General features: G+C 42.4%; 3 protein-coding genes across 5 annotated transcripts; 1 reads left to right on the top strand and 2 right to left on the bottom strand.

The window, feature by feature from the left end:
- Positions 1-5811: 5811 nt before the first annotated feature.
- On the bottom strand, positions 5812-13187 carry LOC102237749 (fibroblast growth factor 8). Of its 2 annotated transcripts, none has more exons than XM_023327014.1 (5): positions 13012-13187; positions 11401-11437; positions 10277-10457; positions 8657-8763; positions 5812-6941 (listed from the first exon to the last, which is right to left on the bottom strand). In XM_023327014.1, the coding sequence occupies exons 1-5, from the start codon at positions 13122-13124 to the stop codon at positions 6657-6659; spliced, it is 723 nt and encodes a 240-aa protein (XP_023182782.1). In that variant the 5' UTR covers positions 13125-13187; the 3' UTR covers positions 5812-6656. The 2 variants fall into 2 exon arrangements, with proteins under 2 accessions (XP_023182782.1, XP_023182783.1); XM_023327015.1 differs by lacking the exon at positions 13012-13187 and adding an exon at positions 11525-11807.
- Positions 13188-28791: 15604 nt separating this feature from the next.
- LOC102229463 (solute carrier family 2, facilitated glucose transporter member 9-like) lies at positions 28792-52932 on the bottom strand. Of its 2 annotated transcripts, XM_023327039.1 has the most exons (13): positions 52874-52932; positions 52217-52277; positions 49156-49254; positions 48362-48522; positions 41490-41614; positions 40408-40553; positions 39653-39785; positions 38558-38745; positions 36086-36196; positions 35860-35961; positions 34789-34864; positions 30828-30955; positions 28792-29905 (listed from the first exon to the last, which is right to left on the bottom strand). In XM_023327039.1, exons 2-13 carry the CDS (start codon positions 52259-52261, stop codon positions 29651-29653), a joined length of 1569 nt encoding a protein of 522 aa, XP_023182807.1. In that variant the 5' UTR covers positions 52262-52277; positions 52874-52932; the 3' UTR covers positions 28792-29650. The 2 variants fall into 2 exon arrangements, with proteins under 2 accessions (XP_023182807.1, XP_023182806.1); XM_023327038.1 differs by lacking the exon at positions 52874-52932 and having other exon boundaries at positions 52217-52426.
- A 7865-nt stretch (positions 52933-60797) lies between these two features.
- LOC102237544 (transcription factor LBX1-like) lies at positions 60798-63647 on the top strand. The gene is made up of 2 exons (XM_005806588.2): positions 60798-61092; positions 62754-63647. Exons 1-2 carry the CDS (start codon positions 60798-60800, stop codon positions 63293-63295), a joined length of 837 nt encoding a protein of 278 aa, XP_005806645.1. The 3' UTR covers positions 63296-63647.
- Positions 63648-65138: the final 1491 nt, after the last annotated feature.

The raw sequence follows: 65138 nt of genomic DNA, 5'->3' as shown, positions 1-65138 counted from the left end.
AGAACTCATTTAATTTCTTTCAAGATAAATAATAATGTCCATCCATCCATCCATCTATTTTCTAAAACCCTTGTCCCTAGTGGGGTCGGGAGGTGGTGCTGGTGCCGATCTCCAGCGAACGTTGCAGGCGAAAAAATAATAGTATCAACAATAAATTATATTTATAATTCCCCTTTATGTCGCAAATTGAAATCACAAAGGGCAAATAACTGATGGCCTCTGAGTTGATGTGGTTTTCTGTCGTCATATTTGCCACAAAAATTGGAGCTGAGCAGTGTTTGTATTTCTTGCTCCTCTTTGGTGCTGAAAACCAATAAAAACACGTTGAACAGACAACAGCGAAGAATAAATGACCAGAAATATCACAATCAGAGAATCCCAAGTCTTTAAGGACCAAACAATGGTTCCCCGCTGACACCCTCATGTTTCTGAGTGTTTCACAGTGAACCACGGGTTGCTGAAAGCTGGAAGAAGTGCTTATTTGATGAGGGCGGCTTCTGTGTCAATGTGAGGCATTCAGGGCCGGTTTAGGGAGCCAGGGTCGCGTTCTCTGGTCACCGCTGCTATTCTGCGGCCTCCACAGGGGAGGTCGAAGGTGGGGGTTAAATTGCTCCGTACGCAAATGAAGAAGGTAGCTCTGTTTGTTTATTTGGGGTTAAGTACGACGGTTGGGGATCAATAAAATGGATGAAAGCTAGTTTACACCCAGTTTTCAGCACCAGAATTGCTCCACATTTGCATGGCAGCATTGGCGACACAGAAGGTGTGATTTTTCCCACAACTCCGTTCTTCTCTGAGGCTGACTTTACTTACACTTACTGACACTGTGGGGGCCGTTATGGCTACAATGACCCTATTGAGGGCCACCTGATTCTACCCTCAAGCTGTCTGCAAGCCTGGTTTCCGAACACACACACACCTTTAAACGTGCGCTTCATCCAAAACTCTGCCTTTCATTTCAGACTCTATCAAACTGGTTATTGTTTCTGTATTTGCCCTTACTTGTCGGCAGTCGTTAAATTCCTAGAGCACTGACATGGATCTGGTCTCAGTGGAAAATCCCCTGGTTAATCCAATGTGGAAGGACTTAAGTGGATTAATGTCAAGTGTTGTCAAGACTGTTTGATTTAGAGCTTTTAGCTTGGAAGGCCTGTGATAGTTGACAGGTTTACTTCACTCTTCCCTGGAAAGTAAAGTTGTATTATTATAAATATACTTCAAAACAAAACAACAACAACAACAACAAAAAACTCCCAGCAAAATTGTAAGATTAAATGAGCAGTTACCGTTTCGAAAAAGTTCAACTCAAATCAACTTTTTTCACCTGTAAAAAAAATTTTTTTTTAAATGATCAAACACAGAAGCTCCTTGACTTTAATTTGCCTTTCAAAGGGATAGGCAATGCAACTTCAGCATTCATGTGTTGCACTGCAGATTTCAGATTATATGTTATATCTGAAATTTGTCGTGTTGTGAGGGTGAGATGGATCCACGCAGACAAAACATCGCCAGGTGGATCCTTGTCAAAAGCTTTAATAATGAATGAAAAGACATGTAACTAAGACAAGGGAAACAGAACAATCCAGCAATAATAATAATACTTTTTTTTTTTTTAAAAAAGAAACAAAACAGTGAGCATAAATACTTTGGACCCTTATCCCGTTTTCTTAAAGTTTCAGAAAGCGGGATAAGTGAAAATGTTTCAGATCTGGGGTAAATATGAGCATTTCCTCCACCTGTCAGGTGAGACACTGGGGTTCAATCTCCAGCAAGAGCTCTTGATCAAAGATATTTACACGCAGCAATGCTTGAATATCAATGTTTACATTAAATACCTCCTTAAGACTATTGAGCAGGGGTGAATCCAGGAGATTTTAAAAGACGGCTAAGAGGGGCCCAGTGATGACCTTGGGGTGTTACCCCAAAATAATATTTTAAGTGTAAAATATGCAAGCGGTAGAGGTCGCCACATACAGATACAAATCTGAGCCATCCGAGTAAACTGTTTCAAAAATGTCCTGCAGGAGACACTTTTCACGGAGCTCAAAAGTTTTCTGTATGTCTCTGAATGACTTTTTACTACATTTAAACAAGTCTTATCATTGTCTTGTATTTACTGTAAAAGAGTTGCTTCGAGTAGCTATAACAGAGTACACACCAAATCTAAAGACACTTGTAAAAAAAAAAAAAAAAAAAGGTCAGGTGTCCCACTAAAGCCTTAGGGACTAAGAAATAAAGAAAACGGTTTCAGTAAGCAATGTGATACAAAGCTAATGTTTGAAATTGCTGTGTGGTTCTTTATGGTGACGATGAGCTTAATTTGGCTCTCAATGCTGAACTGGTTCGCCACATCTGCTCTGCGGCGTCTGCGCAGATGTGGCCTTGAAATCTGAAGGCCGCATGTTTGATTCCAGCTTCCTCACATAAAGTCACACAAAGCTGCTGTACGTAACTTTTACAAAAGCATGCTTTTTACATGTTTGCTCAAACTGATAGTACGGTGTGAGACAGATAATCCATAAAGAAAATTTTTTTAAAAATCCAGCTCCTCCACCTCCTCCCAGTGCTACTATTGCTGTCTGAAGAAATGCACCGCTCCTGGTCAAAAACAACCAATCATAAACCAGGAGGAACGTCTTGGACATTGTCAGTCTCGCTCATGTGAAAGTGGCGAAGAATCATCGTACCATTCCAGGAAAACGTTAACTTGCCTGAGCGTTCGTGGCAGGCCATGTCGTGGTGAATCAGCACAGCAGACAGAAAGGTTGGAGGATGTGAGCAGTGTGTACACCAGGGTGATTGATGTGCCGTAAGACCCTCCTGCTGGCTCTGATTGCTTGTTTCTGATGGAGCATTGCATTTGTGCTAATAACAGCAGGACCATAGGGGGGAAGGCAGAGGAGCTCAATTTTTTTCACAGATTATCTATATTACACTGCCACAATATAGTGATGATTTCAATACATAAAAAACATTTTTATAAAAACTATATACTGCGGCTTTAACCCCAAGTTGCCCACTAATCTGCGTAATGGTGTGTGCGCGTGTGTTCATGAGCCTGAATGGGTGAATGTGGCTCTGCTGTGAAGCGCTGTGAGTGGTCACTACAGGCACCACATACATTCAGTCCATTTATGGCGGCAAGTGCACATTCAGCATGCAGGAAGAATGCGTTAACTTAGAATCAGGGCCTTGCTTTTATTATTCCAGTACATTGTGATGTAAAACTTGGTCCACTTTGGATGGAGACAATGGTTTTCCAGCAGTTTTTATGTCACAACAAGCTTAAATAGTCATGGGTTGTTCCATCACGTCAAGTTGAAAGCCATTCTAAAAGTTTTGGTAAAGATATGTATGTATTTCAACCTAAATATATATTTATAACTCACTGTGTATTCAAGAAAATGCAAAATAAATTCATCTGCACCCAGTTTTCTATTTCTAAAGTAACAGATGCAGATGATGGAAACGACAAAAATGCATGAAAGTGACGCATGTCGAAAACAGTTTTTGAGATTTGTTTTTTTACAATCTTATTAAAATTAGAAAACCAAGAAATCACATTTGCTTAGGTCACAGGTGTCAAACTCCAGTCCCCGAGGGCCGCTGTCCTGCAGTTTTTAGATGTGCCACAGGTACAAAACACTGGAATGAAAAGGCTTAATGACCTCCTCCTTGTGTAGATCAGTTCTCCAGAGCCTTAATGACCTAATTATTTTATTCAGGTGGTGCAGCAGAGGCACAACTAAAAGTTGCAGGACAGCGGCCCTGGAGGACTGGAGATTGACACCCTTGGCTTAGGTATTCACAGCCTTTGTGTAATAATCTGTTCCTCCACCTTTGGCAGAAATTAAAACCTCCAATCTTTTTGGACATGATGTCACAAGCTCAGCTCACCTATCTTTAGATAGTTTCACCCATTCTCTTTTGCAGTTCTCCTCAAGCTCAGTCAGGTTGGATGGGAGACGTCCATGCCCAGCCATGTTCAGATCTCTCCAGAGGTGTTGAATCGCATTCGAGTCTGAACTTCAGCTAGGCCACTACAGGACATTCACAGCACGGTTCTAAAGTCACTCCTTTTAGAGTCAGGCTATGTGCTTTGGATTGTAGTCCTGCTGAAAAACGATCTATCGCCCAAGTCTGAAGCCAAGCGCATTAATCGAGGACGTCTCTGCACACTGTTGCATTCATTTTTTTCACTATTTTGACTAGCCTCCCAGTTCTTGCTGCTGCAAAACACCTGGATAGCATGATGCTGCCACCACCAAGCTTCACTGTAGGGACTGGTGTTGGCCTGGTAATGAGCCATGCCTGGTTTATTCCAAACCATAACCCCTGGTATTCACACTAAAGACATTGATCTTTGTCTCCTCATGCTGGATCTCTGACAGCATGAGGAAAGATCGCTGGGTTTTCCCGACGCCCTGACTAAGGGTGCTTCTGCCCTGATCTCTGCCTTGATCGTTTAGTTTAGACAGCTGGCTATAGCTCTAGGAAGAGTCCTGCTGGTTCCAAACGTCTTCCAATAATGAATGATAGAGGCCACTGAACGCCTAAGGACCAAACTGAGGAAACCCGGCGGATTGCAAGGAGCCATTGACTTGCATCGTTTGCTCCTCCTGCACAAGCGTGCAGCAACAGTGGACAGTCACCTGCAGTGTGTCAGTGACTTCGGAGCAATCCTCCACACTGAGCATGCAATGCAGCGAGAGCGGAAAGGAAAACTCCCCTTTGCATTAAGAAACTCACAGTGGCGAACGGCTCAGTGTGAGTGTCTGTTCGCCACTGGCCATGACTGACTGTGGGTGTGAGAAGACAAAGCATGCACACAGTCGATCTGGATAAGGCAATGTAGTTTTTTTTTTTGTTGTTTTTTTTACACAATCAAAAGAAAAATGCCCAAAAAGAAATAAAATACAAACAAGCAAAAACATTATAGGGCAGCGGTTGAAAGACAGACTACAGCTGATGATGTTCCAGTTGTCACTGATCAAACACACCTCTAAAAAAAAATTTGCTTTATAGATTTAAAGGAAGTGTTTCAACATTTTTGTAGTTTACTGGAAGTCAGTTTCAGATCAGTCTAGTTTTAGTTGGGACAGCGTGTAATATGCATTAACCTGGAAAGGGAGAGATGATACCAGGTTATAGCTTTAGTGCTAATTTACACCAGTAGACTAGTCCATGTGTGAGATAGGGGTCAGGGAATCGTAGAACACATACTCTGCATCTTCTTATTTGGTTCAGATTCTGGGGATGCAGAGTTTACTTGAACCATTAGACCCGAGTTAAGGATCTGTTGTGATTGTACTAACATACAATAATAGCAGACCTTTAATGTATTTGGTGCTACCTCTGTGGTGAGGACTGGGAGACATCGAAGCAGTTGGTCCATCAGGAAGCGATTTGTCGAGCAACAAAAAACGACATCAACGTTTACCTTAGGTAATTATTAATATTCATAAGAATTGTACTATTAATAAAATTAGCAATAAACTGTCGATGGAGTAACAAAAAAAAACAACAACTTTCTTCTTATTATTGCCTTCCTTTTACAGCCATGATGTTCACTAACATGACATGTTCGTGTTCAGACAACCTTTCAACCACGTGAAGAGGACGAAGACAATCTCGTGTTGACGTCTTGTAACATTTCATCGTTGCGGCACACTGTTTAGGCTGAAGGTACAGTTGATTTAAAAGATATATATATATTTTCATTGAGGTTGTGCTCGAAGGACAGAAAGGTGGGCTAGCCGCGGCTCGTTGTTGTGTACTGATTTGTGAAGATTTTCCACATACGAGTCCCAAGCAAGCACGTATCAAACAGGAGTTTAATGTCAGTGTCCTAATGTACATTTGTTACACCTCTTAAATAAATATTCCATCTTTAAAATTATTATGCACATCCTCAAATAAAAAATATATTCATATATGTATAAAAACAGACATTAAGAGTGAAACAAGAACCCATAAGGTGAGGGGGCAGGAAAGGGGGTAAACACATTTTGTACATGAGTCACTACAGTCAGATCAGGAAACCTGTTAATATAAATTATAGCTGCCACATCGTCCCATAATATGCTATGAGCGCTCAGTTTGCTTAAATGAATTCAGTAAAGACGAAACGTCTGGCACACAGCCTGAACACCAAAGTGTCCCCCCCCTCCTTCCTGTGCTGTTGCTTCCTGCGCTCTGCAGTGTCGTGTCTCACAGTGTGTCCGTAAACTCAGCGTTTCCTGGCAGTGCGGCCGCTCAGGGTCCTTCAAGTCTCCTTGAGCAGCAGGCGAAAGTCCAAAAAAGAATTTAAAAAAAGTCTCCTCTAGTTAAAATGATATGCAACAAATCAAAACGACACACACTACAAAGATGCTGAAAACGAGACAAATGACGGGGCCGTGAAAGAAATTCTCAGCACTAAAAAAAAAGTCTGGAGTACAAAAATAGATTTTAATATGTATGTTTTCTTATTCTTTTATGTCCATGAACTTCCTTTGTTCACTTGAGAACATTTGAAAATAGGCTACGAGTTAAGATACAGTACAAAAAAAATATCTAAAGGTTCGTTTTCGAGAGGGACACGTAATGTTTCGGTACTTCAGTCAATATTTAAGTTCTTTTGTCCTTTTTTTGTTTTCGGGTCTTTCAATTCCACCTCAGTGCCGTGAAGAGTACCGTGTGCGTTTAGTCCTTTGACTGAAAGGGTAGTGGATGAAGTCAAAAGGCCGATGTTGACCTGGATGGGTGGGCTGCTGCCCCTTCGGCAACCTCTTCATGAAATGCACCTCACGCTGATGCTGGCGTGTCCTAGAGCCCCGGCGTGGCCGTCCGCGGCGAGTGAAGGCCATGTACCAGCCGTCGTACCGGGCGTTCCTCAGGGCTGTGTAGTTGTTTTCCAAGACAATCTCGGTGAAGATGCAGTCGCGGCCCTGTCCGTTTTCCTGCAGGGAAGTCATTTACAAAAAGTCCTTGACTAAGATTCGCAGATGGAAACAACAGATATATAAAGGCTACACCTGGACATGCTAACTCGCGTGCACATGGAAACACACACAGGGAGCAGATGCTACAGTCATTACAGATCAGAGAGTGATGGGGTCTGTCAGCAAGCAGCGACTCTTCACCCGCCTTCATTGTACCTCTACGAAGCTTTTAGGGTAGATGCAGGTTGTCCTGCTAAAAGGCCGTTATTAACATGAAGTGTTAGGTTTACTCCCAGTTTTATCTACGGTGTGTTTGTGGGTAAATCTAGCCACCACTGATAAAATCCAACATATCTTAGCCATGCTCTGATGCTGATTTTGAATGCACTCCAGACCAACAGAACAGTTCAGAGACGGTTAACGGCAGGTTTTCCGCCAGAAATCTTGCTAACCCCGGTGGCTGGGTGCTAGGGCAGTCATTCATCCAGTGGCCTGTTGTCTTTTTGAGTTAAAAAAAAACATTTAAAATTGACAGGAAATTTGAAAATATCACTTGATAATTATGTCTTATTCAAAGATTGGAGGATTAACACCTGAACACCAACTACAAAAACTTTAAAAAATGCAAGCATGTATAAAAATACAAATAAAAAGTAAATAAAAAAGCAATGTTTAGCCTGGTGGGGGCATGAGTAAAGCCTGGTGGCCCGCCAGGCTTATAATACACTGAGGGAAACTCTGGTTAAAGTTTGAATGTTGTGTCATCTTCAGTAACTGACATGAGCCGTCATGTACAACTAAAACATACAGTAAGGTGATGTAAAGTTGCTCCGCTCTGGTCCACTGTAACAACCACCCACCTTTTTGGGCAAAGGGTGCTTTAAAAATAGCCAAGATGAACCCACAAACATACATCCGTCCCAAACCGCATGCTCATTCTCTGTGTCTCTTGCTCATGCGTGCATGCACACACACGCACGCACCCCCGCAAACGCACACACACCAAGCCCGGAGTCTATTTTGACTGGGATGGAAGCTTGGGGCAGATGGTGTTTGAGGCAGGGTGCTGGGTGGGTGGAGGGTGAGTGGGAAAAGGTGGGGGAATCTGTTTATTAGCCCGTCGCAGTGAGAGTAGGGCGCTGGCATAAATCTCAGCTTCTGACACACACCAACAGAGCATCGTGTGCCGATCCCAAACTAAACTCCAATATGGACACTTTGAATGCTTGAACTGCAGCCTGAGTCTGTTCCACATTTGCCTCTCGGTGCTTTCATTAGGGATCCGCCGGGTGAACGCATTGACATAAAAGTATAGTGTGTTCATTGTTTCTGCTTTTGGACTAAAACTTATTAGAATTATAAAAATAATACATTTTATTTATAATACCCCTCAAAGGCCTGTCATGTTTCTTCTAATTGAAAGAAACCTCTTAAGGACAGGGGGGTAGTTGACACAAATAAAAAAAGGAGTGACCCCTATTACAACAAGACCAAAGGAGGGGGTAAATTAAAATAAAACACACTGCCTTCTGCAGGCCATCGTCTAACAGTATACCTGTTACTTGTTTCTTGGATCTTCAGCAGTTCACCATAGTGACACGTTAACCCTGTTCACTCAGGTTATCCTGCCCAAGGCAACCCTAACCGTTGTCATTTCTCTAGTCCAAACAGTTCAACATGGACTCTCACCTAAACATTCAGGGGTCTGCCGGGTGGCCGGCCTTTGTCCTCACCTTGCCAATGAGCTTCCCCTTCCTGTTCATGCAGATGTAGAGGCCCGTCTCAGCTCCCTTGATGCGAACTCGACTTCCAAACGTGTCGGTCTCTACGATGAGCTTCGCTGAGGGAGACGAGAAAGATGAGTTTGTTCAGAAAGCAAAGCATCGGAGGTTTCAGCAAGCCCACTTTGAATTTCCTCCGAAAAATTCAACATATTACAAATCAGTGAGTCCTATGCTGTAAGAAAGAAAAACGTGCATGAACGACAACGACCGCTTGAGAGGATTTCAAGATCTACACAAACATACCCAAACACACGCACGCGCACACACACACACACACACGCACACACACACACACACACACACACACGCATACATTGGGTAAAACCTATGGGAGCATTCCTGGAGATTTATGCAAGCTGAAATTCCCACAGAATGATAAAACCATGTGCCTGTTGATTCTTTGAAAGCTGAAGAGACAATTCTAGGAGTCGCTCAGAATCCCCGCAATCGCCTCCCTCACTCATAAACCTTCGCATTTATCTCCATAGCATGACAGGATTCTAACAGGCACGGAGTCAAGACTTTTTGGAACGAAAAGCAACTTCTTGTATTCTGTCTCGGTTCCACGTTACTCCGTATATATCTACAGCTTGCTTTTCCAGATGTTTCACAGATCACACCTACTCCGAGACTTTAGATGAAACCGTTAGCTAGAGACCAAAGTGAGGACTGTCATGGCCGACCCACTTAAATACGAGTTCCAGCTGAGGTCAGAAGCAGCAGTTAGAGCAGAGCACAGTATTGACCAACAAAACCAAAATGTTGGAGATAACGTCTCCATCACACTTCCTGCTGCTTAACACATCCGGCAAGCAGATAGGTCTGTACAGAGACCTCTGAATTAAAAGCAACACCAAGCACGCTGCTAACCTCTGCATTTCTTTAGCCACGCGGATTTCAGCGTGCAACGACACTGCCCGGCCTGCTTCAAGAAGTGAGTGTGAAAGGTGGGGGTGGAGAGGGAAGATAAGCTATGCAGGAAATGTTCAGGAGGCAGAACATCTAATGGCTCTTCCAGACATATAGAATCTCTGCAGACAACCTTCTAGCACCAAAGATAACCTGCGGGGCATACGTCAGAACGTCTCCCTCCACTTGGGTCGCTAATGGCTTTTGTACCTTTAGGTTATTGAATGATGAACCCAAAATAAACTTTGATTCAAAAAGCTATCAGAAGGCTTCTCAGTTCTTTCATGCACACGTTACTGGCTGAAAGTACACAAATCCATATACAGCTCTGGGAGAAAAAAAAAAAGTAATAAGAAACCACTGCACTGGACCCCACTGGAAAATCTCATGGTTATTTCACCAAATATTGATTTCTGAACTCTTCCTGAGTTAAAACATTAGTATTGTTGTTTCAAATCTAAAATTTCTTTGCATTATTTGAGGTCTGAAAGTACAGCATCTTTTCTTGCTATTTTGACAATTTTACATTTTCTGCAAATGAATACAATATATATATATATATATATATATATATATATATATATATATATATATATATATATATATATATATATATATATATATATATATATATAATGTGACAAAAACCAATAGTCATACCGTGCGCATCTCCATCTTCGGCCATGGCATTGATCTTCTTGTTGGGCAGGACCTGCACATGCTTGCCGCTGGTCCGGCTGTACAGCTGGTAGATCCGGATCAGCCTGCGGCTCACCCGGTCCGTCACCTTGCTCTGCTCGCTTACATGCTGCGTGAAATTAGGCGGGGACTGATTGGTTACCTGTCAGAAATTAAGACGGCATCACAATTATCAGTGCTTGCTTTTTTTTTTTTATGCAATTGCTTCCTAGGCCATTTTAGTATTTGATTTATGAAAACAAAACAAAACATTAAAAAACCACACACACGCACAAAACAGAAAAATTGTTGAAAAACATTCTAGGAATTTTAACAGATCCAATTATGTACGATTAGAATCAGGACTTTCAGCATTTTTCAACGAAATGTTATATGTAATGAGAAAAAAAAACTTGTTTTCTTTGTCTTTCTTTCTTTTTTTCTTTTTTTTTTTTTTTGCTTTTGACAAGCTGCTATGACAACTTAGAGAAGAGAGTCCGCCAGATGACGGTGACCGCGTCCAAAGGGACGGACTTTGTGATTACAGGTTGTGCGTAAGGAGAATGTCCGCCTCGGTGTACACACACACACACACGCAGACACACACACACACACACACACACACACACACACACACACACACACACACACACACACACACACACACACACACACACACACACAGAGTAAGAGAGAGAAAAACATTTTGTTGAATCAATGTTGGATTATTCGCGTGAAAACGCACTGAATCGGCTTACTAGGCCTATAAGTATGAATTTATCATCCAAATTCAGGATAAAGCCGCAAACTACCTGATGCCATTTTTTTTTTTTTTTTTTTTTTTTTGTTTTTTTTTTCTTTTCTCACTAAATCATTTCCTCCTGCCCGACGGGCCGCCGAGCGTCTGCCAGGGCCGGAGTGAGCCCCGCTGTCCGCCGTGGGAGCCATCAGATAGTGTTTCATCACATAATGTTACGGTGCACCAATGCTGCATTATATTTGAATGGCTCTTGCAATAAATAAATACATAAATAAACAAATAAATAAATAAATAAATAAATAAAATTTTAAAAAATCTAAATTTTTTTTTTTTTAAAGATACATACCTGGGCATAGAAGCAGAACACAAACAGGTGCAGAAATCTACAAAGAAGAAAGCGGAGAGTTGGTTATTTCACTCAGGCATGCGACGTTTCAGCGGAGACAGGAGAGACGGAGGGAAGCTCTCACAGATAGCCGAGTCTGGATGGCACGGCCCCCATGATGGATAGATGGATGGATGGATAGATGGAATGATGAAGTTGGACAAACCCTCCGGGGTTTTTTTTTTTTTTTTTTTTTTACTGGCAGGTGTCCGTTTTGGGCTCGCAGAAGTCAAAGCTCATCCAAAGCTTCCAGTCGAGTCGACAAGTCCAACAGATTACAGAGAAATCCTCCAAAGGTCAGCGGTACTGACGGCGCGGCTCACGCTCGCCCATTGCATTTTTTTTCTCCCCCCAGCAAATTAAGAGAGAAAATTATAACGATTAAAAAAAAAAAAAAAAAAAATCACCGATGAGAGTAAAACCGATGACTTGAGTCACGGCTGAAGAAAGTCTAAGTGCACTTGCAGAAGAAAAAAGAAGAAGAAGTTTTGGATGAAGCGCCGCGGAGCTCCTCCAGGACCGCGTCCTCATCTGCGGCCTTCAGGTGAGTGTGAGGCGACCGAGCTCCGTCTCATCAGTGTTGCCGCTGTGATTGGATGCTTCCCCTGCTGCTGCTGCTGCTGCTGCTGCTGCTGCTGCTGCTGCTGCTGCTGCTGCTGCTGCTGCTGCTGCTGCTGCTGCTGCTGCTGCTGCTGCTGCGCTCTGTGGCAGGACTGAAGGCTGGAAGCTCCGCGTTTCCTGTCTCTGCTCCCATCCCACACCGCGCTCACACACCCAGGAGGCTCCGCTAAGAACAAGCCCCCTTTTTTTTTTTTTTCTTTCCTGCAAAACAAAAGCGGATACCCTGATCTACCCCCGTCCTCTCTCTTCAATCCCCTCCTCTCTCTCCCCTCCACCACCCTTTGTCATCTCCCCCTTTACCTGGGGAGCTGTCCGGAGCAGAAAGAAGCGAGGAGGAACCCGGCCTGCTCCGGTCCAACACGACCCAGGGTCTGGTCTTAATGAGGGTGTGCCCGGTTCTGGAAGCATCAATTGACATTAAGAGGCAAAGGTGGTTTTCATGACCCCGCAAACTGTCGACCACCCCCCCCCCCACCACCACCACCACCACCTGTCTCCCGCACCCCCACACTTCTCTTCTTCTTCTTCTTCTTCTTCTTCTTCCTCCAGGGTTGCGCGGTCCTGAATATGGTCAGCTTGTGTATTGGCACCTCAAAGCGAGAGACCTTGAAAGGATTACAGGCGATTAGCGTTATTGACCCCACCCCTCACCGCCATGCAATAAATAAATTAATGAATGAATGAATGAATGAATGAATGGCTCGCTCGCACTTCAAAGTCTGCAGAAATCACTTGGAAGCCCCGAATGATTACAAATTAGTTCTGCTCTAACCCAGAAGAATCGCACACATTCATTATCGTTAATTAATCCTTAATTACCCAAAGGTAACGGATCATTGTGGTTTTTAGGACTGATTGATTTCGACCCAGCCCGGCTTCAGCAGACAGAGAAACTCTCGCCCAATAAACAATACCTCGTCCAGAGTGACGAATGGGGATAACAGGACGAACCTTTTCCATCCTGGCATAATTACGTCACACTGCACGTTCAGGCAGGAGAGGAGTGACGGCTGATCTGAAGGCTCACCAGAACACCCAGGTCGGCTAAACAAGCACAGTGACATTTGTTATCGGCTGTAATCGCCCCGGCTGTGGCTCTAGTTTCCAACAAGTCAAAAAAGGCGGAGGAAATCTAACGCGCTGACCGCGCAGAGTCGTCCTTCCCCTGTCAAACACCAGTGGGCGCTCTGGTGACAGCGATCAGGCCTTTGGCAGAATCACCAGAGCAGTGTGTGTGGCACTCACACTCCACTGTGTTCAGGATCAGACCAGTGGCAGGTCTCCCAGAGTAGAGTTCATTGATCTCAATATCCCCATGGCAACCTTCTCATCTGGTCTGTTTAATAAGTGCAGTCTCAGATCAACATCAGCAGCGGAAACTAGTCAACGGCAACTTTATTCCTGTTAGGGGAAACATTACAGTTGCTTTGCATCGTCTCCACATGATGACGGTGATACAGTGTGATCTGATTGAAGGTTAGATTCTCGATCAATATGGGTCGTTGCTGTGTTGTTGTACGTTGCTTTGAGATCTGGTTCTGGTTCTCTCAGTGACCCTAAAACCAATGGTAGCATCCTATAAAGATTACCTGAGTCAATTTACAAAGCTATTTACAAATGATGATTTTTAAAAAAAAATGTTTTTGCCTTTTTGTACAATTATATTCCTAAGTTTATGGATCAATCGACTTGTGTTCTTGGATTGTATTCTTGTCAGGTCCACCTCCACCTCGACTGCAGTCCACCTCGGTTCAAGGTCACCCACCGTCAGCTCCAGGCGCCTCTGCTTCATCGCTCACCTCTTCCTCACAGCTCCTCCGGTGGGCTGGCCGGACGCCTCCACAGGTGCTCTGGTGGGTCAGAGTACCCGGGTCTTCTCGTTTCAGCCGTCGTCCTCATTACCCGCAGCTCACTTCAGCTCTCTCTGAGGACGAACTTCCACCACTCACCTCGGCTTGCTGTAAGCAAACAGAGCTCAGACTTAAAGGTTAAACTCACAGCATCTGATTGTAGCTGCGGTAACTAAACTAACTTTGGAGATTGTTCTTTGACCTTTTACAGGGTGAACTTGTCAGCGCCTTAAGATTTTCCATTTAGATATTAAACAATTTTAAATCTTTTCATTTATCTATGCTGAAACCATTAAATCAGATTTTTTTTTATCAGCATTTATATCCTCAAACAAATGTTCAATTTCTATGTGGGTGATCTGTATTAAAATGTTAGCATTGCTAGGCAGCTGTTTAATTCATTTATCCTACGGGCCGGTTGTAAATGTGATAGGCATTGCATTGTGTTTTTAGATCCTGTAACTGATGACTTAATTTGGACTTAAAAGAAGTGCAAATAATTTATATTTAAATTTGTTTAATCCTTTTATTTGTGTGTATAGTTGTGGGTCTAGGTACTGTCGGCAATGCTTTCCAGTAACATAATTACCCAGTAAAACTGTTACATTTCCTGACAGATTAACATCTTTTAATACAAAAACCCAGTGGACTGCCTCGGCGCCCCACCACCAAGTTTCCTGGGGGGGGGGGAACTCTGCTTCCAGTTGGCAGGAAACCAGTCATGGCTCATCACTAGACCAATACTATCCCTACAGTGAAGCACGGTGGAGGCAGTGTCATGTTAGGGGGATGTTTTGCAACAGAAGAGGATGGCAGACTAGTCAAAATAGAGGGAAAAATGAATACAACAGCGTACAGAGACATCCTGGACTAAAACCTGCTCCTCTTGACTTTCCGCTGGTTCATTTCTCAGCAGGAACAGGATCAGCTGAAAGCACATAGCCTCGATTTAAAGGGAGAATTTAGAACTGCTCTGTGAACGTCCTGCAGTGGCACCAGCTGAAGTTCAGAATGATTCTGATTGAACATCTTTGAAGAGGAGGAGGCCTGAAAATGGCTGATCTACCATGGAACCCCATGGAGCTTTAGAAGCAAATGTAAATGTCATTTCTTGGTTAAAAATTTTTTTACAAAATACTCAAACACGGTTGTTGACACTCTCATGATGGCACATGTGTTTGTTCCAATTTTGAGAAAAGATGCTGATTTAATTAATTTAAATGTGCCTCTAATCATTATTTTAATCATTTATAAATCGTATTAATTCTGTTTTCCAGCAGTTCTATTTGTTTTCTGTTTTTCTTTTAAATATATTATTTCCTAGAACACAAGTGTGACCAGGGTTACGATGAGCATCTAACCAGTCTTCCCATCTTTCCCCACAGCCTATTGGGGATTTATAGGTGATGTGGTCCTAAAGTTTAACACACAATATTTTGTTGCAGCCACACTGTGTAAAAAAGTATGAACAATCAATTGTTGTGTTTTTGGCCACAACTGCCGTTGTCCCACTGGGCTTTAAGCACCAATGCTGACCATTTCCTATAAACAGATTAGAATTAAATCCTTGTCAAAAACCAAATACTTGGAATAGATTTTTCAAAATGTCAAAAATCTTACTCAACTAAATAACACACATCCTTTCTGTGCAGTCTGTGAAGATTAGCCACTAGTGGTAAATATAATGAGAGTTGAGTGAGTGAGGGTGAAGTCCAACAGATAGGTTAGGTCCAGTTTTCTCAGTATTTTCAATCATGACGAGTGATACTGACACCAAAAATCAGCCTGACCTCAGTCAGCATTCCTGAGAGGATGACCACCAAATGGGACTGATCCTGAGTGAAGCAGCGTGTGTGAGAACTCTGACTGCTGATTCGCATGTACACACACACACACACACACACACACACACACACACACACACACCAGCACGCATACTCACACCCCGCACACAAACAAAGCTTGTCTAGATACCAACTTCAAACCTAAGTATGCAGCAAACGGTCTGACAAAATACTTAGAGGAAGGATATGCATGCATGTGAGAGGGAAATAGGCCAATATTTCAATTGCTACATCAGCGTTTATAGAGCTGGACATCACAGATGTGTTCTAATATTGTCCAGCAAAACACCTCAAACAAAAAAAAGTCATCGACTTGTGGGGCAAAGTGCTTTTAATTTGCCAATATATTGCCGATGAAGGAATTATTTAAATGAGCAGTACAGTGAAGTGTGACAAATGTTGCATACGCAATGAAAAACAAAAAAAACCCCACTCTGGTTAATTATATTATTCTGAGCAGGGTGACGGTCCAAACCTCACTGCATTTGGAGAAGAAAAAAAATCACATTGATGTTTAATTATTAAATTGATCAATTACAAAATACAAGTGAGACATAAAACCTCTTTTATTAGCAACAACTGGAAAGAGACACGGCGATCAGATACAGTACAGACCTCCAGTTTCCTACAGTTGGCCGGGTCATCGAAGCTCTCATGGTCAGCATGAACAGAATCTTTACTGTCAGAGATTACACTGTCCTCCTCAGAGGCTAACCAGGTAACCACGACAACAGAAGCTGTAATTGTTTTTACCAATATAATTTCTATCTATCATGCTTAAAAGTAGAGTGTAAAATAGGCAAATGGTAACAGTTGCTGCTATTAAATATATGCAATTCTACACAAATATGAGTACGCTGTCCTTCATGTTTAGATAATAATAATAATGACAGTAAGCTGTAACACCTGTTAACTTTATGGCAAGCTAAAAATAACACTTAAGTTATTTGACACCAAGTCTACTCCTGGCCTTATTTGAACAGAAAGGCTATAAAGGCTATTTTCTGTCTGTGCGCAAAGCTCTAGTTTAGTGTACAAATCACATAGAACTCTATAGGCCACCACCAAGACTTTATCACTCAGGCCCAGTAACAGGACTTGCCTGAACACCGGTGTCACTGTGTACAAGTCTAATTTCTTTCATCACCAAGGACTGAGAAGATGGTGACCAAGAAAGAAGTGCCTGATTTGAAATCAACACCATCCAAGAAAACTAAAGGTGCACTGATTGCAGTTCTTTGGCCGATCCCTGATTAGCAATCCTTACAAAGCCTGAACTGCTGATGCCAATTTTGGCCAATACCAATTTTTTTTCCTGTCTGAAATGTTGCTAAATATAGCAAGAAAGCCACTGAGTTGTCGCTCAGTCAAACCTCTTTCACAGGAGAGCAGAAGAGGACATTGGTTGATTTTTAGACCTTTGCTGAGGTAGTTGAGGTTGGAGGAAAAGATCGGCTTCACATGTAAGAATCAACAGATCACCAATCTCTCAAAATTTAGGCAATCGCCTTCGATAAATTGGGTGGCCAATGAATTGGTAAGAAAACATTTTGTAATTTCAACTTCAAACATCCAGCAAGTAGCCATATCTGCTTAATTATTCGGGGTTGCCATGCAGCTGGTGGTTATCCAGCAAGTTTACACCCTGGACAAGTCACCTGTCCATCCCAGAGCCATGCAAAACAACTATTCATTTTAAAAAAGCCAATCTACCTAATGTGGGAGACAGCTAGCCCTAACCCTAACCCTAACCCTAACCCTAACCCTAACCCTATCTCTCGCACCTCTATTCAGTCCACACATGTTTTCAAACAAAGGCTTGAAAACATCCAATTATTTTGGAATTATTGTACATAATTAAGATTTTTATGTTGAGAACAATGTAAACCTGAACTTGGATGAGGAGAACAAGACGCGACACAGGCCGAACAATGAAATCCAAAGAGCTATAAACTGAGGGAAGTGTGGAGAGTGGCACTGGGTCCAGGTGAGCCTAATTAAGGAACGGTGGAACAACTGTCAGACGACGGTTCTGAGCGGGGGAACTCAGGAAGGGAGACTAATTAACTCACAAAACGCAAAGGAGAACCAGACTAAAACTAGAGAATTAAACTAAAATGCACAATTTGAACTCGAGAAGAAGTTTCCAAGAGTTGCGGCCTGAAGGTCGTTGGTGCCTGTCACTGTGGCAATCAGAGAAAACATTGATGGTAAAACAATGGCTTTACTTTACCTTACATGTGTCAACATTCTTGTGAGTGTAAAAGGTGGGTTCTTGTCATTGTGTAAAAAAAAAAAGTAGAAAGAAATTGTTACATTCGTGTCATTTTTGAAACACTCAAGACATACAGTATGTCTTATTGATACTAATACTAAAAGCTTTTTTATTATCGCAACAAACCGGCACTGACACACACACAGCTCTGCAGAGGTTACAGTAACAAAATTAAAAGTCACATTAATCTGACAAAGCATAAATTCGTAACTGCGGCTATCTCAGGTTTTAAGTTTCTGCACTCGGAAATAAAAACCAAGTTAAACGAATGAATGAGCTAATTGTTTTGGCTCCTCTCACGGTGAGTGTGCGTGTTTTAGTGCTGCCATGTGTGGGCGCGTGGGCGTGTGTGTGTGTGTGTGTGTGTGTATTGGGGGGTGGGGAAGCATGATGTACCTCTTAATACATCTGATGTGAAACAAGCTGGCTTTCTGACAGGAGCTGTCGGTGGGATAGCAGGAGGCGTCCTTATCAATCAACCCGACCCCCAAGCGCCAATCAAATGTCCTGAATCGCAGCACACAAGACTCTGTTATCTACACAGCCGTCGCTTCTCTCTCACTCCGAAATGGAGAGAGATACGCATGATAGAGAGAATGGACAGGACCTTAGCAAATGGCTCCTGAATGAAGGGCTCTGTTCTGCTGTAGGGGTCCGTTCATCTCTGTGTTGGATGGCTCCTACAGCCTTTTGGTACAATTGGGCAAGATCTTTTTCCGTCTATCTGAGATTGAAGAGTTAGCGTTCTGAATCCTGCTTGTTGTGTGTACAAAGGTTGGTTTCACATCTTTCATAGTGCTTGGTGGATGTGTCAGATGTTAACAGAGTGAGACTAAAATGGGAGTGTGTTGCAATTTATTTTTAACTTAATTTTCGTTATTTAATGATTTTCAGTTGTGTTCACAGCTAAGAGAAGGGTCTGTGATAACAGGCTGGTTTAAGCATCGGCACCACTGCAGTAGATTTATGCACAAACGCGCTCGGTAGAGACTCTGCTCTGAAGGGCCCTGGTGAAACAGGGGTCTTTGACTTTTTTTAAAAGAAATGTACGAATGCTGCATATGGAAGAGCAGCGTTCTGCTCCTATACAAATCTGGAACGAATTTCCAGAAAACTGCAAAACAGCCGAAACTCCGAGTTCCTTTCAATCCAGACTAAAAACCCAGCTGTTTAGAGTTGCATTTGAAACATAATCATGAAACATTAATCAACAATCTGATGTGTAACGACGGCAAGACGTAATATTGTTGACTGTGTGTTCTGTGACTTTGTATTTCTGTGTTTTTACACAACTCTGACAATATACCCGCCCCCCCCCCCAACAGGCTCACTGTGATATGACATGCAGGTAGAGGTACAGCAAAGGGAAGTGTCAGTGATAACAGGCTCACAGAACAAAAATCGGAGCCACTGAAACCCTTCGTAGGATGCAGTGTGTATTCTAAAATACCTCCTGATCCGAATCATGCACACTACATCGAATGCATCATGGCGAGAGGACGATCAATAATGCTTTATTATTTTCTGCTATTATGCAAATTGTGATGCTCACATTAATGCATAGACACACACACGCCCACACACACACACCGCTGTGCACCGTCACAAGGAGAGTATGGCAGCCTGTGGTTTTCTAACAGTGGTAAAAATGAATATGTAAAGAACAGCATTAAATAGAGAGCTGAAAGATATCCAGCTGAGGGCGCTGAGGGTTGGCCTCCAGTCACACAGCTCACGGGCACACGCACACACCCCCACACACACACACGCACACCCACACACCGGTCCCTTTAAGCAAAGACAACTAACACTTAATCAAAGGTTTGTAAGGGAAATCGCTGCTAACAGATCAATCACCTGGAGGATGGGACCAGCAGAGAGGCAATCCATCTCTAGCTAAGGCCTTATGCTAATGGGAAGTGACACTGCATTACTGCTGAGAGAGAAACACTCAGAGTGGCTAAGATGTTTCATCAATAAATACATTAAGAGCAGGGGCAGAGTGTGAGGTAGAGTCGTCAGAGGATGTGATGAGGAATCAGCGTCAGCCATCTGTTTGATGTTGTTGAAGTGAATTATATTCTTTGACATTTTTGTTTTCTGGCATCAATCTGTAGCCAAAATCTTCCTGGTTTTTAATGTAGAATCGGCAGCATCTCTGCACTGCGTTAGATTGTACCGTTAGAAAACAGGTCAAACCAAACACTAAATCTAAACAAGCAAACAGAAATGAGATTATTAATCAAACTGATTTGCAGATAAATGATCTACATAAGTAAATCTGCGTAATGACTTACATAAAACATCGAACGCGAGGCAGCTCAGAAAGTAACTTAAAAAAATAACAACAATACAATGCAAACAAGCCGTCCGTTTACTTGTACCTGGTGATGCAAATTTAAATAGGAAATTGTGGGCCGGCTCCTCTCACACAACAAAATGTTGTTCTGGCAACAGCATCTAAAGGGGACGAACAACGGTGAGCAATGAAAGAAACCGACAAATAATTTACCAGAAATTTACCTCATAAAAAAATGAAGCATTCATATTTATTTAATTGTTTAGTAGTGTTAGACTTAAAAAGCATATACTGCAACATAATGAAACCACAAACAAACCTGGGATATTGAGTGAGTGAATCAATCAATCAATCAATTAATCAATCAATCAAATTTTATTTGTATAGCATATTTCAGCAGCAAGGCATTTCAAAGTGCTTTACATCATATCAAACACAGAAACACAATGCAACATAGAATCAATAATCAAAACACGACATTAAGTCAAGTTCCATCAATAAATTTGTAATTGATTACGTTTCAAATACAACGTTTTTAGTCTAGATTTAAAAGAAGTCAGTGTTTCAGCTGTTTTACAGTTTTCTGGAAGTTTGTTCCAAATTTGTGGTGCATAGATGCTGAAAGCTGCTTCTCCTTGTTTGGTTCTGGTTCTGGGGATGCAGAGCAGAACCAGAACCGGAAGACCTGAGAGGTCTGGAAGGTTGATACAACAACAGCAGATCTTTAATGTATTATGGTGCGAAGCCATTCAGTGATTTATAAACCAACAACAGTATTTTAAAGTCTATTCTTTGAGCTACAGGGAGCCAGTGGAGGACTTTAAAACTGGTGTTATGTGCTCTATCTTCCTGGTTTAATGAGAACCCGAGCAGCAGCATCTGGATCAGCTGCAGCTGTTTGATTGATTTGTTGGACAGACCTGTGAAGACGCTGTTGCAATAATCAATACGACTGAAGATGAACGCATGGATGAGTTTCTCTAGATCTGGCTGAGACTTTAGTCCTTTAATCCTGGAAATGTTCTTCAGGTGATAGAAGGCCGACTTTGTGACTGTCTTTATGTGGCTCTGGAGGTTCAGGTCAGAGTCCATCACTACTCCCAGGTTTCGGGCCTAATCGCTGGTTTTAGTTGTAATAACTGAAGCTGTGCGTTGACACTAGATCTATAATTCTAGATCGTTCCTCTTTAGGTCCAAAAATAATAACTTCAGTTTTGTTTCTGTTCAGCTGGAGAAAGTTTTGGCACATCCACACATTTATCTGTTCTAAGCATCTGTTCAGTGATTGGATGGGGTCAAAGGTCACCTGGTGACATCGTAATGTAGAGCTGTGTGTCATCTGCATAGTTATGGTAGCTAATATTATTTCCTGCTATAACCTGAGCTAGTGGGAGCATATAAATATTGAATAAAAGGGGCCCTAGGATTGAACCTTGGGGTTCCCCACAAGTGACCTTTGACCTCTTTGATGAAAAGTTTTCAGTTGAAACAAAGAAATCCCTGTTCTTTATCTAAGATTCAAACCAGTTAAGCACTGGACCAGAGAGTCTGACCCAACTCTCCAGTCGACTCAGTAATATGTCATGGTCAACAGTGTCAAAAGCTGCACTGAGATCCAACAGAACCAGCACTGTGGTTCTGCCACAGTCCGTATTTATATGGATGTCATTGAACACTGTTACGAGGGCGGTCTCTGTGCTGTGGTGAGCACGAAAACCAGACTGGAAAGAGTCAAAGCGGTTGGTTATAGTTAATTGTTTACACACAGCTTTTTCAATAACTTTGCTGATGAATGGGAGGTTGGAGACCGGCTTGTAATTCTGCAGTAGTGATTTGTCCAGATTGTTCTTTTTTCTAAGTGGTTTGATTACTGCTGTTTTCAAAGCCTGGGGGGAAACGCCTGATGAGTTTACTATTCGGATCAGATCATTAATAATAACAGGCAGGACTTTCTTAAAGAAATGTGTGGATAAAACATCCAGACAGCAGGAACTGGAGCTTAGTTGACTTATAATTTCCTGTAGGGTTTTATAATTAAGTAGTTGAAATTGGGTCATTTTTCCTGTATTTGTTTTATTTGGGCACAATAAATAAAACAAATACATTATACAAATACATATATTTTTAATGCCATCAAAATACAAGAATTTCACTCAGGAGGCAATTTTGGGTAAAGTTTGATGAGTTTTTGTATATGTTTAGGCCTCCTCAATAGTGCTTCATTCGTGTCAAAAACTAGAATAAACATTGGAATTGCAACAGGCTTCACTGCACTTTCATGGATAAATAGCGGAGGTACGGTGGCAAATAAGATCCACTCAATAATTTGCTTTCCTACTGTTCCTACTGTTTCCTGTTGGGAAACATTTCTGCAACATATTTTTCCTCTACTTACTCTGTCTTACTGTCTTCCTACCCACTGTCCCAGCTTCCAGCAGTTATTTTTGTGGTCGACGAGTCTCTCCTGATGCTGTAATCAGCATAACTGTGGTGGCCTGCTCATTACGCTGGGCTTGCGCTGTGATTTAGACAAATTGTTATGAGATGTCAGAGCTTCTCTAAGAGGAAAACACTAGTTGAGACACATTGAGCTGGAATAGGAAAAAAGAACGTGGTCTAGAGCCAGAGGGTGAGGACGCTGTTGGTCAGTCACCGATGGGGCTCATGATGTCTCTTTAAACGTATTATGGTTGTCTTTGAGAGGATGTTAACCAGCAACAAGAGAATTCTAGCACTACCATTCAATGTGCTTCGTAAAGTACAAACGAAAAGAATGACACGACCAGGTGATTTCTTGCAGGTTATCCATCCATTAATCCATGTATGTTATTATTGTGACAGAAAAACAAAACCCCAATATTTTCTGAGACTGACTTTAGTGTTCAAGGTGTAAAGAAAACCTGCTACAGAGGGAATGTCTGCATCCCTGCTAACCATCTACAGAGTGTATTGCAGACAAGAAATTCCAGCATTTTAAAGTAGACCAGGTGACACTGTGAATACACAGCCTCTCTGCAGGTGCGTACTGACTCAGTCAGTCTCGTCAACGCGTCCTTCTGAGGGGTGCATGGTTCTGAAACTTGTCGATCCTAAATAAGAGTAAAAAAAAAAAAAAGTGCAAGCATAAAATCTAAGCTTGTAAAATGTAAACTTGAATTAAAAATGTTCAGAGATGTTTATGCAGGGGTGTCAAACTCCAGTCCTCCAGGGCCGCTGTCCTGCAACTTTTAGATGTGCCTCTGCTGCACCACCTGAATGGAATAATTAGGTCATTAAGGCTCTGGAGAACTGATCTACACAAGGAGGAGGTCATTAAGTCATTTCATTCCAGCGTTTTGTACATGAGGCACATCTAAAAACTGCAGGACAGCGACCCTCGAGGACTGGAGTTTGACACCTGTGTGTTTATGTTTTAAAGGTAAGCCAGCCTTACGGTGAGCTCTGAAGGCTCGGCCAGGTGTAGTCTCGTGTGTCTCACATTTTCACATAGTTCAACTGGACCTCTTAAATCAACACAGCAGTTTCTGACAGGCTGTTGGATTCGAGTTTGTCCTTGGTCAACCTCATAATCTTACAGCTGTATCTTCCGGGCCAGATCCAGAATGCGGCCGCCACTGAAATCACAGGTTGCAGATGGTCACTGTGCATTGACCTCTACGTGGACCAGGCTGCACCACGCTAGCTAAACACACCTCCGTCCCCACAGATTCGAGCTGTTTGTTTGTCACAGCTATGTTGCAGAATTAATTAGTGAAATGTTAAATTGCAATCCAAGTATACAGCTTTATTGGATCTTTTGGTTCCAGACCTTATGGGACGTATTCTGAGTTGAAGTGCTACTATTTCAGCTACAGACACAACTACATCTGCTGCACTTAGTGGTTTCAGTTTCCCAGTCGGCTCAAAACACAACACACCTTTGAGGTCGCCGATTCCTCCAGCTTACAAAGTGAGTCGTCAGTGGAGAAAATTTACACCTCTTTTTTTTTCTGGAAATCCCAGTATCATTGTAGTGTAATGTATTTCCTGACATTGTTTTTTTCTGTCCCACGGCTCTTTGCTGTTGCCTAATTTTTCTCAACACATTAGCTACACCTGCTGCTGTAAGAAAGAGAAATAAGAGTAAGACTCCCTATCCAGACAAATGAAGCTTGGAGTTGGAAAGATTATATTTCTGTTCATTGCGGTTATAAAAGATGTGACTGCGGTGATTTCAAGAGAGAAACAGTCTTGGATTTAGCGGTGGGCGCCGTACAGTGCATTTCTTGTGACTGCTGGCTAACGGTGAAAACTGAAAGCAGAGCACAGTGTTCTTGCTGAGGAAGAGTGGCTCCTTCAGCGTTTGCAGCAAGACGCTGCAAATCTTCTACAAATCTGTAGAGAGCGCCGTTTCTTTTGCCATCATCTATTGGGGTAGCAGGACTTAAATAAAAAAAAACCTCAAGAAGCTGATAACAAAAGCTGGTTTTGTTTTGGGGCAGTGGTTCCCAAAGTGTGGGGCGCGCCCCCTGCGGGGGCGAAGTGCCATTGCAGGGGGGCTCGGGAAGCTGTATGGATGAATGAAAAACAAAAAAAACAGTTACACAAAAGTGTTTCACTGTAAATATGGTTTATAGTTTGTTTTGTTGCAACCTGAAGTGTGAAATAAACTTCAGTGGTGTTTGAAAGCAAAATATGTGTATAGGTTTATGTCTGGCTGAACGATGTGTGTGGTCAGTTGATTTTTTTGGGGGGGGGGGATTTTATTGTAAAGGGTAGAGGGGCCCAGAAAATCTTTGAGAACCACTGTTTTGGGGACTGCTCTGAAACATCCGGTGGCCATTGTGCACAATGTATCATAAAATGAAGAACCTTATGAACAACCATCAACGTCCTCTAAGAAAATTGATCCTCAAAAAAAACGTGTTCTGAATATCTCTGCCACTCGACAGTCTGTCATACCTTGCACAGATGGAACAGCTGCCCCTTGAAGTTGTGCAGCATTTCTTTCCACATACATAAACACACCCAAGAAATTCAGACCAATCACACGACGGGTTTGCATACAGAGAGGTTGTGACAAGAAAGGGCGGACGACTTGAGGCCGAGAACTAAAGGACGCAGGTTTCGTCACGCAACTGCGACAGTGTTAACCGATTCTGGCAGTTCGGCTCAACCACACACAGCCCATAACACAACATCTGGGGGTTTCCACTCACAGCCTTCTTCAGGATCGTTGTAATACTGACGTCTACAAGAGAGCCCAGAACCATCAGCATCTATAGCAACTTTCTGAAGAAACTTTAACAATGACAGTGACTGGAGCATCTGCTTTATGACGACTTTCCATAAAAGTCTTATTGAAAACTGAACATGTTTGTAATTCTTCTAACTAAAAAAGAGCAGGTTGCTGTTTTAAACATTTACCTCCCAGTAAGATTACCTCTAGTTAAGACTATGAAGAGTAAAAAAAATAATTAACAATCATTCTGTTATTCTCCTCAGTGCATTAACACCTTGACTTATGTTGTAGCTCTGCCAACCATTATTAGAATCTGGAGAAACTACAAATGTTTGTGTGTGTATTTGAACTGTAAAGAGCCTACCAAAGGTCAATAGACTATGTCCCCCAGGGACCAAACATAGGGGTCGCAACTGGGAAACTGCTGCATTGTTATGCATTGGGGCAAACTCTTGACTCTCCCTTTTGAGTCTTGATAGGATGGCCACCATTACAGGTAGTTGCGAACTGTTGCTGCTTGTTGAGATGAGGGTCTAGTATACAATGAGCTGCTGAAGGGCACAATGACTTCAAATAGGTTTCATGGTAAACTCCCTCTGCACTAAAGAAAGGCACAGACACTTGAAGGACATCTTGTGTATTGAGCTGCGTATTGGTCTTTTTTTTGTTTTGTTTTGTTTTCTGGTTTTTGAAAACTGTACAAAAATCTAACAACACATCAGTGCTTTGTTTTCTATTGAAAAGAGTAAACAGAAGATGTCACTGCTTTGTTGACCCTCGGACAAATAATGCGAGCCGTGGAATGTTTATACTGAAGACTGGCTCGTGTGAAACAGATTCACTTTTCCTGGTTGGGGACAGCAGGCACTCATCGGTGCATGAAAAGTGACCTCTAGTGGCAGTTTCTGCAATGTACATATGCCGAGCTGTACAGTCAAAGTTAATCTGGAAAGTTGCAGATTAACTTTCCATATACACACAATGCCAGAATGATGAAAGTTTATTCAAATGAATCACATATACATGTCACACACACTTGCTACAGCTGCTGATCCAGTGTTGATGATGCTTATCTATGCTGATGCCAACCACGCATCGTGCATATACTTTAGGGAGAGAATATCTATATCCAGTCCTATATACTGTCATTACTACAAAAAAGCAGTGAGAGTAATTGTTATCAAATTATACAGTGCTACTATATACAGTATCTGTCAGGTTCTGGGTTGGTTTGAGGTTTGGTTCTAGTTTCCTTGTTATTCTATGTTCCTTTGTCTCTTTCTTTGATTAGGTCAGTTTTGTTTCCGTTTGATCTCAGTTCAGTCCTTTAGTTACTTTAGTTTTGTTCCTTATGTTTAATTATTTGTTAGTGTTAGATAAATGTTCCTAGTTACCCATCTTGTGCACTCTCCCTTGCTCCATTCACTCATTCATTCACTCATTAATCCATTCATCCATTTCCTTACACCAGTATCCCTAATTGAGTCAGGAGGGGTGCTGTTGCCTGTCTCTCCAGCGGTCGACACGTTTTTCACGTGTCAGGGCAAAACCTGTCAAAATGTTCTGGTTTTCTTTTTTTTTAAACTATTCCTGTGTGTTCAGTTCCTGAGTGTTGGTGCTTCCAGGCAGGTGGATTGTACAGAGCGAGACTTGATGAGGAGTATAAAACTCTCTGTGTGGCAGCAGCGCGGTGCTAAAAGTTGAAGATCAGGCCGGCCGAGTTGTAACACTCCGTCTCATAAACGCTTACAGCTGGTAGCAAACGGGTGTCGCTTTTCTCAGATACGTGTTGTGCATTTAAACATCATCACTGGTGGCCTGAAGACACAAAGGGCAGGAGAGAACACAGGCAGGTAATTCTGAGGGCCAAATGATCGGAAATAAGCAGGTTTGCGTGTGATGTTAGAAATGAGATGAAAACACAAGTGAACATAAAGCTAACTAACCTGTTAAAGCTCTTGAAGGTGCAGAGCTAAAGAATCAACCGAATGGCACGAAACTGAAACTTTACAAAGCATAGAGTCTGGAGACATCAAGGAGGTGAGCTTGAAAAACTACCAGCTGTAATGTAGTGGAAGTAAACACTGGCATAGGGATGTTTGCAGTCTGAAGTTGATGTTTTTTTACAATTGATTTAACTTCAACGTGTTTCTGGTTGTGTTCTGTGCATACAGAAAATAAAGCACGCTGCGTTTCCTCCTTCTCTACTAAGAAGTAGGATTGCAAGACAAAACCAGAGTAGACTCCTGCCTGTTCTGGATTCATGGAAAATCTGCCAATATGTGTGTGTGTGTGTGCGTGGGTGGGTGTGTGTGTGTGTGTGTGTGTGTGTGTGTTTGTTTTTTTTCATATATGCCTAAACTATATTAAAAAAAATGCAATGTGGGAAGCTGAAATATCTATGATACTTGACACAAAGCTTTGCTACTTTTAATCTAGTACGTCATAAAGGGAAAATAACACGCTGTTAAATTATTTTTAAGATATCAAAAAAAACACAATCCTTTGATTTTAAGAGGCTAATATAATTCTACTGCGACAGACTGGCGACCTGTCCAGGGTGAACCCCGCCTCTCGCCTGGAACGCCCTACTGACCCCACCAGGTACAAGGTTGTAAGTAGATGGATGGATGGATATAATTCTACGGAAAGACATAATGCCAATTTTGGATTGGGCACATCAAAAATGACCCTAAAACAGTTGAAAGACCCCAGACAATGTTTTGGCTGTTAGTGTAATGATCAAATGTAATTACTCCAAGTTTCACCTGAGATTATTCTTCTAAGATATCTGGAAACACTGACCAAGAGTCCTGTTACATCACAGACACAAATAAACTACTGACACAAATAAACTACAGTACCAACATGTTATTTAATTCAGGTTGTTCCATTTCAACAGTTCAAGACCTATGAACATGTATAATTAAATTTAGAAATCCATTTCAGCACTTTTTTCTTTACCAACACAGCCAGCAAATCACAGTCAAAATGGACTAAAAGACAAAACAACCACACTGTTTTCTACGGAGCACCATAGGGGGAATTTTTTTCTTTTGCACTACCTTGCAAAACGTTTGCGTTACCTCACAATATGCTTAGTTACTGTATTTACAGGTCTATTTTGTATACAGTCAAGAATGTCAATTGAAAATGTGAAACCTATACACATTAAAGAGCCTCAGTGAAAACGTGTTTATTCTTAACTCTTTGACGCACAAAACTGATTGAAAATCGATTTATTCCCTGCATGTTTCTGTCTGTTTGTGTAAGGCTGAGATGGATCTGCACATGAAAACGGCTCTTTAAACCATTCAGACCAACACAAAGAGACACAATCAAACTGTCTGATGACTTTATGACCCAGTGATAATAACTCAGAAACAGTCCAAATACTTTGGATGTAGTTTTTCTTTTTCTTCTTACGGAAAGTTTCTGTTTACATCAGGTCTGTGGTGCATTTCTGTCCTAAAGAAAAAGATATAAAACTTCAGGTATTTCACAACCAGACATAAATGGAAAAAACCTTATAGCAGAAAGTCTGATGGCCACTGTAAGAAAGCCTTACAGTATTCAATTATGCTGCATGAACTGATCAGTAGATTATTAGACAATGCAAAAGAAGAAAAAAAAATCCTCCATGTCCCCTAGGGGCCTCCATAGTTTTCTTATGTCAGGAAAATCAACATGAATTAAAAACTGGGAGCTCCTCTTGTTTCATTTGGTCAAGGAACTGTTAATGACTAATTTAACTTTATAACAAATACACGCTTGAGTTCACAAGATAAACAAGATCTCAAACTGTTAAATATCTCTGTTATATAATCTTACAGTCTTCCATCCGGATCTGCCAGTCAGTTGTGTTGTTGTGTTGACATGTGAAAGCGTCATTCTGAGGTGCAGCTAAGACAAAATACAGGAACAATGTGAAAGTTACCGAGCACGTGTAACAGAACTGGATACACTGAACTGGGCCGTGAGCCCCGAGTTTAACAGAAGTTGTAAATATCAAAGTGCTGAAGAGAAGGGAAAGGCCACGGAGGCCTAATGACGGGTGGTTTTGGCGAGCAGAATCAATTCTTCACAGAACCTAAACCTGAGTTAAGGCACGGAGGAGGAGCTGTCGAACTCCAGCGACGTGTGCTCCAAACCGCCGTATCCGTTCATCTTCTTCAGCTTCAGCTGGTCGACGTGGAACAGACCCTGGGTTTCCAGGATCGACTCCTTCTTGGAGAACATCCTGCTGATCTCCATGAAGGTCTTGTTTTTCGTCTCTGGGATTACAATGTAAACGTAGACGGCGACCGAAAAGCAAACTGTGGCGAACACCAGGTAGCAATAGGACCCGGCAGACATCTGATGGTGGAAGAGACAAGAGAGCAAAGAGATGAGTTTTCAAGTTGGGGTGCCTGGATAAAAAAAAAAAAAAAAAGCCAGATTTTCATAAAGTATGCATCAGGTTGTGCTGCGCCTTGAAAAAGTATCTCTTTTTACGTTTTCTCATTGTATTTCAAATTAAGGGTTCGTGTGACAGACCAACACATTGTATTACAAAATAAAAATAAAAAAACATCAGATGGCATCTGTGTAGTATACACATTTAGTATACAGCATCCAATTTTCTGATATAATCAAATAAAACCTTGGGCAAGCAGCTGGGTGTGGAAGAAACCTAACACTACTACTATCAGAAAACTTGATTCCCATTATAAAACATAATGGTGGCAATTTCACTCATGGATAGAATAATGGATGGATTGATTGATTTTGGATCATTAATTGAATTTACGTAAAAATGTAACCAGAGATTAAGTTTCAGAGTAAAATATTTTGACAGAAGGGTTCATTTATTGCACCTTGCACAATTACCTTAAACAGTGTTTTGCTTCCCCCAACCACCTTAATTAAACTTTTTAGCATTTCTGAGGCTTTCTGGTTAGTCCACTTATGTTGCTCCAAAACACACAGAAGTTCAAATGTCACAAGATAGCAGAAAAAATTTTCAGAAAGAAAGGATACTTTTGTAATATGCTACAAATTCTGCAGTAGATTTATTTTTTTATTTTTTATTTTTATTTAGAAAGCAGCTGAAAAGCTGAAAGCAAAAGGCAAGAAGTCGCTGTGCCACCGAAGTATCAATGTGCTCACGTGAATCAGAGCCTCAGTAACTCTGAGCAGTAATTGGACCAGCATCAATATGCATCAACACGCTCCAGAAATGTTAAGGACTCAGGGACACGTGATGATGATGATGATGATGATGATGTACGGCGATCACCTGTAGGAAGGGGAAGACAAAGCCCACGGTGAAATTAGAGAGCCAGTTCAAGGAGCCTCCTACGATGTAGGCTGCAGGACGATGGGACTGTTTGAACAGTTCTGCTGTGATCAGGAAGGGAACCCCGGCTGCAACACAGGAAGAACAATAAAAAGTGGTTCCAAAAATCGATTTACTTCCTGTGAGTCAGTATAAGAACAACAAACATGTGGATTTATTGGAAAATAATGTTCTGGTCCGAACAGAAATGCAGCGAAAAGTCGTGGTCATTTCTTCAACAATACAAACGAAATCCAGGGTTTCCCTCGGTGTATTGTAAGCCTGGCGGGTCAACAGGCTTTACTTGTGCCCCCACCAGGCTAAGCATTGATTATTTATTTGTTTTTTGGAGGTTTTCTTTAGATTTTATAGTTGGTGTTCATGTATTCATCTTCCAATAACACATAATTGTCATGTGACATTTTCAAATTTCCTGTCAACTTTAAAAAAATCTTTAGCTCAAAAACACGACGGGCCGCTGGATGAATGACTGTCTTGGCACCTGACCACCAGGCTTAGCAAGTTTTCTGGGGGAAACCTTGAAATCTAAAAGTGTTTTGACTTGATGAGAACAATCCTGTAAAGACTTGAGAGCTAGCGGTTTAACACGTGTTAAACATTCTGCTTGCTTTTTGACTTTTCATAAATCTATTGTGAATATTTGTCGGCGCTCCACAACATATTGTCATAAGGTGTGGTGAGGGTTGGTGAGGCAGACGCTGTAGACCCAGGTAAGATGAAAAGGATGTCTTTAATGAAGGGTAAACACACTCTAGGAACGGGCCGCACGGCCGAGCTGAAGCCAGGGCTCGACGCCGGTAGCAACCGCTAACAGACAGAAACACGGAAGACAGAGCACACATTCGACGAGGACCCGACGAGGAACAAAGAACACAGGTGGAGTTAAATACACGGGAGGGTAATCACAGAGACGAGACACACCTGGGAACAATCAAGGGGAGGACAGGACAACGAAGAGACGCAAGGACACAAAAAACTCTAAATGAACACAGAAAACACAGATCCTGACAGTACCCCCCCCTCAAGGGCGGCTACCAGACGCCCAAAAAAAAAAAAACCACAACAAGGGTGGGCGGAGGGGCGCCGGATGGGGGGCCAGAGTCCAGAAAAAACAAAAACACAACAAGGGTGGGCGGAGGGGCGCTGGACGGGGGGCCAGAGTCCAGAAAAACAAAAAACTACCCACCATCGTGGGCGGAAACACAAGAAGGGCCAAGAGTCCATAAAACAAAAAACTACCCACAGGGTGGGCGGAGGCAAAGGAGGCGGGAACCACGGAGGTGGTCCGGTGGTCGTCCGCGGCGGCGGGAACCACGGAGGTGGTCCGGTGGTCGTCCGCGGCGCTGGAGGCGGGAACCACAGAGGCGGTCCGGCGGCCGTCCGCGGCGCTGGAGGCGGGAATCACGGAGGCGGGAACCACGGAGGCGGTCCGGCGGCCGTCCGCGGCGCTGGAGGCGGGAACCACGGAGGCGGTCCGGCGGCCGTCCGCGGCGCTGGAGGCGGGAACCACGGAGGCGGTCCGGCGGCCGTCCGCGGCGCTGGAGGCGGGAACCACGGAGGCGGTCCGGCGGCCGTCCGCGGCGCTGGAGGCGGGAACCACGGAGACGGGAACCCCGGAGGCGGGAACCACGGAGGCGGTCCGGCGGCCGTCCGCGGCGCTGGAGGCGGGAACCACGGAGGCGGTCCGGCGGCCGTCCGCGGCGCTGGAGGCGGGAACCACGGAGGCGGTCCGGCGGCCGTCCGCGGCGCTGGAGGTGGCGATGAGTCCCGGGGGCCGCCCACAGACGGCGACGACGAGCCCCCCGAGGCAGGGTCTCTGGTGGAGCACAGGGGGTCTCGGTCGGAGCACAAGGGGTCTCGGTCTCGGGAGGAACGCTGGGGGTCTCGGTCTCGGGAGGAACGCTGGGGGTCTCGGTCTCGGGAGGAACGCTGGGGGTCTCGGTCTCGGGAGGAACGCTGGGGGTCTCGGTCTCGGGAGGAACGCTGGGGGTCTCGGTCTCGGGAGGAACGCTGGGGGTCTCGGTCTCTGGAGGAACGCTGGGGGTCTCGGTCTCTGGAGGAACGCTGGGGGTCTCGGTCTCTGGAGGAACGCTGGAGGTCAGGGTCTCTGGAGGAACGCTGGAGGTCAGGGTCTCTGGAGGAACGCTGGAGGTCAGGGTCTCTGGAGGAACGATGGAGGTCAGGGTCTCTGGAGGAACGCTGGAGGTCAGGGTCTCTGGAGGAACGCTGGAGGTCAGGGTCTCTGGAGGAACGCTGGAGGTCAGGGTCTCTGGAGGAACGCAGGGAGTCTCGGTAGGAACGCAGGGAGTCTCGGTAGGAACACAGGGAGTCTCGGTCTCAGGTGCGCCGGCTGGAACGCCGGCTGACTCGGCCTCGGGTGCGCCGGCTGGAACGCCGGCTGACTCGGCCTCGGGTGCGCCGGCTGGAACGCCGGCTGACTCGGCCTCGGGTGCGCCGGCTGGAACGCCGGCTGACTCGGCCTCGGGTGCGCCGGAGCGAAGCCTTGGAACCGGCCGCGTAGGCGAGCCGCAGCGAAGCCTTGGAACCGGCCGCGGAGGCGAGCCGCAGCGAAGCCTTGGAACCGGCCGCGGAGGCGAGCCGCAGCGAAGCCTTGGAACCGGCCGCGGAGGCGAGCCGCAGCGAAGCCTTGGAACCGGCCGCGGAGGCGAGCCGCAGCGAAGCCTTGGAACCGGCCGCGGAGGTGACAGCTCCGGAAGGCGACGAGGGGCCGGGTCCACCGGCGGCTCACGTCGCTGTCTCCGGGCGGCCTGGGGTGCGCCTGCTGGAACGCCGGCTGATTCGGCCTGGGGTGCGCCGGCTGGAACGCCGGCTGATTCGGCCTGCGGTGCGCCGGCTGGAACGCCGGCTGATTCGGCCTGCGGTGCGCCGGCTGGAACGCCGGCTGATTCGGCCCCGGGTGCGCCGGCTGGAACGCCGGCTGAAACGGCCCCGGGTGCGCCGGCCGCACCGGTTGGGGGTGCTGGTCCCGGAGCTGGAGCTGGATCCGGGCTGGCGGAGAAACTGTGCGGCTTGGGAGGCAGAGGTTCGCCAGCCATGACGGCTAGAGCCGCCATACGCTCCCACTCTGCCTCCCTCTGCAACTCCACCAACCCCTGGTGCGGAAAACGAGGAACCCAGTAGTCCAGTAGGAGCCCCAAGCGGATGGCGAAACCGAGCCGTCTGCAGGCAGCGTACGGTTTGGCCATCGCCTCCTTATATTCCCCGATCGTGTCCGTCAGCTCCTTTAACTCCACCGGGTCCATGGTGAAAAGAAAAACGCGTGCCTCACCGTACTTCCTGGTCGGGTCCTTCTGTCATAAGGTGTGGTGAGGGTTGGTGAGGCAGACGCTGTAGACCCAGGTAAGATGAAAAGGATGTCTTTAATGAAGGGTAAACACACTCTAGGAACGGGCCGCACGGCCGAGCTGAAGCCAGGGCTCGACGCCGGTAGCAACCGCTAACAGACAGAAACACGGAAGACAGAGCACACATTCGACGAGGACCCGACGAGGAACAAAGAACACAGGTGGAGTTAAATACACGGGAGGGTAATCACAGAGACGAGACACACCTGGGAACAATCAAGGGGAGGACAGGACAACGAAGAGACGCAAGGACACAAAAAACTCTAAATGAACACAGAAAACACAGATCCTGACACATATGGATTGTTTCCTAAAGTGCTTTCTTCTCTTAAAGCACACTGAACCTGTTAACACTGGCCAAACATTTTAAATTGTCTTGGTAATCACTACAAGTTTAGAAAAAGTGGATTGACTTGTTAAATACAAAATTACAGAAAAGTAATTTTCTGTAAGTTTCCATTAGCCAGGACTCTGACTCTCACTCTTAGCTCAATTTGTTCTTATTAGAATGTCTGAATGAAATGTGTCAAACTTGCCTGGACCGATGCAGAAGCCAGCGATGATGCCAACCACACAGCAGACGCTGACGTAGCGCATGAACAGTAACTTCACCTGTGAGGAGAACAAACAGCATGATTTCATGAGTTTATCTGTGATCAGAGCATACTGCTGCAGTCCAGGTTTATTCTGTCATCAACACTTTACTTATTGTCTAACACAGAAAGCAGATCAGCGCTTCTGTGTTTTTTTGTTTGCGTACTCTGTCTCCTCCAACCACATTGTTATTTGTAATGTCCTCTGACACGTTATGAATTGGTGCCACATGTTTACAAGTGAACTGAATTATAAAGATGATGCCTGGCGTCCAACTTAAAATCACATATATTTCACAATATCAGATCAAACTTTGGAAAGAAGAAAAAAAAAAACTATAGAACATCATAACCAAAGGCATTCCTGGCATGTTCATAGAGGAGGTGCTTTCCCTTTCTGTTCAGGCACTGACTGTGTCTGCTTAAACTATTTGGTCCTGTGCTTTCCACTTGTTTAAGTTTCACAACATAATTGAATCCAATTAATTACAGAACCAGATAAAGAGTCATTTACTGATGTCCAAAGTAAAATGAAAAAACTTTACTTAATTGAAGCGTACAGAGTCATAATTTCAATCATTTTTGTTTTCCTCTACACCCCTATCATCAATTGACTTTTTTTTCCACCAGTAAATGTCGTTTTACCTGTTTTTGACAAATATACAGTGTATAAATATAGAAGTGTAAAGTGAATAAGGTTGTATTGCTTCAGTAAAATGGCACGTAGAAACCAGTGAGGGCTTGGGTGTAAAAGTGTGAACTTTGTTCATGCCGTCTCCTTGAGCTTTTCACAATACTGCCAGTGAAGGTACCTGTGGACGCGCAAACAAAACGTCTATGTTGTGCCTCTATTTAAACATTTGGATTAGCATTTATTTTTAACTTATAGCATTCGTAGGGTCTTTTCTCACGATTGCAGTTTTCTTTGCAATGGCTATTAAAACATACCCATAACTGCAGGATGGTCACTACTGTGCAGATGCTGACATTCAACGGGCTACTCTGCGCACACACCTGTAAAATGAGGGCCAATGTGATTCCAGCGCTGCAGATCCCCATCATGGTGAAACCCCCAATCATGAGATGCCTCCTTCCCACCTTTTCTATAGTGAAACACTAAGAAATACACACCTGATGTCAGCCACTGTATATAAAAGAACACAGTCGGGGTAAAAGTGAATGACCTGGACAGCACTTTGGCTGCCTTTGGTTTTGGCATGTCTCATTATTGAATGCTTACCCCGATGAGCCCAGCGATGATCTCTATGACTCCCGTCCCTGCTGTCGTGTACTGGATCTCTGGAACTGGGATGCCGGCGTTCTTAAAGATGTCGTTCGTGTAGAACCAGATCTGCCGGGCAGAGAAAAAAAGGAACCTCACCTCTGAATGTCCAGTTGGATAAATACCTCGCAGCTTTTTAAAGTACAGAACGGGTGCAACGGTTATTCCTACAATGCTGACATAATGTTATAGTGTGACATTAAAGATGACGCAGCTTGTAGAGATTATAGAGATTTGAAACTGACTGCATTTGGTGTAAAAAGACAATGAGGGTGATGACTAGAGGACCAGCTGCCTACGTATGTCATCACACAAGGTTGATGTTGTTTTACGTATATTGATACCCTAATAAGCATATATATTAATTAGCAATTTGCATGATTTTTTTTTTTCAAATATGAGGAAAACACAAAAACTTATTTTTTTTAAACTCACCATTCTTTGAAAAGAAGAACTTTATAAAATAACAATTTTTTTCTTAACCTTGTTTCAGATTCTCCCATTTGCCTCTGCCTGTTCCCTTCCCTTTCCTGCATCCACTCGCCTGTGATTAGCCCTTCTGCTCCCTTTGGCTGTGTTTACATAGCAGGTGTTGATGCTCAATCCCGATATTTGATATGATTTTTTTTGGTGTGGGTGCACGCGTGTGTGTGTGTGTGTGTGGTCACACTACTGAATGATGCGACTGTTTACAGACAGAATAGTGGATGCTGCAGTCTGTGGATGGATTTTAAAGTTAGTCAGAAATGGGAGCTACCAGTATTGTCTCAAGATCGTAGCAAGACTAAGGAAGAACAAAGACCTCTGCAGAGCACTGATGGCAACATCTGTGGAGAAGTCTCTGCGGGGAGGAGTAAAGAGGCTGGTGTGGTGAGAGAAGGATTGAAAATATACAATCTCACCCACCCTGCTCTAGATCCTGTGCTCTTTCTTGGAGTCTCTCTTTTCATATCTTCCAAATTGCAAATTATGGATCTGGTCAGCTGGTCTCTCAACGCAATTGATCAAATTTTCTTGACAAGAAAACTGGAAAGGATAGCCTTCTTGTCCTGATGGGACACTGGCTGTTGGACACGCGATGGATTCCTGGGGGAAGTGGAAGTATCTGTCCACATACTGTCTGTCTAGGATGTTGAAGAGGTGAACGTGATTGGACTTTTGATAACAGGATTTCTTCCTTTTGGATTTGGCAGTCAACCTGGCATATAAACAAATTTCGTAAAATGTCAGCTGCTGTTTGAGAAGCTGCCCGGCTCATACGAGGGAACGTGCAGAGCAGCGAACGCTCAGAGAGTCGCAGTGGTTGTTCCTGAAAACTTTGGAGAAGTTACCAGCTTTGCTCGGAGGGACCGGACAACAAACATGTGGCTGTTTTGGGAGTCGCCATTGAGATGTACCAGTGAGACTCCAAGGCAGATGCAAAATTAACGGAGTGGGGTTTGATACAAAACGATCATTGTTATCTGAACTGGCTCCCCCTGTGTTTTGGACGGCTGAGCTATCTCAAATTCTCCTGGATGTTACGCAAACAAGATGCTCCGCTCCCACTCTCGTACCCTTCCCGTGACATCTGTGGACTTGACCCAAAGTGCTGCCAAGGCTGCTGATCAAACGCTCCATCACTTATCAAGGACCATGGCTGAGGGGGATTCTGGAGCAGTGTCCATGGGCTTACTTACGTGCAAACACACACATCCACGCATTTGCGTAGCTACAAAACACACCGCCCCTCAACTCACCGCCTCCATTACATTGTCTATAAAGGAGGGGGCCTTTTCCTGCGCAGAGGTTTTCTTGCAACCTCCCACTGTGTCCTTTACACTATAGGGACAAAGTGTGAGAGCTCCACCTCCAGCCTCATCTTGTTCATTTCTAATCTAATAAAAGGATTGTCTTTTTGATTTTTTTTTCATGATCCATTCAATGACAATCCCAAGTTCTTGTTTGTAATTTGGTCCAAATAATAATAATAATAATAATAATAATAATAATAATAAAAACACACTCTATGACAATTCCAACATCTGTGGGCTGCTGAGTGTGATGGTGAAGAGAAGACACAATGGCAGACGGTCCATCTGACACACAAAACCAAGACGTTGTGTCCGTTTGAACTAATCAGAGTTCACTTTCTTAAGCTACTTGGAGAGATTTTTGTTTTTTTTAGCAAGTGTAAAAATTAGAATTTTACTGTAATGTGCGACAGTTGTACTTCTCCAACAACACTCCAAGAAATACCTTACATTTTGAAGTTATTGTAGCGCCACATAATCTTGTCTTATCCAGAGATGCTAATTCTTTGACACACCAGTCTTCGACAGTCCTAATGCTTCAAGATCGTTTCTATTGTTGCTAAGCACCTTACAGAGATGCGTGAAACGCTGAAAAATCTTGACCCGTATCGTTTCTTAAGATGCGTAGAGTACTTACAGCGTCAATCCCAGATAGCTGCATGCCAATGTTGATTACCACCACACTCAACACTTGCCATCGGACTGAATCGTCCAGCAACAGGCTCCAGACCGACAGCATTTCCACGGAGGACAGGGAGCGCTGTTCTTCCTGCATCTCTTCAATTTCAGCCTGGATGTCACACTTGGCTCTGTACCATTTGAGAGCTGAAAAGCATCAGACAGAGAGCTGAATCCCATCGGCGTGTGACAAGTCAACACCGGGAACATACAGAACTCACCAAACACCTGAAAAATTCCACTTGTGTATTACCTTTTTTTTTACTTCTGATCCTTTCTACCGATTTTGGCATCATCATGTTAAAATTTGGTCAAGCGTAATGGTGTTTTGTCTTTAGTCTTATCTTGTTTCTCAGTGGCTGTGGCTCCTGTGGAACTAAATCTTTTCAGTGATGCGCGTAGAAGCATTCAATATGGAGTGTTTTAAAGTGTAACTTAAAAAAAATCTAACACTTTATTTGACGGGGTGTGCACAAGACTGACACCTGTCATAAAGATGAAGGAGTTTTCATGAATGTTGACGACTGCGGTCACGAAGCGTCATTCGGTAAATAACGACACTTTTAATGCAAAGTTGACCATTTTAATGGACTTTTAATGCAAATTTGCACTGAAAATGTCATTATTTACCCAATGACACTTCATAACAACAGTAGTAAACATTTATGAAGGCTCCTTCATGATTACGACAGTGTCATGTCAGTCTTATGCACACCCAGTCAAATAAAGTCCTTCCAAAAACTTCATCAGATCCCAGTTGCTTAAGTTTTCACTGTAATAATCTGCTATCTTTAGTGCTTTATCCCACTGTTGCACACTGAACGCACTGGTGAAAAAAATCCCTTCATATGAACATGAGGGGGGAAAAGGAAGATTTTGTGAAACATCAAATCTTTTGAATTAAATGCAACTTTTGATGATTGCCTTAAACTGACCTTTTTCCTTGTAAAGTGCCTACATTACAAGAATCACAGCTGTATGGACTTGATGATGCCTTTTCTAATTTAGACTCTCACCATTTCTGTAGGGACAGAAGCAATGCAACAATACTGACCTGTAATTGTGGCATGAACATTGTTCTTCTCAATCAGCAAGTACCTAGGGCTCTCTGGGAACCACGGCAGCAGCAGCAGCTGGATGAACGTTGGCACCACCACCACCGAAAGAAAAAGAGGCCAATACTCCTCCTGAAAAAGCAGCAACACAGAGGATCAGAGAGAGATCTGTGTAAACACCCTCAAGAGTGCAATACTAATATCAGAGGGAGGACATTTTGATAAGGAAATAAATATCTCGTAGTGCCATTTTTCACACCAGGATGTTATATACTGTTTTTGAAATATATGGGAGAAATACTCTATAATGGAAAAGGTCTAATGGTTCAGTTAAGAAGGGAGATTTCCCTGAAATTATTCCACCAGGTATAGTGGTGGGGGGCTATTTCAGTATGGGGCGGGGGGAGTTCAGTTTGCGCTCAGTTATTACAATGTTAGCAACTACTGGTAAATTCATACAACACGAATTTACAATTTTATGCTAAACAACGAAAAAAATAATTGACAGTCGTGTCAAAGGTTTTTAAAAGCTAATTAGAAAGCCAAAAATATCTGAAGCTGTTTAACATGGGAGAGTGAGCATTACAGGAAAGGTTTGGTTTATCTTGGCTTCTGTCTGTCTGTCTGTTGTCATGTGGAAACAATTGCTGACTGTAACCTCTCGGAAAAGGTGAAAATCTTACAGTTTAAGTTTCTTTCTTATCTATTAACATCCTAGACGGGGCATCGTTGTCAGCAGAAGCATTTGCGCTACCTTTCCCAGGAGCTCATGGAGGCCGAGGATTTGGGCAGCAAAGACCCCGGTTCCTATAAAGATGCTCGGAACAAGACCCAGAAATCCCCTCAGGTTCTTTGGCGCTATCTCACCAAGGTACATCGGTACGACACTGAGAGAGATCCCTGCGGGGACACAAGCAGAGAAAATCCATATTTGACTCCTGCACATGTCGTCCATCCACGTTGAAGCTACATGTAGAAGTTTTTATGCCGCTTCTACGGTCCTATTGTATTCAATCGGACATTGAATAAGAACATTGTTTTACTTAATGAGTAGCTGTCAGTAAGCCTGACATAAACACGTGAATTCTTCACAACCACAAAAACAGAATGTAGATGACTTTACAAAAATGTAACTGATCTGTTATGCCAGCTTTGTCACAGATATACAGCAGCATGTTGTGCAATTCTGAAGCGCAGGCGGCGTCTCTGCTGTTCATTTCAAAAAGCAGCGTTCCTCTAAGTAGGCTAGGCGTTTCATCACGTCTGACTAAGAGAGCAGAAAACATATCACTGATGAGGGGCTTCAACTTTGTTCTCTTTTCGACTGATATGAATATTACAACCATTTATAGGAAAAGTTGCCACCTGCTGCTTCTCCACTGATGGGATGCCCACTGGTGTGTGCCCACAGTAGGACAAAAAGGAGCATGCATTTCTTTAAATGTTTATGGGGTTAATGACGATGGGTGTAGTAATGGTGTTTCACCACTAGGTGGCGCATGGAGACTCTGAGCTGCCTGTTGCTCTGCCGTTTCTCATAAGCTGAGAGAAATTGGAGTAACACAGACTGCGTCTCCCTTGTGCTCATTTACATGCTGTTTGTCAGCTTCATCTGCTGCTGACGGGTCCGGAACCCTGGTACCCGTTACACTAACACAACAAATAGAACCCCTGATATGAAATGAAATTATATAAAGTAGAACTCATAATGTCATGTTTAAAGGACTTTTTTTCAGCTGATGTATAACAGGATAAGTAGGCACACATGTGGACTTGTGTGTTGTACGTATGCGTGTATGTGTGTGTGTGTGTGTGTGTGTGTGTATGTACAGGTACCTGAATGTATCCCTGTGATGAAGCGGCCAATGATGACCATTTCGGGTGAACCACAAATCCTACTGAAGCCCATAAGGGAGCCAGCCATAAACACCAGCACTGTTGTGTTGACCACTGTACCCTTCCTGAAAATGAAACCAGAAACATAAAGATATATAAATATGAATATTCACTCAGCAACCCAAATGTGGCTAACTGTGATCTCCTTATTTTCATTTATTTATTTATTTATTTCAAACATGATAGAAGTATAAAATCACTCACATGAACAAGGAATGCAAAAGACATATTTTTGTACCACATTAATCTTAACACTCTCTTGCTAAGTTTAAGTTAAGCTAAGAGTTTTTCTTAAAAATTTGAGTTTTGTCTTTTTTTAAGAAGATTGGCCATATTTAATTGATTTTTAAAAGTCTGCGCATTCTGCAAAGTTATTCATTTAACCACTTAAACTTATTTTATTTAGCATTAAATTCATAAAAGATAAAAAAAATAAATAAACATTTGCAGCAAATAATGAGCACTTGCAGCTAAAAAATGCTTAAAAATGTGAAAAGCCGAGGCGATTTTCTTTTTTTGTAACATCAAATAGGGCTGGTATGCTGATTATTAATTTGATTTAAAAAATTAGTTTTTTACTATATTTGGACCAAGTGAAGATATAACTATGACACTTCAGGAGTTCTGAGTAGAACATATTTATGGACAAAGAAGGTTTTTTCTATCTTAAATGCAAAACGTTGACATTTTTGTACAGTTTTATCTTAGATGCCGCTTGTCCTGCTTCAGTCAGTTTTATTTTATGCAGCTGCGTTTTATTTTTGAATTAAAAATGTCCACGGTATGTTGAGTTGTTTTTGACTGGGAAACGATGTGTGGCAGAGTGGTGCTCGAATGTCCTGAAGCAGCAAACGCACCATCTGGACAGCTGCAGTGCAGCCTGGAGTATTCTGATTGGCACCACTTGTAAGAGAAAATGACCAGAAGAAGCTTCACAGGGAGCTTTTTAACGATAAAAACTCCCCCCAAAATTTAAGATAAAACAATATAAGGCCATTTTAGGAAATTAAACACCGTCTTTAATTGGAGCTGAGGTGAAAACCTGCTGAGGGGGAGGAGAGGAGTCTGCCATGAAGAGGAAAACACTGGAAAGTCAGGTAAGCTAACTATGCTATTATGGGTTTCACCTTCCTGTCGGAACCAGTCTGTTTTGGGTTGTTTTTTTTTTTTTCAAACAACTACCAAAGTAGTTTGAAAGTGAACCGAGCAAAGTGCTAATTCTTCACCGTTCATGCTCGGCTCTGGAGAACTCGAACAACTCTTAAGTTTGTTTGTTTTCACTACATGAACTATTAGAACTAAAACCAGAACCCGCTGCGAGCTAGTAACAGACCAGAAAATGTCCAAACAGCTAGCAAAGAAACCACAGGCATATAAACAGAATAAAAGCCTCATGGACCGCTCCGGCCTGTTGTCGGTGACGTCACATAGAGCCGCCATCTTCGAGCCCTCGCTCCACTCGGTGCTGTTAGTGAAGTATCAGCGCATTTAATTCATCATAAATCGCTAAACGCCTTTTTGCTGGAAAGCTTATCCAAACTGCTATCATAGCTATTAATTATTTTAAACAATAAAAAAAAAACACACCGACTCCAAACAACTTTTAAAAACTATATACTCCCGTCCCTCACTTCCGACGTCTGTCATGGCGCCTCCAATGATTAAGTGACGCAGTTGCAAAGGGTCAATTTTTTGGGTCATGTGGAACTGATCTGATCGTTTCCATAGAAACGAGCAGAAACAAGACTTTGCCTCAGAACTACAGTGAGGTCATTGTAGCTATGACCTCATCTGTGATGTGGTCAAAAGATCAAAGAACGTGTGAGGTTATGAGGGCTTGCATTTCAAATCATCAGTTCATATTCAGTCAGCTCTTCGAACAGCAACATTGCGTCTAGCGAATCTTTTCATTATGAACAAGTTATTGGTCGGCATGTTTTTCCCCCTTGGTTTTGGGGTCGGATATTTGGTTAGCACTGGAATGCAGAAGCTTTTTGACAAAGTATTTCCCGGTAGCGATTCAGAGGAAAGTATCTCTAAGGACGAGAGCACTGAGTCTGAATATGACGATTTTGATGCTTTCCTCTTTGAACCTTCCTCGACTAGGGAGGTTCTTCGCGAGTCTTCCCTGACTGGGAAGCAAGCTTCTCCGGCTGGAGAAGTTTCGATCTCTGACCAGGATGATTTTGATGCTTTCCTCTCTGAAACTTCCCCGGCTGGGGAAGTTTCAGGGGAGCCTTCCTCGGCGGAGAAGCAAGAGTCCCCAGCTGGGGAAGTTTGGATTTCTGAGAATGCTGAAAAGGAAACAATCCCAGCAGTTGAGTCCGAAAGCTCAACGTTTGATTTGATGAAGACGGCAATGGATGAAGACTGGACCCATGACGAGAGCGATGTCCAGACTCCTGTCTTAGGGAATGATTTAGCCAATCTTCCCAGTGAGAAGGAGACAGTAGAGTGTGAAAACTCTTTGACAAAGGCACTAGATTGGACCCAGGCCACAACTGTTTGCTCGATCCACGAAGAGAGCGCTGTTCAGACCATTGTCCGAGGGAACGATTTAGTCAATTTTCCCTCAGAGGAGGCAGACGAGTCTGAAAACTTTTTGACGGAGGCAGTAATAGAAGAGTGGACCCAGGCCGTAATTGAAGCCTGGATCCGCGAAGAGAGCGTTGTTCAGATCGCTGTCCGAGGGAACGATTTAGCCAATCTTCCCTCAGCGAAAAAGACAGTCGAGTCTGAACAGGCATGTGTTGCTTTCACGAAGGCAGCACTGGAAGATTGGTCCCGGGAGACAGTTGATGCCTGGATCCAACAAGACACAGCTTTCCAGGCCACTCTCCTAAGGAACTATTTCTCCAATCTACCCCTAGAGAAGAAGACAGTTGAAAAGCCAAGTTTCGTTTTGACGCAGGCAGCAATAGATGCTCCCTGCGTCTGGGAAGAGAGCACTTATCAGGCCTGTTGGGTAGAACTTTTGTTATTGTTGTTTTTTCTTTTGAGTTTCGTGGGCTTTTTATTTTTATTACAGATTAGCCTTTACTTTAGTGTTTTCATCTGGGGTTTCTTTTTTCTATATATTGTTTATTCACTTTCTTCTTCATTCAGTTCAGTTTCAGAAATACTTTTTTGATCCCAAATGGAAATTAAATGTTGTTATAGCCCAGTGTTTCTCAATTCCGGTCCTCAGGCCCCCCTGCCCTGCATGTTTTAGGTGTTTCCCTTCTGCCACACACCTGGATTGAATCTTTGGGTGACTAACAGGCTTCTGCAGTACTTGTTGGCTGGAGAAGACGTCATGCAATCATTTGAATCAGCTGTTCTGGTATAGAGGCACATCTAAAACATGCAGAGCAGGGGGACCTGAGGACTGGAATTGAGAAGCACTGTATTAAATATAGCCCATCAACATTCTTCAAAGAGCCATTGAATATGGCTGTCGGCAGAAAAGATCTCCTGAAACACTCTGTACCACACTGAACCTGAAGAAGCCTCTGACTGAAGATGGATGCTCCACCTTCCCAAGACAATCTGATGAAGAGGATGGTCAGGATTGTCCCTAATTTTCTTGATCCTATGAAGAATCCTAAAATAAACAACTAAATAAAATCAAATAATGTACAAAAACGCATGTAAAAACAACATGTGTTTTTGCATTAACATGCAAACTGAATCCAAACTCAGTTAATTTGTCAATAAATTTGCTGAATGTTTTTTATGTGTAATTATATATTCATGAATTAAAAGCAAAGAAGACATAAAAAAATATCCTATCTGATCTCAGAAAAAGTTTTGAGTTGAAATTTTTGAGTTCATCAGCAAAATATTGTCAAAATCACTCGGTTTTAGGTATGCTAACTCCCACTAGCAGGGGGAAGTATTTATTTCTTCTAATGCTGCCTCAGTTTTACTAGTTATCAAATTATTATCCATGATCAATATGGTGAGTAACAAAAAGTCACTAACTGTCACAAATAAGTACAAACAACACAGCAATCGGTAATCCTCTGTTTTCCACTAGAGTGGGGACAAACTATTGCAAAAATATATAAAAATACTTCAATAAAATTAGGAATTTACTGCAAAAACACAAAATCGTACCAAGTATTTTTGATATAGTTTCTATTACAAATATCTTTGTGCACTTGAAATAAAATAAAGCTAATTTACATAACGTTTCAGAAAGATATAGGAGCTTGTTTTCAGTAAATAATTCCTTAATATTGATTAAAATATAACATGGACAAAATGTTATAAGTGAAATAATCTGAAAGTGAAACTGATAATTTCTCATAAATATTAAGAAATGATTAACTTAAAACAAGTTCCTATATCTTGCTGAAAGGGTTACTTGTAAGTTAGGTTTGCCTTATTTAAAGTTTTAAATAAGATATTTACACCACAAACTAGACCAGAAATACTTGGAAATGTTTTATGTTTTTGCTGTTTTATTGCAACAACAAAAAAAAAACTGTGAAATTTTGGAAAGACTGTGGTTTTCGGTGGGTTTAAATAAAAGTTGGCCCCCAAATGACATTTGCTTCGGGCCTCACATGAGTTTGGACCGGTACTGCTTGGAATATCTGAACTGGAATATCAGCTGATATGACTTTTTTATTAACATTAAATGAAACTTTTTTATCAAAAACATCTGATTTAACAAGTGAAGAATCAAAATAAATAGATTTTTTTTATCCTGAGAGTTGCTATAGTAAAATTCCAACTGGTTAGATGTTTTGTAGAGGAGAGGGGGTTAAAGAAAGTCAGAGCGGGAAATGTCTGAAGAGAGGTAAAACGTCGGGAAGCAGGCTGGTTTAAAATACTCCCTCTGAAGCCAGAAATAGACTTTGTACAACCTAATCTAGGTGCAACGGAAGCTTATCGTGCTTTAATTGTGGACGAACTGGAGGTTTGTTGACCACAAAGAAAGAAAAGGAACAACTTTGGAGCAGAAGTTTGTCATCTTTGAAAGAGGGAAACGAAACGGCTGCATCTGCTTTGCCTTCCCAGCTGTGAATGAAAACATTCCCAGCATCTACATCCAAACCGGAGCGAAACGCAGCGGAGATGCTTTGATGGAGTTCCGCTCCAGCTTGGCTGTTTTCCCCCTCAAGTCCAGTTTTCCAGGTGATCTGCCAGGAGGAACCATGGCGCGCTGGAGGTGCTGCTTTCTCATCCTCAGCGTCGTTTTGGCGCCCGTCTCTGGCGCACAGCTGTCAGGTACGGATTATTCATCGTGATCAGTGCGACTGTATAAGCAATGAGCAATTTGCCCCGTGAGATTTATTTTGATGTTAACTCATTAAAGTAATTTGGTTTTACGGCGCTGAGCAGCCGCAACATCTGGCTAACATAAATTGCTCTAAAGAAAAACGCAACTTGGTAATTTATTATTGTTGTTGTTGCAGTCCTATAGTTTAATTGAACACCCAAACTATGAAAGACATCCTCCAATCAGAATTAAGTTGAAAAAACAATACTTTTAAAATAAATCAAACATTTAATCCACTTCTAAATGTAACTTTCCGTGTGTTGGCAGTTTGATGGAAGAAAGTTGAAAAGTTTTTCTGTGATGCATCTCAGTGGAATCAGTGACTTGATGAAAAAGTTGCTATGATTGGTCAGAATCAGATTTATTCTACTATTAACAATTTTAGCATGAAATTAGTCTGGAAAATGTTTTAAATACAATAATTTGTTCAGCTTAATTATTTGAAAAATGATTTTTATTTATTTTAAATTGTTGTCTCAATCAATCTTGTGTTGCTCATACATTGTGATAGATAGACAGACGTATTTACTTATTAGGGAAAAAGGTTGTCCAAACAAACCTTGCCCTCGTTAAATTAGGACGTAAACGTGATTAGATACTTTTTTTGGTTAAATTTTGCCACCAACACATTAGCCTGGTTCTGGTGTTTTTTGCCTCCAGCAAACCACAGCATCAGCCTCTGTCCTCAAATGAAGAAAACATAAAACAGGCCTGAAACTTTTCATGAGTGGCTAGTTTACCAAAGTTACTCCAGAAGAGCATAAACACCTCATCCAGGCTAGCTTTCTCCAGCTGAATTTCTGCTGGGCCAATCAGCCTGATTGGCAGCTAGCCAGAAGGCGGAGTTGTGAACGATGATGTCAATTTTCTGCACCATTTCAGAATTGTAGTCTGCCTGTAGTTTTAGCTATGGCGGCGAAGAACGTGAACGAAGCTGTTCAGTCCATGTGGGTCAACGTTTCCAGATATTGAAATAACATTAGCAAGTTTGAGTAACCCCTTGAGTTATATCCCCCTTCTCTTTCAAAAAACACTTCCTGTTTGAGCTCAGGTTTAATTATGCCTTAAACATAATTTCATCAATTTTAAATCCCACCAGATCTTCAAATTTAAGAATTCTAGATTTTAAGAATAACGGGTTTGTGTTCATAAAAACTGGCAGTATGGATGATTCCTTGGTCATTTTCAAGAAAAAAAGTTTGAAATGATTAGATCTATGCAACATAGAGCACTATCCTGCTGATCATAAAGGGATAGACTATGGAGGACTTTTCCTGCCATAATCCAAGAGCACACAGACAGCAGGACTTCATGTCTTTCTTCTCAAAACTTGTAATGTTTGTACTCAAACCTTTGTCCTTGCGCTCTTGCAGAACTCTCTGCTCGCTTATGAAACATTCTCTGCTTGCTTTTGGAACAAAAATGCACCATCACCTGGCAAGTGTTGTACTGGGTGCAGACTGAAAATGTGTGCTCTCGAAATATGGCAGAAAAAGTTCCCTGTAGGGGGATTTCAATATTTGCTCCTTAGGAAACATCTTACCTCCCAAAGCGAGAAACCAGCATACCGACAATGAGGGAGCCCAGCAGACCTCCGATAGCAAAGACGGACACAGTGAGAGAGTACATGAGCGTCAGCGTCTCCCCACTGAGTCCTGTCCCATTACGACTCACAACCGTTTTGTTGTAGAAACTCTTGATGTACTGGAAGAGCAAAGTGGCAGTGAAGTTAGTGATCAAAATAAAATTGCACATTAAAACAAGATATTGAACGCGTTGAACTTGACGACAACCAGATAACAGTTGAAAAGGAAATCGTGTATTTGCAATGTTGCAAAAGCACAAGCAGAAAAGATCCAGGCGCTTTGTTGTCAATGGCAACGTTTTCCTCTGTAATGTCTAATCTTTTTCTTGTTTTTAGAGAGATTTAAGACAAATAATTATGACATGTGAAAACAGCACTGCAGACAGAAGTGACAATTTCACCAATGGGATCTATCTATCTATATATCTGACTAGCTAGCTATCTGTTTTGTCCAAATATTTATTTTGTTAATTTAAGAGTGATTTTCAAATTTGGCCTGATCCCATTGTATATTCCACCGAATGCTAGAATATCTAAATATGAATGACAGTGGGCCCTGAGGATCAGGTAGAAAAAACATTACATATATTGTTATTGTCCTTTGTTGATAATGGCAGACAGATCGTCATGTATTCAACATAGTGTTGGCGGCTTTAGCTGGCATAATTCTTCTGACAGGTACATTCTGAATGTGAGTGTACTTTCTGTGAAGTGTGTGTAGGCGTGTGTGTGTGTGTGTGTGTATATCTTACTGCAGCAGGGGAATTGACCACAGCCAGGTTGTAGCCATACAACATAGAGCTCCCAAATGAAGTCAAGAATGCCACTGCTAGCAGAGAACCAGTCAGTTGCTGCAATCACAAGCAGATACAGCTGTTTAAGAGAACTGCATCCATAAATGGTGGGAAGAATAATTGCTTGGTTCTTATACTGTCCAAAGAGCATGTGCACAATGAACATAGGTTTTACTGAACATCTGGAAATTCTCCAAAGAACGATTCTTGGTAAAATCAAGAAAATTGCAGACAACTCTAATCATCCTTCTCCTGAGACTGCTATATAACAGCAGTCTATGTTTCTGCGAGAGTTGCTATTTTTTTCAATTTTGTTGTGCTTTATTCGTGCACAATGACATTAAAAGAAATTTTGATTCTGACTCTTACAGTAATAGACTTCCTCAGAATTGAGCATGTACAACACTATTTAATTTCGCTCTGGAATTAATAAGGTATGATCGAATTAAATCCATCCATTGTCTATACCCACTTACCCTTGCAGGGTGGCAGACAGGTTGGTGCCTATCTCCAGCAGTCATTGGGAAAGAGGGAGGGGTACACCAGTCCAACAGAGACACATAGGATATAGAATCACACACACGCTCTCACAGTCTGCTTATTGACTTGTGGGAGAAAGCCAGAGTACAAGGAGGGAGACCATACATGCACAAGGAGAACACACAAACTCCATACAGGAAGCCCCCAAGATCAGGATTTGAACACAAGTCTTTCTTGGTGCCAGGCAACAGCTCTACCAACTGTGACATTGTGCAACCACAGAAGGCAACAGCAAATTCTCTTTGCCCACCGATGGAGGTGCAATCAGAATAAAATCCTTTGAGATTCCAATTAGTGGGACTTACTGAAAATACACTGCATGTTCGGTTTATTTAGCGTAGGGGTGTCAAACTCCAGTCCTCGAGGGCCGCAGGCCTGCAACTTTTAGATGTGCCTCTGCTGCACCACCTGAACAGAATAATTTGGTCATTAAGGCTCTGGAGAACTGATCTACACAAGGAGGAGGTAATGAAGTTATTTCATTCCAGTGTTTTGTACCTGTGGCACATCTAAAAACTGCAGGACTGCAGCCCTCGAGGTCTGGAGTTTGAGACCCCTGATTTAGAGGAAAGTGAGTGAATTCTCACAATTTGAGGAATTTTATTATAAAGTGTTGGTGGTGATGAGGATGGACATAGTCAGAGCCAGGGTGAAGTGGAGAAATGAGCTTAATGCTGTCCTCAAAACCAGGAAACACAAGTGAGCTACGAGACAACAATCACTAACTGAGGTGGGCAACAATGACTCCACAAAGTCAAGGATCCAGCAGGGAGCAGGAGAGATAGGTGAAGTTAAATGCACAGGCTAATTAGGAAAACACAAGACAGCTGGAATCAATCAGGGACTTGACAGGACAACACAACACAACACAGGGTCTACATCAGGGGTCTCAAACAATAGTTTGTGGCTCCCGCCTTAATATGAAAGTTTAATGTTAGTGCGGCCGCGAGTTTGATATAATTGGCACTTTTCAGTGTTGTGTGCGGAGCTGAACGAACTTGCCAATCACGGTGGAGTATATTGCTCTCGGGGGCGGGACATCGGCCGGACCTATTTGCATTTTCTATTTGTCATTATTTGCATGCGGTACATGCGCAATTTCCGTGGCCGCTCCCGCTTCACGTGCTTCAGCATCCAGTCTAGACCCGGAAGTTGCTGATCAGTGTAACGTAATTAAGGTTAGGCGCTGTAACGCGTGGGTTGTGTTTAAGGGAGGAGAGGAGGCGGCAGATTCGTCAGGACGGTCAAAAACTCAAAACCACACTGGTACTGGGAATTCCCCAGTGTTGTCCTTTAATAAATACGCTCTTCACCAACCAAAGCCCGGTTGAACGGCTGCTGTATTATGAGACATGAAAATTGAGCACCGTCCAAACAACCCGTAACATCACTAAAAAGTTAGGGAGCTAACATGTCCGTCTAGCACGTTTCTCCCACGCTCTCTACAGAGAAGCCGTGGCGCATACTTCTGACATCATTAGCAATCTTAAAGAGACACTACACAATTACGGCTGTTACAGCGCCTGACTACGGCCAAATATGGTAATAGGCAATCAGAAAGGTTCGGCTGAGGAGACCGTGTGTGTGAATGCTGCCCAGCCTCACCCAGACTCTACCTGCAGCGGCCCCCGGGTAAATTGAGTTTGAGACCCCTGCTCTACATTAACCAATAAACCCACACGAAAACCAACACCCACACAGATTTGTGTAATAAAAGTTTATTCAGTGGGAAAGATGGAGATTAAAGTGGATCTAATTGCAAACTCTTTTTGTCTGTACAACCTCAATTCACACAGTTCACAGCACACTACAGCAGCTGAGACGTGAATGACCAGTAAAAAATGAAACCAAAGTATCCCGTGCACCAGGATGTCTGTGATATCACTTTACAGCACAAAGTCGTTCTTCTTATTAACTTGAGAGGGGGTACCTGGGCAAGATCCAGAACAACAAGTCATTCCCTGATCCGTGTGAGACTTAGGTGTTTTTCAAAGCACACTGAGGTGTGAGTGATGCGAAAAGAGAGAGGGATCTTTTTTGTGCAAATAGACAGTTTGCAGATATCTTGAAGGAGACAGTACATCAGATGACATCATTTTCAAGGAAGTTTGTCTTGCCTTTCTCAAATATCCTGTACATATCGCTCACAACCCTAACTGCAAACGACCCATTTCATTTGTTTGGCTGGCAGCCAGCTCAAAGGAGGCCAGAGGGGCAACCACTAAATATTTTTCATGCAACACTCCAACGACCAATTCACTCGCCAAATGTATTCTTTGTGCTCTCCAAAGAATACATTTGGCTCCATGTCTTTAGACTGACACTTTATTTCATGCATTCATTTATTTTTGACACCCGAACATTTTTTTCTTAACGGCACAAGCTGGCAGGTACAACAGAGATTTAAGTCTTAGACGCGAGAGTGTCTAAAACAACATCATGAAACTATCCATCCAGGCGACATAAATACTGAACTTACCGAAGTGATTTTCCCCGATGATGGAATTAAAATCTCCTCAGCCATTTAGGAGTTCTGGTATCTGGTCCAAAGCAACAAAAAGTAAAAAAAAAAAAACAACAAAAAACAAAACCAGATCCTTTTCTAAACAGCAGACTCTGTCATAACTGTAATAGCAGGCGTGGTCACACTGGCTCCAAATGAATAATTCTGGGACGTTGTTAGTGTGCAAGTGTGTTGAGCAGCAGTCCACAGGCCACTAATAACAAGCTACCAGTGTCATCACATGATAGGAAGCAGCGTGACAGACGGAGAGAAAAGCCTGCTGAGAGCAATTAGCCATAACAACATTTTAGAGGTTAAGGGAAACAAAATGAATAGAGTGTACGAATAAATTTAAAAAAAGTACGGAAGAAAGAAAGTAGGAACTGAAAAGTGAATAAATTAATAGTGAAGCTGGAGTTAGACGAGGACGAAAAGCAGTGGAGCGGAAAAATAAAAGTGAAATAAAGCTCGGATGAGAGCCGAGGAAGAGAGAAACCAGACAAGCAGAAGAGGTGAGAGGAGGAGAGTCTGAAGAGAGAAATCTGAAGAATAAAGACAGAAACAAAGAAACAAAAACACAGCAACAGGGAAGAGATTAGAAGAGATTAGAACTGAACCAAAAGTGGAACTCACCAAGTACACAGTAAAATGAACAGTGTTAGATCAACACTAGAGTCAATTTCAACACTGAGCCAGTGAACATATGGTCCCGCCCTGAACAAAGCTAAAGTTGTCAGAGTCAATTTTACTCTATAATCGCTTATAGAGTAAGAGTTGAGTAACACTCACAATTGTTAATATGCTTATATTTATTTCTCATTTTGTACTATTTATTTCTTTATCTTTTTTATGTATGTATGTATATGTACTGTATATTGTATATTATGTATATACAAATAATCTGCATTTTAACTCGAGTCGAGCAAATCTCAATCTCGTAATCTGTTGATGACAATGACAAATAAATCTTATCTTATTTACTCTTTGGAGATAAATAAGACTTGTAGTGTTACTTAATTATGACACTGTTACTTTTAAAGAGTTCTTCTAATTATTATCCAATAGTGTAAGACGACAAGCTACTGGATTGTAGCTACAGCAGTCTGAGAGGCAAGGCTGCCGTTTTGTGCCGGTTGCCCTTCTGACCAACACTACCAGGCACGGTGGGCGAGTTGAACTGGCAAACCAGGGCGAACTCCTACCACTGTCACTGTCGTCCCCCAAATAACATGCTATTTCTGTGCTAAACTTATTTTAGTCAAGTCAGTGTGATTTGGCAGGTTTCTTCTGAAGTCAACAACAATTTATTTTGTTCTGTCGACATTCAGGATTAGATGGTTTGCATCACACCAGTCCACCAGCTGTTTGACCTCCTCTCTGTAGACTGTTTCGCCGTTGTCCCTGATGAGACCCACCACAAACTTAAAGATGTGATTCGTACTGAACCTGGGATGGCAGTCATGGGTCATCAAGGTGAAGAGCAGTGGCAGATAGTGGCAGGCAGTGCTGAGGGAGATGACCCTTGTGGTAGTTTTGTCAGCCCTCACAGACTGGAGTCTGTCTGTCAGACAGAGGGAGCTCCTTTGCTCACCATATGCTGGGGGAGGATTGTGTTGAATGCTGAGCTGAAGTCCAGAAACTTTCGCACATGGGGATTTTTCTCCAGGTGTTTCAAGCTCAGGTGCAGTATGGAGGAAAAAGGTTGTGCAGTGGTTGGAGCAGTAGGCAAACTGGAGCAGATCAGAGAGGAGGGAAGTTTGGAGATGATGGGGTCCTTCATCAACCTCACCATCAGGGATCTATTTTTTAATCATTTTATTTTGGCCTTTATTTTACAGTGCTATGACAGGAAAGCAGGGTAATGAGAGAGAGGGAAGACATGCAGCAAAAGTCACCAGGCTGGGATTTGCACCTGTGACAACCGCAACTAAGGCCTCCTTATGTGGGTTGTGCTTAACCCCTGCACCAACACAGCAGCCCCTCTTTACTCATATTTTTACTCTTGTAAAGAGTCTTTGAGTGTCCTAGAAAGTGCTATATAAATTTGATGTATTGTGATTATGATTACTATTAACGTGTGAATAAATCACTGCACAAGCACAAGTCATTTAGTATTATTATTATTATAGAAGGGTCTGTATGAGATGAGTGTATGTATATATTTTATATGATCCTATTAAACTTCATCTGATACTTTTCACAGCTGTATACTTTTTCAGACGTTGAATATTTAGCACTATTGGAAAGTCCCCAAGATTATATGGCTCTCAAATTCAAGTTTGACCTGATTAAATATCTTCTTGCTATTTTTGAACATAATGTTTTTCTACTGGCACATGGTGAGATTCATTTGAAACAGCTCTGTCGTCACCCACCCCTCTCAGTGGTCATGTGCTCATAATTTTGGCTACAGTTGATAGAGCAGTAAGTGTGTTTCCTATGGCTGGTCACTGGGTTACAACCACCCGCCTAGCATTAAGCACTACCTAATCCTATGACTTACCTCCACTGATTAAGCATGAAAGACTGGTTTTGTTCATTAAAGCCTATGTTTCTGTGCTAACGATATCCTCACTTATTATACACCAGAATTTTTGAACATTTCACCAGACGGTCTGGAAACTGAGACAAGTATGGTAATTATGCCAGAGTATCCTGTGGGTATGACTGTACAAAGACAAGCAAACATGAAACATCCACTGTAGTCTATCAATACTTTTTCCTCCAAATGCCCATCCAGCCGTCTATTATCTTTGTATGCTTATCACTAGTCGGGTCACCAGGGGTGCTGGTGCGTCAACAGGCAACAATTATGGACACCAAAGTAAAGTCAGAAAAGTTTTCTGGTAGAAATGAAAGAATGGTTCTTCCAGGCTTGCAGAAGGAAAGTGCATTTCCAAAACACAATGGCCAGCAGAATTAAAAGAAAAAAGGATAACCACTGCAATGAAGACCACAGACGTGCAGTCATTTAGAGAGGTCGTCCTCTTTAAATAGTCTTTTTGAAGCTATGACATTAGTTTTTGTCACTTTAAAAGCACTTTCTCGTGGAGTTTTCCTGCAAAAGGGTGTTCTGACGTTAGATCTTGGAGGCCCCCCAGTGGTCAAACTTCAGGGCCCAAGAAACTGGCATTAGACAGTTTGGCTTTTAAAGAATACATATTACATAAATAGAGTCAATCTCACAGAAATCAAGTTTTAAAAGTACAAAGATAATAACAGATAATTTAGATTTGCATTTAAAAAGTTAAATTAGTTATATTATTAGTATCTAAGATAACTGTGATAATAATTATTAGTATATTTTACTAAAATATTATATTGTCAATTGTGATTTTAAATCATGTTTCAGTTACTCCATTCTTGCTCTAAACCATATGTGTCAAACTCAAGGCCCGGGGGCCAAATCTGGCCCGCCACAGCTCTTTGTGTGGCCCTCCAGACTCCAAATTACATCAATAAATCCCCTGTTTTTTACAATTCCACAAAATTCACACTAAATCAACAGACCCCCCCCCCCCCCCACACACACACACACACACATTTTTTCTGATTTTAATGTAAATTCTTCTCAAAAGTGGTCAAAAACATTGGATTTAAGTCACTGCTGCCTCAGTCTTACTTCATGTCAAGTTATAGTCCATGATTCATACACCGATTAATAAAGAAAAAAAGGCATTTAACATCATACAACAGTGCAAATATTGTAAAAATTCCTTACAAAATATTTCTAAATTAGCACCACAAAATCTGTGATTTTGATTGCAAAAAACAAAAATACAAAAACAATCACAAAACCCTGTAAGGACTGGTCAGTGACTGTTTAATTTTAAGAAAAACTTACTGAATGCTGAAACAAACATCTATTTATTGAAATTCTAACAGTTTAGTGAGTTTTATCAATACATTCTGGCACAACCAGCCCTTTAAGAACATTGAAGTTTTTGATAGGGCCCAAAATGAAAATGAGTTTGACCCCCCTTCCCTAAACTCTGCCTAAACTGCCTCCATAATCTCCTGGTTCCACTAGCTGAAGCTTCTCCCAGAGGGAAGCAACACAGTAGTTTAAGGGAGGAGCTTGAAGATGGATTAGCCAGTGTCATCCATGCTGTCATTACCAATGAGAAGCCAGGCAGGAAATGGATGACTGTCATTTGTTCCCATTATTTAGCCAATAGCCATGATGTTCACACAGACACACACAATCTGCGAGCTGTCAACACCGTGAACCATTTCCATTATGCTGGGAGAGCGTCTGTGTGTGGGGGTGTGCGTGGGCGTGGGGGTGTGTGTGTGTGAAGTAATCACAAAGCTTCACATGGGTTTCACGGTATTTCTGCAGTTTTTAGATAATGACAAAGAACATGATCTAATAACAGGCATATTAGCAAAGGAGACTTAGAATATTATCATCATAACATATCATTATTAACCTGTTTTCTACAGAGTGAATTCAGGCATGGTAATTGAAACATAGATTGTTTTAGAGGAGCAGAGGCGATCCTAGCCTTTTTGGCGAACCATCTTTCCGGTGTCATCCCGTCATCCCTCTTAAACTCCCTCCTCGAAGATGTCGACAGGCGATAAGGGGTTGGGGTGGCTTTGTTGTGGGTGACACATCTGTGCCTGTGTCATCCAGACAACACAGGTCGGATTTTTTTCGAATGTGACCCAGGCCACTTGGGTATCCGATACGTATCCGATTCAAATGTCCAGGTCGCATTCATCTGACCTGAACGTCACCGATACTCAACAATCTTCACTATTCTGCATCCTGATAAATGCAAATGGGAAGAAAAACAACAACGATGGTGGACTATAATGAGGATTAAGTTGTTAATACGCTGCTCTGGTCAGACAACAACTTCAAAATCGTAATCTATGTTCCACCGTTAGTATCCATGTTTACTTCTGCAAACGCTGAGCACTACTTCTTTCTATGGCGGTTGGCAGAACGCTGACGTTATTGCGCCCTCTACTGCGCATGTCGGAGACTTTATACGACACATAGACATGTCGTATATATTTAGAAATGTGAACGACAATGGGGGGAAAAAATCCAATTTGACAAAAAAATCAGAATTGGTTTTTCAGGCTGCAGTGCGAACTCAACCTATGTCGATCATAGATGTTTCAATTGTTTATTAGTGACCACGACAACAGAACATAACGCCTCAACCTTACATCCGAGCATGCGCTGGTAACTTCTCCAAGAGTTGCCTGGAAACAACATCAATAGCTTGTGGAATTCAGCAGAAGGAGATGGAAACGTATTTTGAGTCTTGCTTTATTCTCGATGTCTTCTAATGTCCATAACCAAAGAAAAGAACGGGGAACAACCGCTGGTCTTCTCTTCTTCTCTTTCCCTACATTCTGGTGTGAACGTTTGTGTCCACAACAACCTCATTACATGTAAATATATTAAAATTTTGGCTTTGAATTGAACCACTTTTATAATTATGATGATTTTACAAATAGATTGATTTATATATCTCTGCGTCCACTCGGTGGTCCCATTGGGTGTATATTTTTGTCATCTGTATTTCTCACACAGATGATGTTATCTTTGCTGTGGATTAAAACTTCTGAATCTTCTGCTTTTAATAATTTATGCACAGATTATGAAGGGGCTTCCAATTTTGTCTTATCCAGAACCACATTCGTTAACGTAATTAATAAACTCTGTGAGAAAAAAAAAAAAGTTTGCTGTTGTTACAAGTTCGAAAGACAGTAATTGTCTCTTTGTTCCTAAGTGGCAAAGTTTGGTGCCTGAAAATGAAAGTGTGTGGTAATTATAGTGTCAGTGAAATCAAAACAGCAGCAGGAGGGTGATGGACCTCTTACCTTCATCTCTGTTTCCCAGCCGGCGCTGACATACCTCACCACACAAGCACAGAGCTGAGAAATCAAGTGTGAAGAATCTTTGGTAGCTGTTGCTTAAGTTATTGGCAAACACACAAAGCCTTCGTACATCATGCAATCACATCCCCACTCATACTATATGAAGAGTTGAGAGCTTTTTGGGGGGGGCGGGGGGGAGGAGGGAGATTCACTTTGTATAAAATTAAAAACAGATGTAGACTCACATGGGCCACCAGCAGCAGCACAGGGCCACATACCAGGAGAGGCCAAACCGAAACTGTGGGACAGTTAGCAAAGAGGTTGTCATCAACCTAATGGTCAGTTGTTGTGATACTCTGTCTCTGGTCCATTTGCCTCTGTGGTCAGATTCAATTTCAACCTGTGTGCCTGCGCGCCGCTCTTCCATTAGCTGACAGATGTATCTCGCTCCTTCAGGCTTTGGGGGTCCGGCCAAATTTTAAGGCCAATTGACTTTTAATATGAATCACGGTGGGATGCCACGGACTCATCCCATCACAGGAAATTAACACCCTGAAGCACACACACTGTTGTAAGTAATCACTTGTGATGTGCCACACAGACACACACACACACAGATACATAGTTTATCTTTCTGTCTTCACAGGCACTTGGCACTGACTTCCATTCATTTCTCATTCATTTCAGCCCAAACCATTGCCAGTACATACCAGTACATGCCTCACTCTAACCCCACTCTAAACATAAGTCACACCTTAGTGGATCCTTGTCTTGGGGAATCAGCTTTGCCTCTGTTACTTGGTGTTACATGGTGTTGAGGAGATTCACCTTGGTGGACAGTTACAATAGTTTGTATTCTAGTTCAGTTTTATTTCATTGTGACTTTTTTTTTTTTGGCTGTTTCAATAAATTTTTTAAAGTGTCTAATTTTTTTGTTTTAGTTTAGTTTTTATTAACTATAGTGGTGGTTTTAGCTTTCTCATACTTTGATCAATTTTATTTCTCAGAATTGAAGACGGTCAAAGTATCGTATTGTGATTATGTACAAAATTGACTTGGTAACGACTGCTCAACTGAAGATACCAAATCAATTTCACGTCTGTTTGAAAGGTTGATAAATAGATTCAGAAACACAGAAACTGAGCATATAATATCTATGATTTCAGCGTGTTTAGTTAGTTTTGTAAACGCACAAGACTGTTCCAGTTATAGATTATTTCCTATTAATTACTGTTTTTATTTATTAATGAAAATGCTTTCTCAGTTTCAGTTTTAGTTATTTCGAAAGTTTTAATTAAGCATAACTCAGTATAACTACAGCCTGATTAGCACCACATCATCTGCTTTTTGCAGACAACGGGGTTTAATGAGAAAGGTTTTCATTCAAATTGTTTTGGTTCTTTTTTTCAGCAGCACATTTCAATCTGTTCCTCTCAATAAAGATCAACAATTACTTTAAGAAGATAACGCATCCTTTTCAGATGATCTCTCAAATGCTAATATTAAAACTTCAAAATTAAATCTTTAAAATGGTAAAATAAGGACACAGCATCAAATTAACCACAACTGACTGGGGGGGGGGGGGGGGGGGAAATCATCTGAGTCATTTTAACAAAGAAAAGACAAGAAAATAACCACACACACAAAAAAAACAAGTGTCTAAATCCTGTCTAACACCAAAACCTTTAGTGTAACAAGAGTTTAATATGCGTAATGTTAGCGCCTGTAATAATCAAGTCCTCACCTTTCAGTCCCTGAGGCTGAAGTATCACATTTTCTCATCAAAGTGACTATTAGTCACAGTACGCAGCTGGGCAGCAGGGGTGAGGGCAGAGCCGCGCGCCACCAAAACGCCATTATTGAACGTGTCGGTCTTTTGTCATTAATCATTGGGAACAAATGAATCACTTTAGTCATGCTCTGGAGTCTGGGACAACCGCCGCCTGCTCAATGGGATCATGTTCACGCTCACACTCTAACATGATACCCACAACTTCCACGTGTGGGAAGTTCTTGGGACTTTGCAACATCTGTTTCTGATGAATGCAAACGTCTCTTCTTTGGTCTCATTTTGCCCCAAAAAATAAAAAATAAAAAAAAATTGTTCTAGAAAATCTTGTGGTTTGTTGAAACGCAGCTTGTGCTGCTCGTGTTCACACTTCTAATCATCTCCAAACAAGCCAGTGCTATGACAGCCATGTTTTTAATCTCCTCCGGCAACACATTTCTCTCTCTCTCTCTCTCTCTTTCTCTCTCAATGCAGAATCTCATTTCCCTGCAGTGTTTTGGTGGCCTGGAACTCAGCAAACATGGCGCGTTATTCTCTCTCATGCTCGGTGGAGATGAGAACTTCTACACGCAGGCAGGATGACTGATAACTAATGAGCTGAAGTCGTTCTTCCTAATTGGTTTCCTGCGATCACAGTGTCACTCTGTGAAACACCACCTTCCACCTCCTGCTCTCTCTCTCTCTCTCTCTCTCTGAGCGCACACACAGGATGGGGAGGGACTGATCCACACACCATAAGTTGGGTCAGACTGGCTTCATGTCAGCACATCACCGCCCACCAGACGGGTTCCAGGCGCGTCCACTGAGAAGTGTAGCTCCTTGACCGTCATGCAGCTGCAGAATTGACTCTCTGGGCAGTGGGCGATCTCTTCCCAACCCCCACGGCTCTGAAGTTGCCTCTGTTCAGGTGGAGGTGCTCGAACTGCTATGACCTCTAAGGTCAAGTCGAAATGCTCCGAGATGCTGGGGAAGAGGAGACACAGTCCAGTGGGCCAGCTCCCACCGCCGGCCACCTCCAGCAAGCCGCTGACGCCCTTCGGCATCGAGGACATCCTCAGCAAGCCGTGTGGGAAGAGGAGCCGGCCGCTCCCGACGTCTCAGCGGGAGAGCAGCCCGTCCGACTGGCCGCCGCTGGGCCCGAGCTCCCCGCTGTGCGCGCTGGAGGAGCTGGCCAGCAAAACCTTCCGGGGCCTGGAGGTCAGCGTCCTGCAGGCTGCAGAGGGTAATCGCTGCTCTGCTCTTTGTTTCTGCAACAGCCTTCAGTGTTTCTGCCACCTGTTTTCTCTGGGAGAAGAATTTCTACAAGAATTTGGTCAGGATAATAATTCAACTTCTGAGGTGGAAAATAGTCTATGTATTTTATTATGTTCAAACATATCAACAGTTTGCCTTTTAGTCATTATTTTTATATGTTAAATATATGTGTAGTTGATAGACATCCACTTTTTGACTGTCCATCTCTATACCTTCAGATTTTTGTCCTGTAGAGTCTAAAAGGTTTTAATGCCAAGCGTTCTTGTAGAACATAGAAATTTATAGCAATATATACATATATAATAATTAAAACCCACAAAGAACAGAAACATATAGTGCAATCCAGCATAATAACATCCAACTCTGTACATAAGAGCATTAGACATTCTAATAATGTTAAATTATTACGCAGGAATGTTTTTATTATATTGTTACAATGTTATTTCCAAAAACTGGAGACCTGTAAGCTCATCTTTTTATATTAACAACTTATGGATAAAAAATTCCATAAGCATTTTTTTGTCCTTCGTGCTTCTGGAAAAAGTAGCAGCATTGCTGTGTTAAAGGTAACAAACATTAATGTCGACAGCCGGAGGAAACCAAAAGTTTATGATGAAATTAAACCTAAAAATCTCAACTTTTGCTTCGCAGATGATCTTCAAATTAAAAATGGTTGTTCTCTTACTAAAAAAAAAAAAAGCGTATGAAATACAGCTTGAGATACAGGCAGAGTAAGCAATAACATGTAAAGAAAATAGACGGTAATGAATGAATATTTATCGATGGTTTTGACAATATTTAATAGCGTTAAACCAGAACCGATACCATCTAAAGAGCCATTTTTTTTGCTTCGGTCCAGTTAAATAGAACTAGTTCAGAACCGCAGACGTTACATGATGCTTTGGAAAAAGTGAACTTATTTTTTTGATAAAGTTCTACTGCAGTAAATTCACTTCTGAAGAAGAACTACTTTGTTTTTAGATTTTAAAGTAACTTAAAAAGAGGATGGACATATTGTCTTCCATAGGACGTCGATGTTCATGGAGGATATTTTTTAAATCACATAGATTTGAATCTCATTGCACAATTTACTGATATTACTGATGCCTTCACTGTGGTTCTGTTGTGGAAGTTCAATACAATCACTCCATGAAAAACAGGGGGGGGAAACTGGTGAAACCTTCATTCGTTATTTATTTTAAAACATTAGTTGGTTCTTTATCAGTTTTATGTAAAGTTATCTGATCATTTAAGATGATTCAGTTTAAACCTATAGATTCAAACATTTCAGCGTAGACATTTGAACTCTAAAGTATTTTTGCTAAACAAGACAGTAAGTTTACAATAAAACAAAAATAATAATAACAATAATAAAAACAGATTTCAACAGAATAAAATGAATGTGACTCCTATTGTATATTTCTGTATTTGAATATTTCTATTAATGCTTTTATTGTATAAACAAATCTCGTCATGTAAATGTTCCAATTAAATAAAATTAGACAGCTACTTATTAGTCTAATTAATATTGTCAAAGCTTTTATTAGCGTGACCCCCAAAAGATCGAGTCACTCTCCTGGTTCCGTTCACTCTGTAATTATCTGGACCCGGTCTTTCTCCTCCTCTCAGGCCGGGACGGTCAGGGCCTTTTCGGACGGAGGAACGCCCCTAAAAAGCGCCGGAAGTCCCGGACGGCCTTCACCAACCATCAGATCTACGAGTTGGAGAAACGCTTCCTGTATCAGAAGTATCTGAGCCCGGCGGACCGGGACCAGCTCGCCCAGCACCTGAGCCTGACCAACGCGCAGGTCATCACCTGGTTCCAGAACAGGCGGGCCAAGCTCAAGCGGGACCTGGAGGAAATGAAGGCCGACGTGCAGTCCGCCAGAGCCGCCGGAGCTGTGGCCTTTGAGAAGCTCTCCAAGCTGGCGGAGCTGGAGAAGTGCGCGGCCGAAGGTCTGGGCCTGGTGGCGCGCTCTGCGCGGAACCGGGCCGGAGGCCCCGAGCAGAGGTTCGGCAGGACTGAAGGAGATCTCAACAGGCCGCATGCGTCTCCTACTCTTCCTTCCCCCAAGCTGCCGCGAGACAGAGACGGACCGGTCAGCAGGTACGGTTCGGAGGATGATGAGGAGGAGGAAGAGGAAGAGGAGGAGATCGATGTGGGTGACTGAAGCATCCCACGTGGCGTGGAGTGACTGTCGTGGTTTCCCTACTTTAACTCAATTACACTATCGAACGTGGTTGACTGAATATGAAGGTATTGTTCGGTGCCAAAGTATTTGTGGCTTGGAACTGAGAAGTTGAAAATAAAAATCTTCTTAGAGCTACGTAACTGTAGATTTTATTTTTAGTACAACATACAAAACAACAATTACACATATTCAGATTCAATTCTTAAGTATAAGATACAAATTGTATATATATATATATATTTTTTTTTAGCCACACTTAAAAATTAAAAAAAGGTCTCGGGTTGCTGTGTTGGCGCAGGGCTTAAGGACAACCCACCTGTCGCAGGTTCGATTCCCAGCCTGATGGCCTTTATTTGTCTTCCCCCTTCTCTCATTGCCTATTTTCCTGTCAATTCACTATCAAATAAAGGCCAATAAAGCCTTTGAAAAAAAAATAAAAATCTTGCATCTACAAATTTGCCTGAATGGTGTAAAACAAATCCGCATACCTTTGTCAGAAAAATGTAACGTGAATATTTGTTTTAATCACTCAGACACAAAACTACTGCTACACTGAACCTCGATACGAGTCACAGAGTCAGTTCAACAAGTCACAAAAACAAATGTCCTGCTGGGATGTTTTTGCTGCTCAGTAAATTATAAAACTCCTTCATTGAGCCTGTAAAACAGATTTGTATTTCACAGAATCGGTATGAATTTTAAAAAATATGGCAAATCCATCCATAGACCTAATTAATAAGGATATAATTTCTAATACATTTAAGAAGATGGAATGGTATTATGTAGCCTATTGAATTGTCCACTTAGCAAAAAACATTTAGTGAGCAGCTTCCAAAGTATAAGAAAGTAAAATTCAAAAGACACAAACTGGGTTAGACAAGAGAGGAAGAAGAGATGGTTGGGATTTGAACCTGCATTGGCCGTGTCGAGGATTTAGACCTCCTTATGTAGGTTGTGCTTAACGCCCCGCCCCACCACAGCGCCCTGGTCAGTACAGGACCTGTCTCTGGTGAAGCTGGCGCCATGACGTCGGACGTAGGATGCTAATGTGACATCGAACTTAATTGTTTCAAGTAAAGTCAAAGTAAAAAGTTCGATAAGTTAAAAAAATTTAACTTTTAAGTTAATTCAACACAAAAAAGTAAGTTGTCATCATCACTAAACCAAAAGAATTAAGTGAAATTACTGTAAATATTCCATAACATGAACACTTTTAAGTTCTTTGAGTTACCTTAGTGTGACTCAAAGAATACAATTTGTGTCTTGCGCTTAAGAATCCAAAGAGGCGTAAAACATCTACGACCGCAGGAGTCCTTTACGATTTTTTTCTCTGCCGCTTCAACTTTTCAGTTTCGAGTCACAAACACTTTTGCATCAAAAAATGCTTACATAATCGAAGCCTTGTATTAAATCAGGCTGAACTGTGTACACTGACTCCGGATCCTCGGAGCTCTGGGTGTGTTTCTGGAAGGTGTGTGAGCCCCACCACCGAAGTGCCTTGAAGCGACGGGTGGCCTGAACACATTTATTAATATTTTTCTTCAAAACTCCAGGGGGAGGTCGTAACATTCTAAACCAAACCAGATCTCTTTTATTTTAAGTGTCGTTCATTGGTCAGCCTACTATTAATTGATTCATGAATATGCACAATCCGCAGCTATGTAACGCGTGTCTCGGTAAGATGACGCACACGTGGCCCCGCCGTGGCCCCCGCCAGCTCCAGGCGAACACAGTCGGCCTGCGGTGATTTGGACTGGAGTCCATATGGTTCCAGTGTTGTCGACTTCAGCTGTGAGCCACTTTCATGGATTAACTAAATCCG

The sequence above is a fragment of the Xiphophorus maculatus genome, chromosome 22 (genome assembly GCF_002775205.1).
Source record: "Xiphophorus maculatus strain JP 163 A chromosome 22, X_maculatus-5.0-male, whole genome shotgun sequence".
Taxonomy (NCBI): Eukaryota; Metazoa; Chordata; class Actinopteri; order Cyprinodontiformes; family Poeciliidae; genus Xiphophorus; species Xiphophorus maculatus.
This window is presented reverse-complemented; position numbering and strand designations above follow the sequence as displayed.

Coding starts and splice junctions, on each gene's coding strand:
- LOC102229463 (XM_023327039.1), bottom strand. CDS start 52,261: ATGGCTGAGGAGATTTTAATTCCATCATCGGGGAAAATCACTTCG. Junction 38,746..39,652: donor TGTTCATGCCACAATTACAG/GTCAGTATTGTT, acceptor GATGCTTTTCAG/CTCTCAAATGGTACAGAGCC. Junction 34,865..35,859: donor CATTGGCCCTCATTTTACAG/GTGTGTGCGCAG, acceptor TTCTCCTCACAG/GTGAAGTTACTGTTCATGCG.
- LOC102237749 (XM_023327014.1), bottom strand. CDS start 13,124: ATGTCACTGTGCTTGTTTAGCCGACCTGGGTGTTCTGGTGAGCCTTCA. Junction 8,764..10,276: donor CGAAGATGGAGATGCGCACG/GTATGACTATTG, acceptor CGTCTCCCTCAG/CGAAGCTCATCGTAGAGACC. Junction 6,942..8,656: donor AGGGGAAGCTCATTGGCAAG/GTGAGGACAAAG, acceptor ACTTCCCTGCAG/GAAAACGGACAGGGCCGCGA.
- LOC102237544 (XM_005806588.2), top strand. CDS start 60,798: ATGACCTCTAAGGTCAAGTCGAAATGCTCCGAGATGCTGGGGAAGAGG. Junction 61,093..62,753: donor CGTCCTGCAGGCTGCAGAGG/GTAATCGCTGCT, acceptor TCCTCCTCTCAG/GCCGGGACGGTCAGGGCCTT.